The following is a 72,089-nucleotide window of genomic DNA, read 5'->3' on the forward strand; positions in this document are numbered from 1 at the left end:
TCATATTCCTTTGAAATTCTAATACAGTAGAGTCCTGACTTACGCGAGGGATGCGTTCCAAAGCCCCTCGCGTAAGTCGAAATTTCGCGTTGTGGAAAAGGGTATGTGTAAAAACTTTTATAAACATACCCAATTATTTTAGACACTAGTAAACACCACCTCAAACTGTCAAAAACCATTTCTTATCTCTCGAGTAATGTTTCTTACATAAAAAAACTGAATTTTTATTTGTATTTTAAATTAAAAGAAAAAAAAAAGTTTTATTCAACATAAAATACTGCTACGATGCACAAAATCAATGATCAATGGGAAAGAAAGACATAAAATAAAACGGTACGTACAGTAAGTAGTAAGAAAAACAAATGCACTACAGTTTTACTGTACAGTGGATCCAGTAATGATATTTGTAACTTTAAAAAGTGAAAATGATAATGAGTCATGCTGCGTGATCAAACCATGGATGTACCTCCTACCTCCATGGATCAAACCGTTATTCTTGTACATTTTAAAATACACAATACAGTTGCTTCACTTTCTTTCCTGCATAATGTTTCTAATAAAAAATTATGAAATAAAAACAAAAAACCCGACTGCGTAAAAACCAAAAAAACTATAAAAAAAAATGTATAAGCCCAGTAGTTTAGAATGTTATTAAGTACTACTGAATAATTACACCATTGCAGAGTCGTGTCCAAGGGGAGGGTTTTAGGGGTTAAACCCCTCCCATTGGGGAAACAAATATATGTCAAATGAAGAAAGTGATTGACTTAAATTAACTTTAATGTGAAAGTCTGCGTTTAGCGCTTTTTTTTCCCTTTCTCTCTGAAGTTTTTCTGTAATTTAACTCAGTAATTCTGTATTTTTTTGAGCAATCACGATTGCTTTTTGTTCTCATTTGACCGTTTTTGGTGTCCGTGCCTTTTTCAACTTGGATCAGAAGCCTCTGCAGCACCGCCCACCGTCTTCTGCTGGCGGCGCGGCGCGGCTGCTCCGGTTTTGAGCTATCCGCTTCTCCTGGTCAGAGGCGTCCATGTCCTACAACACACGCCTACGTACATACACACAGATCTACGCACATACACAACTATGCACACGTAACCGGCCAGGAGGAGAGGCAGGCTTGGGGGGGGGGGGGGGGACAGGAGCCGTTTCTAGAAACAATAACTCCAATGAGTAGGGTCCTGTCTCAGTTCGTGATTGCGAAAAACATAATTTGAATTCAACATTTCAGAATTCAAATTAATTTTCTTTTCTTTTTTTGTTTCTCTTATTCAACTCAGTTGGACCTAAACCCTAAACGCTTACATTTCTTTCTTCTTTTTTAACTTGAAAAGTTTTACATTCCATTCAAATGTTATGTAATTTACAATTGTTAAAGCTTTACCGACTGAAATAATATTTTGGAAAAACTGTGGTGGTAGAACCGCTGAATGAGCTACCAATACAAAGCATTAATATTGCTTATTGTAAGGAGGTAATGATGAATTTGGCATATGCTGAGCTATGAAAATGTATTGGCGATTGTGTTTAGTAATGTAATTCCCATCTACCAAAAGCTCGTTCTTGTTTAGTTTACAAGTAAGAACGTATTAAGCATTATTTCAGAACATAAAATCTGATGTACAGTAGACCTTCGTTTTACGCGGTGGTTGCGTTCCACGGAAATGCCGCGTTAATTGAGACCTAATACTAGTGTTAAAATAGGGGTTTGGTTCGCTAGATAACAAAATACTTCAAACTAGTGATGACTAATTATATAATAAGTTTAATGTATACTTATATCGACTTTTATACACAACATGCATAATTAATTTCGTGTCCTGTTTATAAAGATGAGCTGGCTATGATTTTTTTTGGCAGTCATCAAGAATTTTTCCCTGTAATTCTTTGCAGAGCATTAACGCATCCATGATCACTTGCTTCATTTCCAAGATAGAATTTTCCTTCACTAAAAAAAATCAGAAAAATCAATTCTATTGCCTAGGAATGGCTCAAAAAATTCAATGTGAACGTTTTTGGTTGTGTGTCACCGACGTCGGTATCCTCGTTGGTTTTGACCTACTTTGTCACTCTTAAAAGGTCTTCTTCCAATGAGTTCTGAACTGTGTGAGTTTAATAACTTGACTTCTGGAAAGAGCTCTGGAACCAATCGCATAAAATGTCTCCAGTGGCCCAAGCTCGATTATTAGCCAAAATGCAGTTGATTACGCGTAATCTGCAATGTTTAGGAGTTTGGATTTTGAAAGAGGGGAGAATTTTATCTGTTTGCATTGCCGCATCCGCGTAAAACCGAAACTCATCCGCGTAAAATAAAATCAAGGTGTCAAATCTTAAACCGCGTATAACCGAAACTGCGTAAAATAATCCCGCGTAAAACGAGGGTCTATTGTACATTCTACATTAGAAAATAATTTGTGGAGAGTTTTTAATTCTTGTTGCAAAAAACCGCTTAGTAAACAGGTTTAATTCAAAAGAAACAAACAAGGTTTGTTCAGTAAATTACCGCCCATTAGCGAGGGCTAAAGCAGAAATACGTCGCCAGCTCAGTCATTTCCAGCCGAGGACTGCAGTTTCGTGCTTATTAGCACTCATCAGCCCGGCATAGGAAAGTGACTGAGCTGGAGATGGAAAACCTCTTAAGGAAGCCAAGAGTGCGAAACAAACTGGTAGCTAATATAGAATTAGCAGACCAGACGAGTGACCGAAGCAATGGTTCGGTTCAACTCGAAGATTGAACGCGAGGCAACCTTGGTTAAAGTGAACCTGTAATATGAAGAAATACTTTGGTTACCTGCCAGAATTATCCTTCTAGGGGAAGGGGAGGGGGCAGCAATACTTACAGGTGTATAAACGCCATACTGGGATTGACAATTTGTCGTAAAACTAAAGGTTGTGAGGGGTTGCATTCCCCCCCCCCACACACAGGTAAGATTAAAACCCCTCCTTTTATGAAAATCTCGACACGAGCCTGCACCATTGAAATAGTTTTATAACCGTACACAGATAAGACAAATCATAAATTCAAAAGCAGAATAGAAGGATCAGCAGTCGAGGCCCATTCTTTTCTGATTCAAAGAAACCCGTAAAATTTGAATGGGCCCCGACTGTTGATCTTTCTATTCTGCTTTTGAATTTATGATTTGTCTTATCTGTGTACGGTTATAAAACTATTTCAACAGTGTAATTATTCAGTAGTACTTAAACATTCTAAACTACTGGGCTTTATACATTTTTCTTTTTAGTTTTTTGGGTTTTTACGCAGTCGGGTTTTTTGCTTTTATTTAATATTTTTTTATTTGACACTTTTTAGTTAATTTTCATTGACTTAATTATTATGATTATGATACGGTTCATTTCGCAATCTCGTCATTTCATTGAGAGAGTTTGTAATCGTGAGGTCTATTAAGTAACTTGCGGTGGTCTAAATTACTGATAATTAGTCCCTCTAGGGACCTAACTCCGCTTAAAGCTACATGTGCTAGGCCTTCGAAAAAAATGCGCGAATTTAAGTCAACCACAGCACAGCTGTATAAACAGCCAGTATAACTCATGATAACGCGAAATCGGAAACTCCCCCCCCCCCCCCCACGTCAATCAAATCTTTCTCGCAAAACTAAAAAAGCCTATCGAGAAAGTACACGTCGCGAAACTCAGTCCCTTGAATCAAGGCAAAAACAGATGCAACATGTTAGAAATAAAAATCGAATTAGTAGACTTTCTTACTTTTGGTGCTTATTGCATGGGTTTATTTTGATGAGGACTACAGTCTAAGTGTCTTGCCTTCGTTACGCATAATATACTTTTTATTACAGTACAGAATACAAATAAAGTTTGGAGCGAGGGTGTGTTGACCCTCCGCCTCAAGTGGGAGAAGCAATCGCTTAGACCACTCGGCCACTAAGCTCCCAATTAGTAGACTTAGTAAACAAAGGGCCGTGGTAGCCCGATCGGTAGAGTGTCGGATTCGGGGCCGGAGGGTCCTGAGTTCGAACCTCGATGGGCGAAGATCCACCGTCGTCATTAAAGGGGGCTGGGCGACGTTAAATATGCTCGTGGTCTCAATGTCCTCCAAGTGAAACGATACCTCTGGGGGTGCTAGCACCAGGTAGCTATTAACTTCTGGACTAGTTCTAAATTCTCATTAACTGTTCGATCCGGTGATGGTGCTGCCATCTATCGGTATAAAAAATAATGGAGGCAAGGCACTTAGTATGCAGTCCTCGACATAAATACAGTTGTAGTCAGTTGTGAATCGGAATCGGACTTAGTAAACAAAAAAATTCAGGCAGCGAAAACTACCTGCATTTGTCTCACGCAGGTAGCGTGCGACACAGTGTGCAACACCAAAAGTGCGCCGATCCCGAACTGACAAAATATGGCAACTGGTTGTTGATATGGTGAATTTTGATTAGTGTCATGTGTTTAGTGACACTCCCAATGTTAAGACAAATCGATTGACGTAAGAATTAGTAAAATTGACCAAGGCGTTTAGCCTTTAGAACGCCACATAGAAACGGACATACATAGACTGATAAACACATTACCCTCCTGTGCGTCGCGCACGCGCAGTCAGGTAAAAAATAACATTATTTCTCATTTTCTTCATTAGATTATAATAATGTGAACACAAAATAACATTGTTTCAAATTTCACTAGACATTTGTAAAAAAAAAAATGTACACAACTTTAATGAACATGTTGCTTTTGATCAATTACTTATTATCCAATACAGTTATGAACAATATATTTCATAAATAAAACCAACATTTTTTTAAAAAAGTAGTGTAATGAAGCTAAAATTACAACAAATAAAAACTAGTATGTTGTGGCCATTACGAAACTTTCTTCTATATTTTTCTTTTTTCTGATCCCTCCCCATGCTTGACGAGGAAGCAATATTCCTAACAAAAACAAAATTACACATGCAAAAACTTGACGACCATCCAATGTCTGAATTATTGTAAAAACAAAACAAAGAGCGAAAATTGAAAGTTACTTTAAAAGCCTTACTTGAATTAATTACAAATATTTTATTTATTAACAAACATAAGATGGCAACAGTTAAAAATTTTAAATCGTTGAGATAATATTTCCGATCATTTCCATACAATTAAAATCACGAGAAATACGCAGACGACAATCTATTATGATTTATCTTTCTTATTGTTGCATTAATAAAACTATTTTTATTCGCAAAAAAAAAAAAAAAAAAAAAAATCAACACCTCTTGGAGCGATTGGAGTCAAAATTGAACCAAAGCCTGTTTACGTATGGATTCACATATATTCCAAATTTCAACCAGAACGTAGCATTACTTCTTGAGATAGGGCACTCACAATGGAAAAAAAGAACGGGCGATTGCGCTACCCCCTTTTTAGCTGTTGACACCAAAATAAAATCAGCTCTTCTACCCACTAAGGGCTACTTGTCAAAAAATTTTTGTTTGATTCCGTTCGTTATTTCTTGAGATACAGCAGTCACAATTGACGACAAAAAACGTTCTATAACTCAACCCCCGTTTGAGCTATTGACACCAAAATTGAATCAGCACCTGCTCCTGTTAGGGGCAACATATGGAACAAATTTTGTTTGATTCCGCCAGTTACTTCCTGAGGAATAGCAAGCACGCGTAACTCAAAAAACGTCCCATTGCTCCACCCCCCTTGGAGGAATTCGCACCAAAAACCAATGGGCACAAGTTCACATAGGGGCACATATGTGTACCAAATTTCGTTCAATTTCATGCGGTAGTTTTTGCTGTAGAGCGGCCACAAAAAACTGGTCACACACAGACATGACACACATACACACACACATACACACACACACACGTACACACACACGTACACACACACGTACACACACACGTACACACACACATACACACACACACACACACACAGACAGACAGACATTTTCCAAAAATAGTCGAAATGGACTCAGCACACCTCAAAACATTCAAATCCGTCAAAATTCGAAAAATGAAAATTTTGCACGAATCCAATACTTTCTTCTATATATTAGATATAGAAGAAAGTAAAAATTGAATGACAAGCACAAAAATCATTTTATTTGCTTCTTGTCTTGCAATAATAAAATTAAGAGTTTCATCAATGGAATTTATTTTAAAAAAGAGGAAAGAGAAATGTAAGTATCAGTGTACATATAAAAAAGAAAAGAAAGCCTAGCATATGATTTCAAAACCTGAAAAGTCAGATACAAACAATTCGTTTGTTGTAGTTCTTAAAGTTCCGCTCAACCCAACTGGATGTGTGCAGCTTAACATATTTTGTCAATTTTTCAGGAAAAAAAGATTGTTTAAGCATATTGCTTTTTCGCTTCAGAAAACTTATTTCAAACTCTAGAAATGCAGCTTTGCATTATATCCGCTAATGGGTGTACATCAGCGGTTCCAAACCTTTCCCCCTATGTGAAACCCTTCCAAATTCCGAAAGAAGTTGCGAACCCCTTGGGTACTAGGTAATAAGTAACAAGCAAAAATAAATAAACAAAACAAAGAGCGAAAATTGAAAGTTATTTTAAAAGCCTTACTTGAATTAATTACAAATATTTCATTGATTAACAAACATAAGATGGCAACAGTTAAAAATTTTAAATCGTTGAGATAATATTTCCGATCATTTCCATACAATTAAAATCACGAGAAATACGCAGACGACAATCTATTACGATTTATCTTTCTTATTGTTGCATTAATAAAACTATTTTTATTCGCAAAAAAAAAAAAAAAAAAACTCTAATTTGAATTCCGAAACTTTGAATTCAAATTATGTTTTTCGCAATCACGAGTTGCGACAAGACTCTACTGGTTAGAGTTATTGTTTCTAGAAATGACTCCCCCGCCCAAGCATGTCCCTCCTCCTGGGTGCTTACGTGTATATAGTTGTGTGCGTGTGTGTGTAGGCTTGCGTGTGTATGTGTGTAAAGGCGTGCGCGCGTAGGCGACTGTGTATGCGCATGCGTGTGTAGGACATGGACGCCACCGCCCATGGATTCCGGGGGACAGTGGTCAGGACCAGCCGCGCCGCCGCCGGTGGACGGTGGTGCTGCAGCCCTGGTCCAAGCTGAAAAAGGAACCGTAACGTCAAGGACTGTCAAGTGAGAACAATAAGCAATCGTGATTGCTCAATAAATAAATAAATAAATAAATAAATAAGTAAATAAAACTCGTGCACACACACGCATAGACAATAAAATTTGGGAGATTTAGTTTAGTTTGATGCTGCTCCATAGTTTATAACAAGAGAGAAAACATGATTGCAAAATATAGAATTACAAATACTGCTACGAACTATAATGATCGCTAAAAAATGAATGCAAAACAAATTCACCAAAAAAAAAAAAAAAAACACAGTGATTGTTAAGTAAGAAAAAACAACATTAAAAAAAGCACAAATTGCCAATTACAGCAGACACGTGTTTCGGCGTTATAGGGAACGCCTTTTTCGATGCAAAAAGTAATGAACTTATGGATGAAAAGAGATCCAACAAAAGCTTTTGTCGGATGTGTCTGCTGTAATTGGCAATTTGTGCTTTTTTTAACGTTGTTTTTTTTTACTTTACTGTTCAGCACAAAGGTATTTTTTTATCGTAGAGTGATTGTTCTGCGTTAAGCTTCAATCAACTTTAAAAAAATTTTTGAAAATGTGATATTTGTAAAACAAAGATGACAAAGTTTGGCAGAAATTTTTCTGACACAAGGGTACATTTATCTCTATTATCACTAAATCAGAAGTCAAATAAAGAATGATCTTCAAAATACCTTTCAGGGAACTGTCTCAGATTAAGTAAATTAACTTTTTTCTTACAGTAAAATGAGAAAGATCTGTAGGTTTAAGTCTTCTTGAAAAGGACTACGAGCCTAGCTGGTTGATAAAGATATAATTGCGTGCATTAATCGTTTGATTGCTGAAGAATTTTCTTGCAATTACGCTGTAAGTGCGGAGTAAAATGCGTATATTAAAAAATAACAGAAGCGTTTATGTTCAAAATTCGCATTTACTCTTAATTTTTACCTAAAAGGTAATTTTTAACACAACAAATATGTTTTTGCTCACTTACCAAAAATTGCATTTTCTTCACAAATTTCATAAATTCCTTATTTACATAGAGCGCAAATTAAGTTGCATGGTTAAATTCTGCTGATTCTTTTTTATTGCGTAAACTTCACACTGCGAAACTTTCACCCACGAAAACTCTTATAGTAATTAATTTTTGATACTTCCTGTTGTAGTTTTTTCTGTTGCTAGTTATTCTTTCCCTTTTTCGACTATAATAAAGCTCGAAGTAAATTGTAGAATATGTAGCGTGAAAATTATAGCGGCAACAACGGCGTGATCTCACTTCTATGCATTTTTGACTCAACACAAGAGCAGAGCGATAGCTCTTCCTCGGACTCAAATTAATTTTAAAGAAACTAAACATCAAAATATTTTAGACGCTCGCATTTGCTCTGTGTAATTTTTTCATCAAGTCAAATCAATCTTTCCGATCAAAAGCTTCTGAGGAAACGGACGCGTTCAAATTATTTCATCTGAAGACATTGTATTCATAAGTTGAGTTTTTTCAGCATGGCTTCAGGGCAATGACAGACTAAATTATTTAAGTGTAAAATATGTCAGGGAATACGCAAATATTTTAATGATAAGAGTATCGGATGTGCGTGAGAAAAATAAATAAAAAAGGAGCAAAACTTGCTTGAAGTCACTTGAGTATGAGACTTCATCAGAAACAGGACAATGACAGACTAAATTATTTAAGTGTAAAATATGTCAGGGAATACGCAAATATTTTAATGATAAGAGTATCGGATGTGCGTGAGATAAATAAATAAAAAAGGCGCAAAACTTGCTTGAAGTCACTTGAATATGAGACTTCATCAGAAACAGGACAATGACAGACTAAATTATTTAAGTGTAAAATATGTCAGGGAATACGCAAATATTTTAATGATAAGAGTATCGGATGTGCGTGAGATAAATAAATAAAAAAGGAGCAAAACTTGCTTGAAGTCACTTGAGTATGAGACTTCATCAGAAACAGGCATGTTTCCACCGGTTGGGAACCTCTGGTCTACGTAATAAATAAATACAAATACAAAAGTGACGACCAGCAACAGGCTCTGGGCCCAGCTAGACTGGTCCTGGTCAATTTACAAACCCCAGTGAAGATCAAGGGCCCTCTTAAAACTACCTACTCCCTTGCTCATTATCACCTCTTCCGGTAAACTGTTCCAAGCTTCCACTACCCTGCTAAAATAATAATTTTTCCTAACATCCATGTTAGCCTGAGATTTAAATAGCTTAAAACAATGACCCCTTGTCCTGTTTTCAGTGCTAAACTTCAGCCCCGTAACATCTTTCATTTTAATAAATTTAAACAACTCAATCATGTCCCCTCGGTCTCTTCTTCGATCAAGACTGTACATTTTTAGCCTTCTAAGCCTGGAATCATAGTCTAAGTGAGAAAGTCCATTTATTAGCCTTGTAGCTCGCCTTTGAACCCTTTCCAATACATTAATGTCTTTCTTAAGATAAGGAGACCAAAACTGAACAGCATTCTCCAAATGAGGTCTTACCAAACTTCTATATAAGGGCAGAAGAACTTCTTTAGATTTGTTTGAAATAGATCTATTGATAAACCCAAGCATCTTATTGGCCTTGTTACTAGCAATGCTGCACTGTTGGCTAAACTTTAAATCCTGACTTATTAAGACCCCCAGATCAGTAACTTTGTCTGCCTAACTAATGACTGAACCTTGCAAATAATAACTTGTACACTTATTTTTATGCCCTAAATGTAGCACTTGACATTTCCCAACATTAACAGCCATACCCCATTTATCAGCCCACTCCGTAACATGATCTAGATCCTTTTGCAGCTGTTTTGCTTGTTCTTCATTTTCTACAGTACCCATAACTTTGACATCATCAGCAAAACAATTCATGTTCCCAGAGATATTTTTGTGAATATCGTTCATAAAAACAATGAACAAAACAGGCCCTAACACATGATCCTTGAGGAACAACGCTTAAAACCTCACTCCAATTAGAATAATTTCCCCTTACAACTACCCTTTGTTTCCTTCCGGTCAGCCAGTTTTTTACATAAATGAAAGTTTTCCCTCCTATTCCTATATCAGCTAATTTGCTAATTGTAATGGGCAACTCACTTTTTTGCTGTAAATCTAACTATAGCAAAATCATTTTTTTAATTCAAACAAAGCTTTGACATCTATTTCAACTTGTTCAAGCTCATTCGGCTGATCAGAACATAATTCATCCGTACAGTTAGTTTATGCTTAGATGTTTGAGGTGTTATGTGGGTTACAAGTGCAAACTGATATTTTAATTGTTTAGCATATTTTTTTTATAATCTTTGTTTTAGCTTCTAATCAGAGACCGACTAACTAAAAGTGAGGCCAAAGGCCCACACTTCTTTGGAGCTCCCCCCTCTCTATTTTATCACTTTAAGTCAATGCAAAATACTGTTAAAATAACGTTTAACATTATTTAAAACAATGGGGTTTCCAATTAATAAATCATTAATATATTTTAAATATTTTCACAAAAATACAATTTTTTTAAATGCTATGCATAAGTTTTTATAAATTTGAGGCCCAAGGCCCAGGGCTAGTTGGCCTGTGCGCAGGGCCTGATTTTAGAACAGGCCAACTAGGCCTGGACCTGGGGGCCCCATCTTCCTAAGGGGCTTTAAATTTCCTAAAGAATTATGCATAATAATAATAATAATAATAATAAAAATCCTTATTAATCGCAAAAAACTTACTTAAAGGAGAATTTTTATTCATTCTGCTATTAGCGAATTTACCCCGTCACAACTATGAGGGGCCCTGAAGGGATTCATAAATGCACATGGTTAATGATTTACGTAATTCTGGGATAGACAAAGAGGCCCCAAAAATAAATTCCGGCGGGGGACCAAACCCGTAACCCGCTATAGAGTCTTCAGGGGGCCTCCAAATTATTGTGGGCCTAGGGCCTCACTTTTAATTAGTCGGGCCCTGCCCAGGCACGTAGCTAGAACTTTGTTAAGGGGGGGGGGGGTCCAAGGTTGCACGAACTTCAAAAGATTAGGCATGCTAAAGCAGAATTAGTAGGTGATAGTTACACAAGATAAGATAAATCCAATTAAAATATGATAATTATCTATAATTAATTAAATAATTGAAATTAATAGAGCCATTAGTTAAAATTAGTTAACAAAAATTTCATATTAAGTGTTAAATTATTGAAAGTTTGTAAATTAACATTAAACTGAAAGTTATCAAATACAAAGTTTCCAAATATGGATGAACCTCTGTCCTCCTGAAAATGAGTGATATATTTTCTATTAATAAAAAGGGCACAATAAAAGAAAAACGGAAAACGAAAACTGTTCTAGGAGTTACTTGGAAAATGCATGCGATAATTTAATAAAATATTAAAGCTTTGTAATATATTTCAACAAAACATGTACATTTGTACTTATGCCATTTTATTTGAAAACTATAGAAAGTCACCCGTCAAGGTATGACGGGTGTAAATTGCTTCAACTCTTCTACATTTGAACGAAGCAAATCCCTGTTTGGTGATATTTTGATAGTTGAAATTTTAACTCTAACCCCAGTGGATTAACCTTAAACTCCAGTTGATAGCGCTCATTGTTTTCGTTTCTTCATTCCTCTGAGATGACACAGTCTTACCAATAAAACTGTTAAGTTACCGGATCGAGTTCAGCCTTGTCACAATAAAGCCTTTCCCTGCATGTTAAACATTACCAAAACATATTATCAAAATACATATTATGCCGTGGCGCGAATTCATTGTTGAAACACGCGGGTTACTCGATCAACGGCATTATTTATTATGAGGATAAATTAATCTATATCTATGGAGTCGAATGTATAACTATATGAATGTTATATAAGGTAACCCTGTCCGATTTGAACAACATTTCAGGCAAAACCCCACAACTCTCTCAACGAAAATATTAACAAGGTTTCATTTAAAAAGCTTGAATTAGTTTTTATTTATTTACATTTATAATATTCTTTTGATAACACGAAGTTGAATGATATTTCCAATCTTATCCGTTTTCTAATTATCATTCCTAATCATCAATTAAAAGCTTGAACAAACTGTTAACTCTTTGAGGGACGGAGGCAACATTTTTTATATATATATTTTTTCTTTCTTCAGCCAACTGACACAGTGATTTCAGTTAGCTGAAAAAAAAAAAAAGAGAAGCAAGAAATAAATGGTGTTCTCAAGTGAAGTCGCTATTCCTCAAAGGGTGAAAGCTGTTCGAAAAAATTTTAAATATCGGAAAAGGCGTATTGTCGTTTTTTATCATTATTTTTTTCTTTCTAAGGGGGCTGTGTTAGAGGCTTTAGCCTTTTGCGGAACAAGTGCGAACCAACGATATGGCATCCAGTCATTCATATGCCACCATTAAGGCGCGGATGTGAATGTCACAGGAAAATTTGATGCCCAGTTTCTACCAGATGGAGATACCTGAGCTCTCTTCGATGCGAAACTACAAAAGGAATTTAATTTTGTCAAGAGTATTCACAGTCAAACGCCCTAAGGGATCTTTTACATGCCGATTAATGGAATGTATACCTAATGAATTCAATTAAGCATATGCGTAATTTTATTTTAACAACATGTTGTTAATTTTAACAACAATACATATCATATTTTACGACGCAGGTAATGATTTTTTTTCTTCAATACGATGTTAGCAAAACACTCTATTGCAAGAAATAGTAAATATCTTTAGCTTGAAGAAAATAAGTGTTTAAAAAAAAAAGGCAATATATAAAAGAAAAGCTCAAAAACATTTACCTCGTATTCACCTTTTTTGTTTCTTTGCTTGTAACGCAGTAAATAGCGGTAATTTTCACCTAGTAATTTATAGTTAAACGCACATGCCTGTTTTTTGTTACGTTTAATGCTACCTTCACAATTTACTAAAGATAGATGCATAGATGCTAATTAAATAACTCCTTAGTATAAAGCCAGTGAATAACAATCAGAACATGTATTCCAATGATGCAAATACAAATATGTTTTATGGAACAACATCGAATAAGATTTTTTTCGTCAATTAAAAACTAACTGTTTTTCTTTTGGGATCATAGAATCACAATTCAGTAAGATTTAAAAGTAATAATTTCTAATAAATTACTTATTAACATGCGTTAATATGGCCGAACTTGTAATTTCATAAACTAACCACAGTAAAATATTCAAGTAATTTTCAATTTAATTTTTCTATAAAATTTTGATACCGTAAAAAGTTTGTTACATCAACTTCAAGTTTTATTTATTCATTTATTTTATTTATTTTACCTTCAAACACGAATTTTTTTTGGGGCATTTAATATGTTCCATGATCATGCTTAAATACTGGGAGGAAAACATCAGTAAACAATCTACGTAATTTGTTACTCAGAAAGGAGAGAGATGTTAAAAGTAATCTAAAAGTTCAAATAAAATTTTTATCAAAATATAAAATGAATCTGAAATGAACCATGCCAAAAATATAGAGTTAAAATGAAAAAAAAAAAAAAAAATCAATAATTATTTTTCTCATCCTCAAACACACGAAATGTGTAGAATTTCTTTTTTCACTGCTGGCTTAGAATCTAAAATTAGTTTTTAAATGGAAAAACACATTAACACGCAAAATTTCTCGTATTATCAAGAAAACTTTAAAAGGGAGCACTGCGACTTACCTAGTTTGGGTAAACTTAATTTTCTTTTGCATGCAAAATTTTGTTCAAGATATGTTTCCTATAAGTATGACGTTGATAAAAACTGCGTGTTAAAACAGAAAAGAATCGGAATTCAATTACTGATTCACCAGGAACGCACCTCACTCCGACTGTCTTTCGTACAACATGCGTCTACGAAATCCACGAAAATCCAAAAAGAAAAAAGAAAGAAATAAAGAAAACCACGCCAATGAGACTGTGGGATACGGCGGAAGTGGCAATAAATGCTTGTTTTTACTTTGCCAATGGCAATTTGATGGACCAAGGAGAGGGGCTGAATTTCAAGGTCACAGGACCCAGCTGGTTTGAAAGTCGAAAGGGACATTTCCCCGTTTCGGACATAGTAGGTGACACAGCAAAAAGCAGACGAAAATTGGGAACCTGCAGTTGTTGCACGAGGTTCTCGTGTTCTGAATTGACTCAAGCGCTGAGAAAATTGCCGATTACTGGGAATGTTTAAGGGGAGAGAATGCTGCGTTTTATAAAATCATTATCTTTCGGAAAAATTTTGTTGATGCGAGATGCAACAACTGAGAAAAAAGGAGAGGGGTCTTTCGGGAAGGGGGGGGGGGGGGTCCGGACCCCATGGACCCACCCCTTGGCTACGTCCTTGCCCTGCCTGTGCGGTAATCAGGCCCTGCTTCTAACTTGCTTAAATGATCGTCGATTATTTTAGTATCACATCTGAATGCATAGATCGTACTGCCGATATTTTCACTAATATACTTGTCCTAACAGATTACTTAGTTCAAAATAGTCATTTTCAAAACACATTTTCAGCAACCCAGTAACAGTTTTACTACTTGAATTACAGTGTACGGTGTTTTTTTTTTTTTTTTTAAATCCTTTTTCCTACCAGAAAAGGACATTCTCTTTCTCTTCATTTTCACTTCCAAACTATTAAAAAAAGAGAAAAAAATATGATTTTCTCCTTAAAGATTTTGGGAGGTGTGTCGTTACTATGTGTTAAGTCCGCTAAGACTGGGAGAGCATTTCCTCCTCCTTCGCCCCCCCCCCCACATAAATCCGCCCATGATTGTGTCCTGTCCTCTACAGTTTCTTTTAAAATCCAATCAGGGAATAATCGCTCTCCGGCTCTCTCGAATTAGTTTTTGAAATCGAGGTTCTAAAAAGCAATTGTAAGTCACCTTTTAACGAAGTTAGGGAAAAAGATGCGATTTGAGGACTTCCCCCAAACTGAAACTCTAAAAGCGAATTTTTTTAACGATCTTTAATGATGTTGGAAGAGAAAAATTGAGATCGCTCTCCCGAAAATTTTTCGAAACAGAAGTCTTAAAAACGCAATTGTGGGCTATCTTTAATAACTTAGGGTTCCTCGAGACTTTTCCCCAGAATCTTTTCAAAATTGATGCCTTTTAACGATATTGAGTGAATTGATGGCTTTGGTTTGGCGATGAGGGAGGGGGTGAGCAGCTTCATAGCCCTTCCCATGTCGTTGTTGAAATGTCTGTCTGTACATTTAAGAAGAGAAAAATAATGCAGTGTTGAATACTTTTAACAATACTTATTGAACGAAATAATTTTTCATTGTTTCTTACATAACTTCTTCTCAGTGAGGTGAAAATTTGTAAATCTTATTTTTGAAGAACGCTTTGTCTTTGGAGACGAATATTTCGCGTAGTGCTGTTTTAATATCCTATTCAGTTTTGCAATTTTTTCCGCTTTTTTTTTTTGCAAATAGAGGAATAAGAAAAAGCCGCGGGGTGCAAGATCAGAGCAGTATATGGGAAGACCGGCACAGTTCAACAGGATTCAAATCATATTGCATAACGAACAATGCCAGATTACGAGCGCTTTATGGCAACACGCCATTAAATTGCAGTGATTTTACATTCACCTTCAAGCTCCCCAGAGCTTGCACCCTTAGATTTTCCTTTGTTCGTCCCTTTGCAAAATTTTTGTAAGGCGAAAATTACCCCCCCCCAAAAAAAAAAAACACACTTCAAAAATCTACTTCTGATTGGTTTAAGGGAGTCAAGACCCCTGACCAACTCTCTAGATGAGATGCGTTCTTGATTTGCCAACAAATTTTTTTTTTTTTTTTTTTTTTTTTTGCAATAAGGTAGTACATTTTTGTTAATTTTGGTCTTGCCATGCTTCTGATATTTTAGCGTCATTGACTAGAGATTTTCATATCTCTTGAAAAATATTACCAGAAAATGTTATAAAAATGAAAGTCTTTTTGTGTGAAAGACTCAGAGCAAGGACGTAGCCAAATGGGGGGGGGGGGGGGGTCCGAACCCCCCTTCCCAAAGACCATTGTCTTTTTGTCTCTGTTGTTGCATCTCAGATCTACAAATTCGACCTCTCTCGCTTGATTAGCAGATTGCCGTCGGCAAAGTAAATGAAAACAAACACCGCCAAAACTGACGGTGTATTTCACGTATTTCTGCCGTAGCCCTGGCTATAGGGCGGTAACTTACTGAATATTCATTGTCACTTCAGCCGCACTCCAGGCACCCCAGTCTCATTAGCGTATTTTCTTTGTCTTTTCTTTTCTTTTTATTTTATTTTATTTATTTATTTATTTTTTTTTTTTGACTCTTCTTACGTTACGACTTGATTTCCCATGCATGTGTTGCACGAAAAACTGCCAGTGTGAGGTACGTCCCTGCTGAATCTGTAATTCCCGTTCTTTTCTGTTGGAACACGGTTTTTTTTCCTACCAAGCTTTTAAAAACATATCTTGAACAAAGTTATAATCAGAAGAAGATGAAACAAACTAGGTAAGTTTTGTAAGTCTTAATAATACGAGCAATTTTATGTGTTTTCCCACTTAAAACCTAAGCTCACCTCCTTCTAAAACAGCAACGAAAAAGAAATTCTGCAAATTTCGAGTGTTTGAGGATGAGAAAAATTATTAATTATTAATTAAATTTTATTAATTAATTTATTTTTTATTCATTTTTAATTTTCTCTTATATTTATTTTTACTATATCTTTATATTTTTGGCATGAGTCATTCAAGATTCATTTTATATTTTGATTAATAACTTCATTTGAACTTTTAGTTTATTTTTAATTGTAGTTAATTATCATATTTTAATAATTAATTTTAACTGGATTTTTCTTAGTTAATGTACTAATCAGTTAATAATTCTGCTTTAGCATTCCTCTTCTTTTGAAGTTCGTGCAACCTTGAACCGCTCTCCCCCCCCCCCCCTTAACAAAGTTTTAGCTACCTGCTTGAGAAATATATCCTTCAGCTTTACAAAATCAGAACTGAAGAAATCAAAAATAGGTTTAACGGGTTGCGCAGCCAGAAAAACCGTTCAGAGTACGATATGATTACTTTTAAGGTGTTTTTACGGGAAAGGAAAATTTCTAAATGCCGAAAGTGTTATTTTATCCAAAAAATGCCCCTCCCCCCTTTCGCCCGGCGTCACATCTCTGAACGTTATATAGTTCCCTACCATCAACGTAATAATTTTTTCAGAACAATTTGATTTGTTATTATAGGTAAACTGATTGGAATACATATACGTGAATCAAAATCATGTTTTGTTTATAATTAGCCGAAATTTTCCTTCCCAAAAATGTGAAAAACTTTTCCTTCCGGAAAACAACCCTTCATCTACGAAAGCCGGAGGAAAAATAATGCATGTTTGGAGAAACGAAAATAAACATAAAATTTGACTTCTATCCACGTAAAAATCTGGTATTACTGATAAAAAACTATCGTGATTTTCAATTTTTTCTCCGTTATATTTTTTATTTTTATTGTTTTTGATGAATGTCATCTCCGTATCTCAATGAAGTTGCCAGATTTCCGGTAAAAAATTTCTATAACCGTTCTCTTGTATAGTGTGATGGCTTGGCGGTACAGAAAATTTGTATACTGACCGAATCAACATGTGTTAAATTCATCAAATTACTAAACTTTTCTGCGTAATATTCCACGATAACGCTGAGAGTGTGTGAACTGTGGGATAAAAATTGCATTTTGCGATGAGTTTGAGCCTATTAAAGTTGATTTTAATGTACTCTTATTTTAGTGGTGAGTGGAAGTGGGATCTTCAGTTTACTGTTGTTATTTATGATATGGTGTATTAAAGTGCTTTCCTGTGCGTTTATTATGATTCAAGCATAAGACGATATATTTTTAAGTTTTGAATTTTAAAATTGCAGCATGTTTTGATAGTTTAATTCTGTGATTTGCAGTTAATAAATGTTTTCATTGTGGACTTCAAATTCATCATGACAGGAGTCATGCTTTATTATGGTTTGCTAGTAATTGACCTGTTTGAAATGAATTAGCGGAAATTATTTCGTCAAGTATGACTTTTATTTTTGTTTCCGTGACCCGTTTTGTACCGAGTTGAGTAAATTTATATTAAAAGCCTTGTGATAAAAAATCGCCACTGTCATCCGTGCGCTCTTAGATTGTGTTATTTGAGAAATATTTTCCTAATATCTTTCATATCACTCCTTTTAGAGTGATGTTGAATGTAATGCTCTTGATTAGTAATGAATTGCTTACGAATGATATTTAGCCTAAAATATTATTTTCATTATTGTAGAGAACTAAATTATGCTTCGCACACGAAACGTACTCATAAATTTATTTCATTAAGAAGTGTGCACAATTTTCAGCTCGTTAAAAATAATTTGTGTCTTTTTCAATCACAGTTCTCATTTTACATGGAAAAAAAGCATTTTACTCTTATGAATGGACATAATCAATCACATGTACTCATCCCCATTATTTTGAATTTTTCCAAGGGGAGAGGGAGAGGAAAGGGTATCTACTCATACTCAACATGAGTTTTATCAGAAAACAATAAAAACCCCATCCACTAATATGCTAAAACAGTTTTTCAAAACTGGGGGGAGGGGCAATTGACTCCCCTAAATGACCAACGGCCTGTGTACTGTCAATAATTGATATTGGTAATTTACATTCATAAATATGTTTCTCATTGCCAACTGAACTTCTATCTATTGAGTTTGAAAATAATTTGTTTATGTAGGATTTTAGATTTTTTTTGCAGCTGATCATTTATTGCCTGTGATAATTGATATTGAGATAATGAATATTGAGATAAATATCTTGTAAATTTATAACTTGTGTAATAGGGATTAGAAATCTCTTCCAGACTCTGGTTGGCGATTGTGACCCGCATCTGATGCATGGAATAAAATTATTTTCTAATTTTAACATTTTATATATATTTTGTGCAACATGCTACTACTTGTGTAATATTTGTATTTAATGGATTTTTTGATGATTTAGTGCATCGTTTCCCAACCAGGGATTCGCGAACCCCTAGTGGTTTGCGAGAGGTTCAAAGGGGATTTCGTGAAAATAATATTGAAATGGCGGAAATTTAACATGTTTGTTTGAGATTAAGTCTCAAGTTCAGGCTTTTTTTGTTCATCATTTATTCATTCGTCTCTTGCACATTCGATAATTTTTTAATACAAATGTTAGAACACATGCTGACATTCTATTTTGTAAAATTAAAGTATTAAGTCTCATTACAAGACACGCGTTTTAACCGTTTTCGTTGAGCATGATAGAATTGAACCCGTGCCGAAAAACGTGAACTTTTAATGAAAGTAAATGAATGCTTTAGTTTTCTCAGTTTGATCAGAAAATTTGATTGAACTTTGGAGCATATGCGAGCGTTTAAAACATCTTGAATGAATTTTCAATGCTTAGTTTCTTAACCATTTGAGTGCGACGAAGAGTTATATCGCGCTTCTCTTGTACTTCGCCGAAAATGCTTGTGACCCAATAAGTGCAATAGCGCTGCTGTTAGTTGCTATAACTTTCACATTACCTGAAACTAAAGCATACTTAGAGCTTTTTTGATGAAAAAGAGAAAGAATAGTTAGCAACCCCCCCCCCCCCTCAAAAAGAAAAATGTCATACGAAGTGTGAAAAAGAAAAAAAGACGTTAGGAAAAGTTCCTGGGTGAAACTTGAGAGGGTGTGAGGTGCGTCGTAAAAAAGAAAAATACGGAATCAAAAAATGAAACTTAATTTGCGCTGTATTTAAAAAAGGAACTCGTGAAATTTGTGCAGAAAACTCTCTTGTAATAAAATCTGATTTTAAAATGTAAGATTTTGGTGATTTTTGAAGGTTTGATGTCATTAACAGGAAGGAGGAAGAAATAAATAGGGAATGTGTATAAAAATAGATTTTTCACTTATTTAAGTTTTATTGTGTGCATGTGCATTTATCCACTTTCAGGAAATCATTACAATTTTTTTTTCTAGTGGGAAAGGTTGTGGATACTCCGTCCTGCGTGTAAGCCGCCCGCAGATAATTGGGAGTTTACTGTACATTACTTCCTTCATAATGTAAAAGAAAGTGAAAAGAGTGAAATATTTATACATTTTAAAGATTTTTATACTTGTTGAGTGCCAACAAATACAAGGAAGGTCCAAATTGAAGTTCAATAATGCTTGTGTAGGCCCTTTTTTAATGACATTAAGAAGAGGAATAGGATTCGAATCTCCCTTCTCTTCCGGCTTCCGGAAACTTTTCGGAATTGAAGTTTGGAAGCCTTCCTCCGGGTATTTTGCAAAATTTTAGTCTTTAAGAGGTGATTTTAGGGGAAAGAATGGGTTTGGCGACTATCCTCTGGTAATTTTTCGAAACTGAAGCTTCAAAAAGCGCAGTTTTAGTCGACCTTCGATGATGTTAGATGGAGGGGATTTTGAAACATTCCCCCGAGTTATTACGAAACTGAAGTTCTAAAATGCAATAATATTAGAATACCCCTTTCAACGGAAAAGGAAAGGAATAATTTTGGGAACCTCCTTGGCTAAATCTCTATATTTTAGTTGTTTTAAATAAAAATATTGAGGCAGCCTCCCTACTCCTCACTCATGTATAAACCAAATACGTAGTAAGAGATAAATTAAAAAACCAACCGTCCCCTATTTGAAAACTTTCTGGATCTGTCCTTGGTGCCTACGTAATCTCTACACTGCATTACTGTTATATCTAAACTTTTTTTTTGTTTCATTTCAGATTTTTCTGTGTTATGATTTTGCCTTGTACATAATAGTCTTTTCATTATGGCTGCTAGCCTTCAACAGTTCATTCCACTGCTTGCTACGCAAGATATTAAGAAGCGTATCCAGCTTGGAAGTGATATTTTAAGTTGCTTGCAACAAAATCCCTCCTGCTTATCTGAATGTGATGAAATAGGATTTTTTATCGACAGTATATCGTCTTGGTTAAACAATAGTAATTTTAAGGTACGTATTTTAAGACTGCATTTTGCTAAAACAAGAAATGACTGTAATGCATCACTATGTTAGGCACAAAAAATGTGCTGTGTTACTTTTTATGCACTTCATGTTTTTATGTGCAGTGAAAGTAGATCATTTTCATTTAAAAAAAATGCTTATTAAAGTTGTAAACAAGATGTGAAACTAATTGTACCATCAGAAAAATTCCCTTTATAGCTCTAAATCATTCCGTGATTGAAAGTAATATTTAAGGCAATGTTTGAAATATGAGGTCGTTAGTCCCTAGTCTTGAGACCAAAACTTTGATTTGATGCCTAGATTTGCCAACCTAGAAATCAAATTCGATGTCTGAAGTTTTGCTTCTGGGGGGGGGGGGGGGGGGTAAAGAATAATTTTCTTCTAAAAAATATTTTATGCATTTTTTAAGATGTGCTTACAGAAATGTGCAGCATTTTTATTTATTAACTGCTTTGGGAAAACCACAGTAATTTCTAGAAGAAATGCTACGGCGTTTACTGCATTAGCCAGCATGCTATAAAATTTGGGGGGGTTCACCAGATTTTATATACCACTTGCCTGGTCCTTTCCTGCATGCCAGAAAAATCGAGGATAAGAAAAATAAAAACTATCATAAAAAAATATATGTTCAGCTTAAAAATGAATATAAGTTCTATACATATCTTATTACTATTAATAATAGCTTAATTTTGTAAAAATATTTACTAACAATGTCATTTGTTATTTTGACAAGAAAAATATTGTTTAATAACAGATGTTTTATAAACATTAAATTAAAACTAAGCAAAAATTTAAGCAGTAAGTTGCCGCCCCTAAACCAGTGCTAAAGAATTGATCATAGCTGTTCAATAAATAAAAAGTAAACTTATCTCTCTAAAAGGAACGTAAAACAATTTATTTAACAAAATTATGAACAAATTGCAGAAACAATGACTGTTTCTGAATTGATTACTTTATTGGCATATAATTAAATCCTTTAATAATAGCCTACCATAAAAACCAAGCACATATTTATGCGATACACAATTTTTTTTGAAAGAAGGTTACTTTCGGGATTTATTTTTTTCCTTACAGTGATTTGCTTTCTGATTGGAACTGAATGAGTATATTTACTTTTGTTATGTTGCAAAATAATCCTCGAATTATCGGCCGGGAAAATTCAAATTTCCCGGCATGTTGGTTAACCTCGCTTTTTCCGGCATGCCGTGGTATGCGAGGTAATATGTAATATGGTAAGTGTTTAAAAGTTAAATTTTCGGAAGTGGGGTTTTTTGCTGCTGTGACGTTTACGATGGACTTTTCTTTTTTTCCCCTGATTTTAGTCCAACTTTTTTTTTTTTAATGAAGAAATGGAAACTGGGTGTGTTCGGATACAGTTATATAAAATCTACCTGTTTATTAACAGCTTTCATTACGTTAAATGGCCGACTGTTTGAAAAGTGCGGAGAAAGCAAATATCCTATTTGTGAATTTTTAATGTAGTTAATTACAAGTAAAATGTAGCTCATTTTTTAAACATAAAAATAATGATAAACCTTAAAAATGTAATTTACTTAAAATTAATGTTTGGAAGCAAAAAATGAAAAACCTGTTCATATTTTATTGTTAATACAGAAAAAAAACAACAGATAATAAAAATTCGCATCTATCAATTCTTTCTTTTTAATATGCTTTTTAATGGGTGCGTTCTATTCTGATGTACCATGGATGAGTTAAGTGAAGAGTTTCTGAGCATTTAAAAAGTTTAGTTTTGGGGGAAAATCTCCTTAAAATAATGTGTAAATTAAAATGAAATTTTATTGCAATAAAAATTTACACTGTTCAAAAAACAAGATATCTTTTTGTTTTTTATGGTTTATGAAACACTTAATTAAAGCTCTTGACTTTATTACTCCATGTAACTAAATATAATTTATATTTAAGTAACTTTATATTTTGTTATAATAAGGATAGCAATTTTTTCATTCATAATCTATTACCAGCTTGCAGCACAATATAAATGTAGCTGATATTCTACTGCTTTTCGCTAAGCTAAATTAAATAAACAGAAGTAAAAAAAGAATAAAGTTTGTGTGAAGCTGTTGTTTTTACTGTGAAAGAAATAAAAAACTTTAAGTCGAAAATCTGCATAAAACTCAAATGCAGTTTAACTGTGTGTTGCAGTTTCCTCCAAATTTGTACCTTTTAATATTTTGTTTTCTTTTACTTTTCAGCACAAAGGTACTTGTTTAATTCTTAATTTTTCACTGTGTCAGTTAAAACGTGAAGCTGTAAGACACATTAATAACACATTCAGATTTTTGAATAATTGTTTCTTCTTACAAGATGATAGAGCTATTTATTCTTTTTAGGTTGCTCAAAATGGGATAGAAATTATGACTATTTTAGCTGAAGAAATGAAAGAAGATTTCAAACCTTATATATCTACTAGTAAGTTTTGATATGTATTTGAACCTTTAAATCAAAGGTTGATGAATTGTACTAGTTTTGAACCAATTACAATAGTCTGATACTGGGTTCGAAAATTATACTGCCCGACATGCCCGGGGCATGTAAAAATTCCAAATGGGCATAAATCTTTTACCCTTACATGCCTGGCCGGGCGTGTCAAATATTTTTTCCTAAAACTTTATTATTTCGTATTTTATTGAAAAATTACCGTATTCTTTCTTGGAGCTCAAAATTTGTTTCAAGCCCTACTGCTAAGATGGTTTTCTGTTTCCGGTTTGCCTGGAAGTGATCCTTCCCGCTATATACTTTAAATTTTGTTAAATTTAACGATGTCTTATTATATGCTATTTTTTCAAACTATTTTTTCTATAATTTATATCAAATAATTCATTTGATTAATGCTGAAGACCAATTCAAATGCTTTTTTTGCTATAGAATAAGGAAAGCTGGGCATGGGCATGTAAAAATTCGGGCATGTATCTTTTAGACAAACATGCCCGGTAGGGCATGTAAAATTTTAAAGATTTTTCTAGCCCTGGTGTGATACTGTAAATTCTTTGTTTGGTAAGGAAACTGGGAATATATGTTAAACTAGTCACTATATATATTTGTAATGTGTTAGTTGTATTATTTTTTTTAAATTTAACTTTCAATTGATCCTAATTTTGTGTGTCAATATGTTGCTGGATATCATTTATAAAGTTTTATTTATGCAGTGAAGTCCCATTACAACGATCTCCAAGGGACCGAAAATTTTTTCCGTTGTTACGGAAAATTCATTGTAACGGAATCATCTTAAAACTTTCTTTATTTTTATAAAGGTGTTAACTTTGCAAATCTTCACTCAATTAAATCTGCAACATTTACTGTTAATAAGGATCTAAAGTATAAGTAAACAGATTATTTATTCTGAAAAAACAAAGAAAAAAATATTGAGCACTGAACTTTTATTCATCGATCATCTTCACAAAAAATTATTTTGTACGAGAGATTTGGTCCCAGAGGACATTATAAAAGATTCTAATTTGTGAACAGCATTTACACCTCATGAAAAGTTGAAAACTTGCTGTCCCTCTTTTGAATTCGAAAGGTGCTTTACGTTTGATGCGCAGAAATTGACTGCGCTTGGCTAGACACTAGCTTTTGTTGTCTCACATGAACATGTTTCAGCATGAACAGATTTCCACCTTGAATGGCTCTGCTCTGAAAGTAAAAAACGGAGTTCTCGCATTACGACTTGTGAAAGTAGTTTTTTTTTTTTTTTGTTTCCGAAAACAACATTAAAAAAAAAAAATCCTAACTGAAATTGAGAAAAATTTTTTGTTGTAATGAATTTTTAAACAAAATCGCTTTGTTAAATGAGATTTTTATACATTATCTTAATAGGTTTTAAAATGTGACTGATCATTTTGTTCGTTGTAATCAGGATTTAAGCTAGGTTCAAAAGTTCTTTTGCACAAAAGCTAAAATTATGGGAAAAGTTTTAGCAAAATGCTAAAATGTTATGTATTCTCATATCTTTCTAAATGCCTCAGTGTGTTTCATCTCCATTCGAAAATAAAACTTCTTATTTTATCTATGACATCTTTAAAGAATCAAGCTATTAGCAGCTATTTTTTTAAACATAAAATGAAAAAAGAATCTTTTTTTGGTTGCAGTCCCTCTTTCTAATAGTGCAGTTATTGAGGGGGACTAATGCCGGAGGACTATATATTGTTGAACTTAAAAGTAAATTTAAAATCTTGGCTTAAAGATTCAGTTGACTATCGCCATGCTGCTTTCTCTCTTGGATCATATGTAGTTTCTCTTTTTTTAAATTAATTTGTTTTTTGTTTGAGCAAAAAAGCGAACATGCTTTGCTTTATTTTCGCAATTGAGGTAGTGTTTTCGCATTTTGCGAAAAATGCGTTCGTAGCAGAAACCTTGTTGTAATGCATATTTCGTTGTAACAGGATTTCACTGTATTATGTAGTGTGAATGAAAATATTTTCCTGTTTGAGTGTGTAGGATTCTATGTTACCAGTGTCACATAAAGTTGGATTAGATTTAAATGATTACATTTTTAACTTAGAGTGTTTGAAAGATATTGCCATTTACAGAACTAAAAGAACAAATTATTTTGAAATACCTGAAGTTGTTTGCAAATTAATATATTGTTTAGTGTTCAATTATTTATTTTACTATGCTTATTACTCTGTTAAAAATCTATTTTCATTGGTCATAAACTGAAGTTGGTTTTTTTTTTAAATTTTTTTTTTATAATAAGGAAAAGAAAAAATCTGTTTCCTTTTTCTGGTTCATATGCTTATATAAGAACTTGTAATAAATTATTATTTAGTGTCATTATTAACACTTTTGCAGAATTTATTGGAGCATAAATGTTTTGCTGTTAGGTGAAGCAAAATTAATGCCATTTTTCATTGATCATAAAAATGTGTTGAAGTTACCTCATTTAGAGTATGCTTTTCAGTTTTACTCCTCTTATCATAAGAAAGATATTTTTTTGTTGGAAAGAGTTCAAAGAAGGGCTACTAAGTTAGTATGTGGATCCTTAGATTAAGATTATGATACCAGACTTAAAAGGCTTAATATGTATAGCCTGGAGCGAAAAAAAGAAAGAACTGCGATATGATTCAGTTGTTTAAAGTTATCGAAATACAAATACAAATGTGATGACAAGCAACAGGCTCTGGGCCCAGCTAGACTGGTCCTAGTCAGTTCCCCAATGAAGATCAATGGCCCTCTTAAAGCTATCCACTCCCTTGCTCATTACCGCCTCTTCTGGTAAGCTGTTCCAAGTGCCCACAACCCTACTAAAGTTGTAGTTTTTCCCTATTTCCAGGTTAGCCTGAGATTTGAATAGTTTAAAACAATGACCCCTCATCCTGCTTTTTGTACAAAAATCCAAACCATTAATATCTTTCTTTCATTTTGCCGAGTTTAAACAACTGAACCTCGTCCCATCTCACCCTTTTTTTGCTCCAGGCCATGCATATTAAGCCTTTTAACTCTAGTATCATTATCTTAACCGAAAAGTCCCTTTACTAGCTTAGTAATCCTTTGAATTCTTCCCAATAAAGAAATATCTTTCTTGAGATAAGGATGCCAAAATTGAATAGTGTACATTCAATTTTTTGCTTCATTTGCAAAAAGTATGAAATATTTTAAAATTTAACAATACAATTCTACTTTGTTTACAGTTTTTTCTGCTACTGTAGATCGCCTTGGTGACAGCAAAGACCAAGTAAGTTTTATGCATTTATTGACCTGTTTCATACACATTCTAAAGTATCGTTCTACATTTTGAGGAGGGTGTCCCGTGTTTTTTCATTCCAAAATCTATTATTGTAAATATTTGAATCTTGTTATACACTTTAACTCACTTTGATTATACAGTCAACGCTCTTTAGAAGAACCTCCCATTACCACGACTCTTCCATTATAGCGACCGATGCATGAAGTCCTGTTTGCTATTCCATAAGCATAATAGTCTTTTAGAGTCCATTTGAACATCCAAACTGAACCGCTCATTCCAATATAACATCCAAAATTAAGTTTTGACTTTTTTTGTGATTCTCAAGATTATAAATTTGAAAACTGATAATTAAAACAATTATATATTTCTAAGGATTAAATATTTCAATTGAAAGGGGTTAGTGGTGGTGAAAAGTTCTTAGAATTGACGAGTATTTGCAAACAACAACAGACAGTATAGAGAATTTTTTTTTAAACACCCAAAAACAGAATATAGCTGCACAATCTTAAAAAAAAGTATAAACTGTATTTTTAAGTACAATCGCAGAAGTAAACCTTGGTCTATAATTTAAAAACTAACAAAATCTTGTCAATTATTTTAGTGTGCATTTTGCCCAAATGTAAGATAGTATTCATATATAAATATTAAAAATAAGTTTTAAGTGCACTCATTTATTATTTTCTTTACTTTTTTGGTTTTCTTTTAACATGAAGCCTAACTGGTAAAAGTTACCCTAGTATTTCTAAAAATATAACTAAACAATTGTTCTGTATCTTCTACATTTAAGTTATAGTGATCTCGTGTTATAGCAACCTATTTTGTTTGGAGGACAAGGTTCGTTATAACGAACATTGATTGTATTTATGTTTTTCTTCTGATTGGAAAATAACATTCAACAGAATAGGCTAAAAAAGTTCAAAAGAAATCTTGATCAGAAATATAAAAAATCTCATCAAGTTTTAATTATTTAACCTTTAGAAGCAATTAACTAGAAATATCTAACTGCCATTAATTTAAACATTATTTGAAGACAAAATTACTATGATTTTTTATTAGCTTTATGCAAATAATAGTAAACATTTCAGTTTGCCATAAAAATCATAAAATGAAAATACAGTAAAACCTCGTTACAACGGTATCCAATACAACAATAATCCCTCGACTAACGATAATATTTCGAGGTCCTGGTGAACTTGTATAGGAATTCATGTTATCCTCCTCTCAATATTGCAATATTCTCTGCAGCAAAAAACCCCTGTAAAACAATATTTTAAAACAATTTTCAACAACCGTTTATTATGATAATTTGATTTTCAAATAATAAAAATTATTATGTCAACTTTTGTCCCTTCTTTCCGTTTTTTCTGACAAGAGAAGACTTACTGCTAACTGTGTACTTATTCTTTTTCACCACTGTAAGAATTATTAAAAATGTTACATACCCATTTTTGAACTTCAAAGTTTTAGTAAGAACAGCAGACAAATCATATTAACAAAATGCTCAAGGAAGCCAACAAAATGGTGATAATAAACAGGGTTGCAGTACAACAAATTAAAAATTCCTTTTTTAAATCTACAATAATTGAAGTTGTTCCTAGGACAAGAGAAGAAATGAAACCTGAACTTTAAAATGACGTACCTTGATTATTTAAATAATTAAATTTAGTTCAAGGATGTTATTTTACAGCTTTAAATATGCTTAATTTAGTAGTGCAAATTAAATGTGTGTTGATAGAACATTTTTAAATCAAGTGTATTTGAGAAACGAATGGGGACACGTCAAAAGAGTGACTTTCTGGTTTTTCAAAACTTTTAAATAAATTAGTTATTGTTTTAATAGGAATGGAATAACACCAGAAAAGTTATTTCTAACTATTATAAAAAAAGAAAAAAAAATCTAGGCCAAACTTCCTAGTGTTAGGTTCCTGGGAAATAATGTTGTTAGGATTTTGGAGAATTACCCAAACACATTTATACCTAAGTAGTGCATATACCAGGGGTTCTCAAAATTTTTTGACTTGCGGCACCCTTTGAAGAGTTAGAATTTTTTCACGACACCCTAGTTCATCTCTGTTATGTAAACAGCTAATGAGCCGTTATTTTGAGGGGGTTTTCTCCCCAAACCTGCGCACAGATCTTGCGCATATGTGCAACAAACGTAGTACCGGATCATATCATCCTCCCAAATACTCCGGTGTTATATTTAAAGGACACCGGAGTGTTGATAAGGCGAACCATGGTACTATTTTACTGCAATCTACTTTTCTAGATTATCAAATTTCGGGAAAAATCACAGCACGTAACGACATTTTTCTTTTTGAATTCATCAACTACCCAAGTTAGGTTTCGAGAACAGTCCGCAACTTTTTTCTATTCTAGTTAAACTTCAGGGAACCATGTAGGAACTCACCTCACACATGTATTGATTCCACGGACCCTTCGCGGCACCCCTCACCTCTCCCTACGGCAACCCAGGGTGCCGTGGCACCCAGTTTGAGAACCCCTGGCAATTACTATAACATTAAAATAAAAAAAAACCTATTGTATTCCCAAAATATGTAGGCCCTCGATATAAGAATATATCCTTCTACAACAATACATTCTTTGGTCCCCAAAATATTGTTGTAGTGAGGTTTTACTGTATAATAAAATTTTGCAAATGTATATCAGTTGCCCAAAGTAAAACAGTTAATCTGCGAGAAACATTCTTATTTTAAAAGAAATTAAGCACGGTTATAAAAGCACAAATTTGCAATTTCTTTTTTTTCCTGCAAAATTGTCCTTTTATGACTTTAATTTCTTTTACTTCAAAGAAACTTATTATTAATTCAACATCATCATTGTTCTTGTTTTTAGTTCAGATGTGTCAATTTCTCCATTGTGGTTTTATTTTTATTTATTTATTTTTTTAAATCATCGGAATTATTTTTTAGTGGCTATCAATTAAACCATAGCGTTTTGAGGTAATTTATATTTGTAATGTAACTTGGCTTTCTGCAAAGTCTTTCTCTCAAAATTAAATGTTCAAAGAGCAAAAAGAAGAGTAAAATAGTTCTCTTTATTTATTTGGCAATGTTAAGTGGAAAAAAAAAAATTGTAAATATCATAACCAGCATTTTTTTTTTTTTTTTTGTTCAGCATTTCTTAATATCACTCAAACAAAAAATCAGTTAAAATCAGTTTCAAAGAAAAATAGCTTAAAGAACACAGAAATGTATGAGTTTATATATTAAGTTGATTTCATGAAAAAGTTGACAAAATCAGGTAAAAACTGCAGTCAATTTCCATGTATTAAACATCTCCATTTGTGAAATGAAAAATGATCAAAGGATCAAAAAAGCTTTGTGCTACAATATGAATAAAGTGAAAAACCAATGTAAATAAAGCACAAAACCCTTACAAACTACAGCATATAACTATTTCAAGGCTATAATGGTACAGCTCCATTGTAGCCTTGAAATAGCTATGTGCTGTATTTTCTTGAGATTTTGTGCTTTATTTACGTTTGTTTTTCACTTAATTCTCTCCATTTGTAATTTCTGAAATATCTCTTATGTATTAAAACCTTTAAAAACCTGTGCACATTCCTGAATTAATTTTCCAGCAATCATTAATAGGTTTTATAAATTCTTCCTTTTAAATAAAAAAAGCGGAAATGTTTCCTGTTCCAACATTAACAGCAGTATCTTATGTTGGTTTTCCACTTTATTCATCTCCATTTGTAATTTTCTGAAATATTTCTTATGTATAAAAACCTTTAGAAACCCGTGCACATTCCTGATTCAATTTTCCAGCAATCATTAGGTTTTATCTATTCTTCCTTTTAACAAAAAAAAAGCAGAAATGTTTCCTGATGTTTGACCATTAGCAGCAGTATCTAGGAAGCTAAAAAAGAGTTCAGCACATGCAATTCCCACCTTTTGCTCTTCTTAAAATATGTAACATACTGTACAGCAAATAAGGATTTTGAGCTCAAAAAGAGTCAACATATTGAAATTTTGATCGGAAATACAGTAGACCCTCGTTTTATGCGGATTTATTTTACACGGTTTAAGATTGGACACCTTTGTTTTATTTTACGCGGATGAGTCTCAGTTTCGCTCGGATGTGGCAATGCAAACAGATGAAATTTTTCCCTCTTTCAAAATCCAAACTCCTAAAGACTTCAGATTATGTGTAATAAACTGCATTTTGACGTGCTAATAATCGAGCTTGGGCCACTGGAGACATTTTATGCATCTAGTTCCGGAGCTCTTTCCAGAAGTAAAGCTATTAAAATCACACAGTTCAGAACTCACTGGAAGAAGAGCTTTTAGGAGTGACAAAGGAGGACGAAAGCAACAGGAATACCGACATCGATAACACAGAACTAAAAACATTAATATTGAAAATTTTGAGCCATTCCTAATAGAAATGATCTTTCTGCTTTGTTAGTGAAGGTAGATTCTATCATAGAAATGACGCAAATGATCATGGATGGGTTAATGCTCTGCAAAGAACTACAGAAAAAAATTCTTAATGACTGCCTTAAGACCATTATAGCCAGCTCTTCTTTATAAAGAGAACACAAAATTAATTTTTTTTTTTTTACGCATGTTGTGCATAAAAGTCGATATAACTACACATTAAACTTAGTATGCAATTAGTCATCACTGGAATGAAGTATTTTGTTTCCTACAGAACCAAATCTCTATTTTAACACAAGTGTTAGGTCTCAACTTAGATGGTTTCAATTTGCGCGGCATTTCTGTGGAACGTAACCCCCATGTAAAACGAGGGTCTACTGTACTAATAAGGTAGAAGATTAAAATAATCATGTACAGTACAACCTTGTTTATTCGGACTCACTGTGACCAAAGTCGATCTAGATCAGCGTTTCCTAAATTGAGTTCCGCGGAACCCCAGGGTTCCACGGAGCTCTCTCAGAGGTTCCATGAGACTTTCATGTTTTCTCTTTTCACACCTTTCATCAAATTTGTTCTTTAAAAAACTCAATAAAGCTAATGCTTTTTCAAAACTAAAGATAAATTTGCTTTTACTTTCGTCTTCTAATCTGAGCATTATTACCCATCAGGGTTAGTCACAATAGAAATAATTTTATTTGTTGTTAAAAATAATGCAAATTTCAGATATCAAAAATAGCCTGAAATCGTACCTTCAAGATTTCAACTTCACAATTTTTCTTAGATCAATCCCAAAACACCTCCTTCTCACCTAATGTCTACAAAGATATTCTAAAATTGCGTTTAAAAACTTCTATTTTGAAAAATTTCCGGAAGAAGCTTTTGATCCCCTAATATCACCAAAGATATTTTTAAAGTGATTTCAATATTGAAAAAATTTTGGGAGTGCACACCAAACCTCTTTTCCTACAACATTAAAAAATATTGCCTAAAATTACTTATTTTTGTCGTCAATTCATATATTCTGCTCTTGATACCAGCTACTCCCTGTATCTATGGCAGCCTTTGAAAGGACAGTTTCAACATTTAACAAATCAGACCAATTTAAGGAGCAGTACTGGTCAAGGGCATCTTAATGTTCATCTTAAAGTTTTAAATCTATCTGACGTCAACACAGAGTAACATCTAAGTCTTTAATTTACAAATAATTGAAAGATTATTGAAAAATTAAAAACATTTTTACTTTTAAGGTTTAAAAACTTTTTCTGTGTAAATTTAAGTGAGTTTTTAATTCTATTGCAGGTAAAAAACATTTCTTTTCCTAATTAAAAAAATATTTTAATCATTTAACTCTTGATCATAAATTCAGAGGTTATTTGTCCCTTTTAAAAATGACAAATAGGAGTGTATTGGTATTTTATAATAACAAATAATTAGTAGCAGTTGTCAATAATTAGCATGACTCTTAATGAAATGTATTAAATTAGCTATTTAATGACAAATAGTTAATGTGATAGTTTGTTTGAGGTAAGAAACTGGGCTTCCCTCCAAAACAGAATCCTAGCTACGCCATTGCAAACTAGTGACGAAAAACCAGGGGTTCCACAAAAAAAAAGCATTAAAAAGGGTTCCACTAATGAAATTAACAAACGCTGATCTAGATGAACGAAAATCTGGATATTCCAAGTAATACGGGTTAAAGCAAAACAAGTCCTTAAATAAACACACTTGCTTGTTTTTTGCAATAAAAATCAACGTTTTGCAAAAGCGTTTTTCACATCATTTCTTAACAAAGAATTAGATTATTGTCTTCTTTTTAAAACACGCATGACTTTTAGATAAATAGAAATAAAGAAGTTTTTTCTAAAAAGTGTCCAAATTTGATCCGGATTATAAAGATATCCAGATCAACGAGGTTCCATTGCATTATAAATTTTGTACAGTTATAAATGTTTGCTTGATGCATAATAAATGAAATTTAAGGCTTAATGTTTCTACTGCACCTGGTGTGCCACCAGTAAACAAGTATAGAAAACCTAGTATTCATCCTTTTACAGCAGTATTACTGTATTTTATTTGAGATAGTTTTTTCTTATTTGCTTTTGTTTAATCAATGTTATTCGTCATATAGGTTCGACTTCAAGCTAAAGGCTTAATGCTGAAGCTCATGAATCCTGTTTCTTCTCCACAGGTATAGAACTAATTGATGGAGCTCTATCTTACTTACTTGTTTTTAATTAAAACTATTATTCTTAGAACTTGAATTGTCATTGAAAAGATTTTTCATTTTTCACATTGATCAAATTTCCTGTCGGAAAATAGCAACTCATTATTTAACCTGAAATACAGTGAAACACCGTTTATACTTTCTCTTTTATGCATTTTTATCAATTATACGTTTTTAAAATTGGTCCCTGTAAAGTTTAATATACGTTAACCTATACCTATTGTACGTTTTTTCGTTTGTACGCTTTTTTCATACAGTCCCTTCAAAAACATATAAACGGTGCTTCACTGTATATCTAAAATATTTACGGTAATCATTTAAAAAAGTTCTAAATCATTTATCCGTACTCTACAGTTTGTTTGAATATCAATAATGAGTTTACCAAATACCAAGATAACATTTCTCATATATGAATTTTGATATGAATGCAATGCAAAATTCTCATTTTGAGATGTTTCTATAAATTCTGTAAAGTGTTGGTACTTGAAATTCTTGTTAATAATTATCATATTTAGTAAATAAAGCATTTGGAAAAGGCTTTTAAATAGAATGTTAAAAATATAACTGTTAGAGGGTTTTTCAAAGTAGGGAAATGTGGAGCAAAGTGAAGTGGTGGAATATTTACTTTGTTCTTAGCACCACCTATCTAGTAACATTTAACTATAACGTTTTTGGAGTAATTACGATAAAATTAAGCTTGCTTCTATTTATCAAAATTTCTATGCGTCGAAGTTTTTCTCTGCAAGATGCTACTTCGATATATGGAGGTTCGACTGTAGTTCATTTTTGCTTACTTATTTAATCATTTATTAAATCACTTACATATTCATTTATTAATTAATTTATCTATATTCTTGCATTTAATAATTCACTTAATTTCTCATTCATTCACTATTTTATTCATTCATTTATTTTTTCTCATATACAGTCGGATCCCGACTTACGCAAGGGAGGCGTTCAAAGACCCCCTCGCGCAAGTCGGAATTTCGCGTTGTGGAACAACGTTTTAGGATTTTTTTATAAGCATAAACAATTATTTTAGACATGTGTTAACTTCCCTCAAATTGTTTCAAACCATTTCTTAATTATATATTACCGTATGTTTTATAAAGAACTGACTTTTTACTGTATTTTAGAAAAAGTGTTACTATTTAACATGATTACTCTGTTATAAAGCACAAAATCAATTATCACTAAGATACATTTACTTAAACACTAGAGTACTTACAGAAAGAACACTGCTGTATTATAATAGCACTGAACAGTAGATATCGTAATTTTAATTATAATTTTAAAAATTATGAAGTTTATGCAGTGTGGGAACACCACTATTTCTGGCCTGGCTTCCATTTTCATGATGTTTGTATTTTGCTCAGACACTATGCGAGCTTCATTATTAAAACTAAGTTCTGTACTTTTGCATATTTCCTTTTCTTGAACTTAAATTGTACGTATCAAAGATTAACTCATACCTAATTGTCGTGCTACCTTTGAGGCACTTTATAATTGTTCAAGCATCAAGAATCTTTACCTTTTCTTGTATTGTCAGAAACTTTCTGTTTTTCTTTCCACTTTTGCTAACTTTAGATGAAAGTCCTCGTTTGGGAACCATTCTGTTTTATCAACGTTCATAAGAAGGAAAAAAAAAACCGTTTAGAATCAGAGCGGTAATTTATATAAACTAAAGCAAAGCGTTGTTTAGACTAATACGGTGTGTGAACTTCCGCTTTCAGTGATGCTAAAGGGATGAAAGTCCATTCACGAAACCAATATTTAGTGTCAACCCAGCCCATTCTAATGCTCTGCCGCTCCTTTCCAAAAAATTTCATGTTGCAAGCGGATAATTTGCATCAGCAATAAAAGCCATTTCGCGCAAGTCGGATCGCGTTGTTGCGGGATCCCGGGATCCGACTGTATTAATTATTTTACTTATTTATTAGTTCCGTTATCTATTCATTTCTTTTCATTCATTATTTTATTTACTCATGCATTTGACCAAAAATATTTTGAAATAATAAATGGAAAATACTTATTTAGAAGAATATTTTATTTTTCTCTTTGCCCCAATGAAAAAAAAAGTGAAAATTTCCACTTTTTTTAAAAAAGTACAAATTTAGTGCCAAAAATGAAAAATAATGTTTCAAAGAGAGTTTTATTATAAAATATACTTCTTTTTTTATGTACCGTAATTTTCAAAGCAAATTTTCAATTTGTTCATTTTGAAAAAAGTAAGTTATCTTCTCTATTTCACTTTGTTCCACATTCCCCTACCTGTTGAAATCTGTTGGGACTCGCGTACTACCGTGGATGAAATACCCGAAGTTCGAGGAACTAAAACGGGTTGCTGCAATCCCAACAGAAATTGTGGTGTGATCTCCTCGGGGGAAAAATGGAATTGAAAAACACATTTAACAGTCAAAAACGATTTTATTCAATAACGATAAATATATCTTAAAATTTGTAATATCAACAAGGGTAAATAAACTACTTTTAAACCCACAAACATTTTGACTGAAAATAAAACCCCCCACAAGAACATTTATAGGAACACATTATATAATACTGTATCGTTCGATTCCAAAACTTAACGGACTAGTCAACGCTAGTCCACCTTGAGTCCATTGCCTAAAAATAGAATAGTCCTGATAATATTCAAGATGAAAGTTTCATACCCTTCAAGATATTCACTCTTTAATACTTGGCATATCAAAACGTGAAGGCCTGATCCTTCCATAGGATCCTACGTGAAAATTGATTGCAGCCCGTACCACTCGTGGCCAGCCGCCATGCTGGACCTTCCATAGACTTGACCTCTCAGACACCAAGAACCGCCACATCCGGTGAAGAACCCTTACACACGGACATCCAGTCCAGCCAGACTCCAGGACATCTTTTAATCCAATCCAGCGTGAACCTTCGATGGTCTTGTGAAGCCTACATCCAGCAACATCAACTTCCGTGAAAGAAACTCCACAATCTTTCACCTTTTCATCCTTCACCACCAAAATACCTCAAGGTGACCAATGGAACCTGCCCGCTCTTTTAGCCAGGCACAACGAACTTATTTCCTACATTTTTCTAAAAATGAAGTCCACTCAACAACGTGGAACTGATGAGAAACTGGAGCACACCGCTCCCAGTAACACACCGAACTGCAGTTACGGCGACATCAAAACTGATAAGAATAATAAGAGTAAGAGATTGATTGATTGGGTGCACTCACTTAAATACATTTCCCAATTCCACCACGTGATGATGTGACGTTTATCGAATCACATGCATAAATTATCGCTGTGACACAACACACCTTTTATTTTCTAACTGTGAAACCTTTTAAAATAGTTGTTCACCTGCACTCAGCAAAACGTTACTCAACTCGGTAACAGTGACGTCACATCATCGCGTTGTGTAAACAAATGCATGATTCTGTTGGAGTTTCTACATTGGGGAACAATTCGTCCGCCGGTTAGGTAGTGGGATAATTTTCAAATTTTGTAATACAATGAATTAAGTTACTAGAACTTCTTAAACCTTTGGGAATTGTCTTCAAGAACTAAAATTTCATATTTTTGCTAACAAAATCTTTCCTACATGATTATTGCCAAGTATTTTTGAAATTTCCTTTTCTTACAGCATGTATTTGAAAAATTGAGCATAGCATTCAACCATAAAAATTTCCGTGTAAGAGAGGAAGTAATGGTTCTTTTGCAACAGACATTAGATAAGTATGTTTCTTTTTTAATTGAAATGTTTAAAAAATAAAAAAAAGAAAGATAGAAAAATAAAAACAAATCTCTTTTGTTTACAACAATATTTACTTATTAATTTTTAAAAATGTCTTTTAGATTTGGTTCCACATCACTAACTATATCACGATTGATGCCAGCCCTAGTCAAATTACTTGGTGATCCTAATTCACAAGTAAGTGATTCATGTATTGAACAGCATATCTTTGCAAGTGCAGTTAAAATTGAAATAACATTTTAAAATGAAAGGAACATCTGATATTAAAATTCTGACGTAAAATGTAATTCATTGTTTATCCATTTACACTTTCATTTTATCAACATTCACTTTGTATTGTTTTTTGCCAATTGGTTCTTAAGTTAATCCGTTTTTTGTGGCTATTTATGTTTAATGATTTACATATTTATTATAATCTTTGCTTATTTATTTTTAGGAAAAGGTTTTTGGCTTCTTAAAGTTATACAACATATATATACATATTTTTTTTTTGTTGTAAAAAGCTTTCATTGTTTTTTTTTTTTTTTACACAAAAAAAAACAAGCAGGGGGGGGGGGGGGGCAGCTTTTTCATCGTTTCCAAAAATTTTACAATGCTTTCACAAAATTTTGCTTGAGTCCACTTGCACCCCTGATTTATTGTTAATAAGAAAAAAAAAATGTTTAAGCTTGTTTTTTTTTTTATACGCTTAAAAATGCAGTTTGTCACTTTAAGGCATATAATAGTTTCTAGCACTTATGTGTGACAAATGCAACATGTAATTTTTTTTTTCAAATTTGAATGTAAAACTTTTTATTTCTTGTGTCCTTTTTAGTTTAGTAGTTTTAATTTTATAGTAGTTTCTTTCAACTGTAATTTTTTCATTTTAAGGTACGTGATACTGCAATGGCAACTCTTGTTCATGTTTATAAACATGTTGGTGAAAGGCTGAGGCAAGATCTCTCAAAAAGAGCCGGCATTCCAGCTCCAAAGTATGTATTTACTTCAAAATAAAATGTCTGCTGATATATATGATATGATGACTAATGAGCAAGAGAATGCTCAAGACTAATAACCTCCAAATACGATAACCTAATTAAATATATGACTAGAAATGCATGATTAAAAATAGTTGAAGGCAACTTAAAATAAAAACCAAATTTATTTGGTAATTTAGTAAAGTTAGTTTAAGATTATTAAAAACATTTGAAAATAATGCGAACTAGAGCTGAGCTATATCAATCTATTAACTATCTATTAAAATTAAAACCACATCGTTGCTTCAAGGCAAACGAGCGCTCGAGTCAACTAGCCAGAGAGAAAAACGCCGAAGAAGTCAATTTCCAACTCGCAACCTTTCCTTATATCCTAAGTCAACTCATTAGCATGCGGACGCCAAATCCCCTTCTGATACACGCCAGCATAGCACCTGGCCAATGAGCATCGGGCACGTGCCGATCAGTTAGGATGCTTCGTCGATTACGTAAAGATCGTGATGTCATGGATCGGCGACTGCATGTGCGAGATACATCTTCAGGCATCCACATTAGATGGTCGAAAAACATTGTTGAAAAATTTCTCCCATACTATGATTAGGCAGTTGACTGATACTATCATGAGATAAGTGGTGAGATAAATTAGTTAAAACTTGTTAATTATAATTTAAGGGGCACTAGGCCAACAATGACTAGGACAATTTATGCTTTTTCTCCCATGTGCGCAAAATATTCTTTTTGCCTTCTTTCCCATAAAAGCAAGGGTCGGACTTATCCTAATTTTCCTAAAATTCTTAATGTTTTTAAACTCCTAAAATTTTAAATTTTGTCCTGAATATCTAAAAATTTTGATTTTTTAATGCTATATTTTTATTAAAAAATAACTGACTGTATCTGTCTGTGGCACTCTAGCGTTTAAACAAATAGATCGATTTTGAAAAAAAAATTATTGTGCAAAAGGAGCGTTGATCTAGAGTGGCCTTAGCTCGATTGCATCTTCGGATGACATTAATTAACAAAGATATTAATTAAAAACTTCTAAATGGTTTGTTTGCGATTTTCGCAGTGAAAGCATATTTAAAAATTAAAAAATTTAGTACAAAAATAGTAATTTTTTCTGCGTCAGATACAATGTGTTTGGAACTTGAATTATAACTTTTTAAAGCAGATTTTAAATACGGCTAAGCCTTTATTCACGCGAGTGGTAACTGAATTCATTGTTGGACCGACAAGGATACAAAACGCAATGATTTAAAAAAAATTTTATCTGTTGCCAGTTTCTATTTATTAACAAATAAAGTATTTGTAATTGACTTTTCATAGTATAAGGTTTTTTTTAAGGATTTTCAATTTTTCCTCTGGATTCTACAGTTGTGACTCAGTCGTTTTTTTTTTTTTAAAGTTAAAACTTTATTTTTGTTAGCTATTGGAACATTTTAAATTTTTAATTCTGTAATGTGTCCTCTTTGATGTATGTTTATTTAGATTGCAACTCCTTTTCACGAAGTTTGATGAAGTGAGGACAGCTGGTGCTTTGCTACCATCTGCACTAGAAAGAGCTGGTAAGTTTATTAAAATTTTTTAAAATCATTAAATATTGTATTTATAATGTCTAAGAAAAAGAAGTACGCTGCAAGCAGCGTTGGATTTTAAAGGTTTGAAGGTCCGTTGCAATGCACTTTTAGGGGCTCCTTTGTCTCTTCCTAAACTATATGAAACCTTTGTCATATGCAGTTTTTATTCTCTTTAGAAGTCTTCGCAATTGTGATCATTTGCGACACAGTAGACTTTTTTCTGGGCTTAAATTTTTAGTTCAAGCATTGTTGAACATGACAGGGAAAGTCCCCTATGCGTGAATTCTTATACTTTGTAAATTAAGGTGTTTAGTCATCTCGAAAAGGGTAAAATTTTTAGATACCTGGAAAACCTTAAAATGTCAGAAAACTTTTTTGTTTCTGAAAAAAGTCTGAAAATTTAATTTTTGAGAAAAGAGTAGAATTTTTTCTTGTTAAAAAGTTAGATTAAAAATTTTTTTCCTTCATTAAAAATAAATTATCATTTAAATCTAAGTGAAAAATAACTAAAGTATTCATTCTTTTGTGCAAATCTTTTTGTGTAGTTTCATTCTTCTAATCTAAGTCATGGATATTCAAATCATTGGTAAATATTACATTTAAAACATAAATATTTTGTGTGTTTTTTGTAATCAATTTTTTTTTTTAAATTCACATCAGCAATTCAATATCTTAGAATTTTGTGTTGTCGGTTCGAAAGAGTCGGGGGAAAAATCCTGGAAAAGTCGAGAAAATTAAAGACTGGTCTGGAAGAGGTGCCCTGCTTTATACAGTGTGAAATGCAGAAATAGGCATTTATGGTCCTTGTCAATTTCATCAACTTCTATTTATGGAAAATAATATTGTAACGGATCCGGCGCAACTTCCAACTTTCTTGAAAGGACGACACAGTTCTTGATTAAAAACGCAGAGAATTTATTTACACTATGTACAGGAAAGATCATCAACAACTGCTAAATTAATCATCAGCAATTAAGCAAATATCACACCACACCGTAAACTCAACGGTTACACACGTATTTACTTCCAAATACTAAAAACAACACAGCGAAATGCCTCGCAATAAACAGAGCTAATACACTCTCAGTTCGAATTCACAATCGAAACTAAATTTTTTATCAGCGTAACGGCTTATATAAACACCGAAAAGAGAGCTCTCAAATATTCCACAACATTTAAAATGCTTCTCGAAATGCGTAGACCGTTATCTTATTCCATTCACAAATTTTATCAATAAAAAAAAAAGAAATAAGGGGGGGCGTATACTTCAGCCGAATGTATAGGGGCTGTACATTCATTACGGGAAACTATTTACAGGTTACGTTACTACAATAATTACTATTTACAGAATTTGTAACAATATTAAACTATCTATTCATTTCTACAAAACCAACAGCTTTAACTTTAAAAAGAGTTGATGTTGTTCTAAATCAGAAAAATTCTTAATCAATCTTTGTACTCTGAACAATGAATTAATGCTATACATGTGCTAATACATATGTATCCCTTGCTGTTTTGATCTGATTCATTTTATTTTAATTTTTTAATGATTCATCTTTAATCCTATGAAGGATTTGACATTTTAAATTAGTTGTGTGCATACATTGAACTTTGTGTTAAAACTAGAAAAACTTTTAGGTAGCGTTTATTAAGAGAAGTTTGTTTTACCTGCATTTTTCAAATCACCTCATTTTAACATTGGACCATTCCATGAAAAAGTCGTCATTTTGTACCGTAAATGACAGCTCATACATTTCATTAAAGTAATAATCCTAAAAGGCAATAAACAATTGCTTTGCATAAAGAGTCATGCATATGTTTGTGATTTCTTAAGAAAATTTTTTTAATGAATATCTGAGCTGTTACATGTGGAACAAAATGTCCGTGTTTTTGTGGATGCGCCCCTGTTGTGTTTGTTATCAATATACTAGAAAATCGCCCATTAAGGAATGATGGATGAAAATTGCTTCTACTTTGAACAAAGCAATTGCCTGTTTGGTGATATTTTGATGGTTGAAATTTTCACCTGAACTTCAGTGGATGAACCCTGAATTCCAGCAGATAGCATTCATTGTTGACTACTTTTTCGTTTCTTCATTCCCCTAAAATGACTGTCTTACCAGTAAAACAGTTAAACTACTGAATCCAGTTCAGCCTTGACAAAATAAAGCATTTCCCTTTATGTCAAACATTGCCAAAAATATTATCCAATTACCATGCCATGGCGCGAGCTTCATGGTTGGTGACATTGGCGTTACTCGATCAGTGAATTGGCTATTATATATGCGAGGGTATTATATATATAAGTGCTTTTTTAAACTAGAATTTATGAAATTCAGTTGCAAAGTGATTTTACTCGCTTGCTTGGTATTTATTATTTTTTCTACTTACTTAAAATATATTATTTTTAACTGTTTTACACGGTTGTTTTGGCTGTTACCACATTGGTTTAAACCATGGTTTAAACCAAGTGCTTAAAAAAACCGTGAGTTTTTTTCAAAAATGTTTTTTTTGAAAAACATTGTTTTCCCCCAAATGTTTTCATAAATTTTACTTATTATTGCAAAGAGTAAAATCTAATTGATCCAAAGTAACTAGCAAAGCTTTATAGATGAATTACAGATTTAATAAATTCAGAGACTTATGTTTTTGTGGGTAATGCAAGTTTGCTAAATAGTTTTTCTTTTTTTAAATCAATGCAACTTTCCTATTAGGTACATAAGGAAAACAAGGTAGACCAACTAAGCTGTTCTAAAATTACATCGAGAAAAAATCCAATTAGCTCTTTTTTTGTTCATTCAATTATCATTATTTTTTAGTCTCTTGCATTTCAAAATGGGCCAGAAAGCATATTTCAATCAAAACTTCATTCACTACCTAATTTGCTTGATTACTTAAGATTTATTGAGATAAATTATGCACCATTGAAGCGATGCATAGTGTATATAAAGTTTAACTCAAGAATATTTAAATTACAAGAGAAGTCGAGAACACTGAGAGTAGGCATAAAATTGTGCTTATACCTGCACACCTTTTGCATCCCCGATAAATGTTGCTGTCAGAAGAAGAAAATAAAATAAATGAAATTATGAAAACAGAAAATATCCATGTAACTCAGTACTCTTATGAAATAAATTTACTGCCAAATTTTCACCTTTCAGAAAACTTTTATTTATTCCAAATATTGTAAAAGAAATCGCATGTATAAATGGTGGAAGAATCAATAAACAATAATTTTTATAAGTCTTCATTACTAAAATATTATAAAATATAAACATTACTAAAAGATTATTTTCATACTGAGGCTCTCAATAATTTTTTTTTTCCTTTGATAAAAAAAATTGTATTCCTAAATACAAATACAAAAGTGACGACCAGCAAGGAGAAATAATGTCTACAACCCCGAAAACATAATGATTTTCTTAAAACCTACTTGTCCTGTTTCTATAATTGCTGTCACTGATACATTAGGTAAATAAATTGCATGATTTGTTACATTTTTAAAAATCTTTAAACAAAATATGCGTTGACCTTTTGAGTTTCAAAGTTCTGTAATGTACATCAGACTTGTTATTCATTTGTAGATACTGCAAAATACTTTCCACATTTAAGAATGCGTGATTTTACTTTTACTTTTTTTTATCGCATATTACTATGATTATGAGGAAATTAATGTACAGGAATTTATTATTGATTATTTGTTATTAATGTCTGAACTATCACAGTAAATTATTTCTTTGATTATTTATACCATGGCCCCTATACCTATTGTATTTTTAAAAATAGTTATAGATTTTCAAACAATATTCTCCAATAGAAATCTCTACATATGAGGAAATGAAATTATTTATTCTTAATTATTTAATTAATTACAAAGGAAATGAAGTACAAAAATGAATATTAAACATTCCTTAACAATAATTTAATAAAATCTTCATGATTTACCTAAAATAAAATTGTTTTTCTTACAAATAGTGTTTAAACCAAATAAACCCGGTTTAAACTTAAAAAAAAAACCTGTTTTAAACCAAAAAAAAAACTTTTTTTTTTGGTTTTTTTTTTCGAAAAAATCATTTTTTTTTACCAACCCTGGTATTTTATGAGATGTCCTGATGCATTTCATATTCATAATCACATATGCATTTCATATTATATGATGCCTGATACATTTCTTTATTATTATTATTATTTTGTTTAGTTGTTGGCAATTATTCTTGATTTTAATTGTAAACTAGTTCCGATTGTAGCTCTTTTTTGAGCAATCAATGAATTGCTTATTGTTTTCTCTTTACCGTTGAATGACTTCCGCAAATCTTTGATTTTTATTTTTCTAAGCTTATAATGCAGGCGTCCATGTACTTTGGAATCGAATTATTTATAAATGACCTTCTCGACTTAACACAATCCTTTTTACACGAAAACAGTATCCAGCATCCAGTGCATAACATTCAGCATTCATTTGAATTTTGACGTCTAGAATTCAAATTATGGTTGCGATAAAAGCCATTAATAGAAACAAGAAACCCCACTAGTAGGGTCCTATTGTAATTCGTGATTACAAAAAACATAATTTGAATTAGGGATCTCAAAATTCATTTTTAAAAGTTCTTTTTACTTTCTTCTATACTTTGATCTGTGATTAGAAAATTTGATTCATGATTTTTTTTGCAATTTAATTTATAAAACATTTTAAGGAGTCTGGACTCATTTTGACCATTCTGGAAAAAGTCTGTATTTGTATCAGTCTCATAGTTGGGAAAAAATATTTGAGGTAATACACTTTTTACTAAGTTGAATGTCATTGTTGACAAAGTTTTGTTAATTAAAAAATGGTCACTTTTGATTACTTACTATTATTGATGTTCCGGATATCCGTATCCGCGGGTATTTGAGGGAAAATAAAGATCCATATCCGCATTTGTATCCGTTACTTTTTTGACGGATCTTACACGGATCTTTTCTATTCTAAAAATTCTTAAATATTTGAATAAAAGACTTAAATTCTGTTTAAATTAGGTTTTATTCCCTGTTTGAACTATAATGTATCATTTCCGAAGTCAATTTGTACCCCCTCTACAACGCAGAAAGGAAGGGGTAATAAGTTTTAAAGGGGTGTATCTGTGTGTCTATTTCTGGCATCGTAGCTCCTAAACAGATGAACCGATTTCGATTTTTTTTTTGTTCAAAAAGTGACTTGATGGAAAGTGTTCTTAGCTTAGCCTCGTTTTTGTAGAACTTTAATTACCGGGGACATTAATTAATACAGACTTAATGTTTTTCTCAATTATGGTGGTAAAAACTTATTCGTATGTTACAAATATTGCCCCTAATTGAAAGAATTAGTTTTCTGCGTTTGATATTTGTTTGGAACTTCCAAGTTATGTACAGTAGGAGATATAATCTTGTTAAGTAAATTTTAAATGCAATTCTAAGCCTTTATACACGTGATTGGTAGTGATTTCATAGTTGGAAAATAAGGAGAAAAAGCTCAATGATTTAAAATTTCTATCTGCTGTCAGTTCATATTTGTTAACAATGTGTGTTCTGACCCGCGAAATTCATCTTAATATGAAGTCGGCCCTCTGGGACATTTTTTTTTAATTTTTAATTTAATATTAGTTTTTGTTATTGATTTGGGGTTTGTGTTATTCTTTATTTCGGTTTTTCCCGGCATTCTTCCAAAAACAAAAACAAAAAAAAAGAGACTAAATTCTCTATTTATACTGTTTGTAAAGGTGTTCTCGGCTTTTTTATTTCGTCGGTCGGAGTGAGTTGGTTGGAATGGGTCAGCGCTGCATTTATGCTGAAATAAAATGCGAAAAATTATTTCTAGCCTGTCCATTAGCAACTTTACACTCTTACTCCTGCATCCTAGATCTACCGAGCAGGCTAGAAATAATATTTCATTCTATTTAAGCATTAATGCAGAGCTGACCCATTCCTTCCAACTCTCCTTCAGTTTTAACGGAGATTTCTTTAAAGAGTAAATCAGTCTTGATTATATTTTCGCCGTAAATTACATTTTTTGAAGAAACAGTGCCAATACGGGAATACCTTCCGTAACAAATTTTACACTTGGATAGATGAATTGTGTAAAGAATTTTTGAGGTCCGTATCCGCGGATCTTGACACTAATGATCTGGATCCGTATCCGTATCCACGGATCTACCTTTTTAACGATCCGGCACATCACTACTTACTATGCCAGCTTTTATTTAAAAAGTAGGCTTTTTGATTCCAATGCAGTCTTGAAAGCAACTCCCTTCTGCTTAATCGTACCCAGGAGTGAAGGAACGAGTTGCATCATCATTTTGATTTTGAACGGTATCAACTGCTGTTTTATCTGACATAAGTGTAGGCCAAAACTTTTTCCACTGTTTTTGAACTAAAGATATGACTACTTCTGCCATGGCAATCCAGTAAATCACACCTTCAATCATTATTTTTTTAATAAATGTTTTGTTTGATGATTGTGTTCCCTCCTTCAATCACAGCTGGTTAGAGCGTTTTATGATAGTCAAATTTTATGCTTTGTAAAACTTCTGGGTCCGTAGGCTGCAAAAATGGGCTTACCTTCGGCGGCAGAAAAATTGCATTGATGTCATCTTTTACTAAGATAGTTTTAAGGACATGAGACGCAGTGTTGTCAGGGGTAAAGTTGCTTTATTATTAACTTAAGACAAAGACTTTCAGTCCACTATTGAACTGTATTAAATAGGCCACTTGACAAATATGAACTTTCCGGATTTCGAAGAAGGCTCAGCTCCAATTAGTTTGGTTTTCTAAGGTTCCACTATATTTGAAAAACATTGTGCATGCATTACATTCCAGCTGAGTAAGCCAGTTGAATAGGATGGCAACCCTGTAATATGAATTTTGAGGGACTATTGTCATTATTTTATTAGAGATTTTTAGAGAACTTATTCAAAGGGGAACTTTTTGAAGCTATTGTTCCAATTCTGATAGGGATTAAAGAGAATTTGAAAATTTTTTCTCAATCTGAAAGTAGTTTTTTGATCTACTTTCCTTGTCCACATATATATTTTCAGAGGAACTGCTGACGTAATTTGAAAACTGTAACCCTTATTCTAACAGGAATTTTTAGAAAAAGATGTAATTATCATTTCAAGGAATTTTAAAGAATGTCTTTCTTTTTCTAATGGAGAGTTTGGAGGACTAATGGTAGGGACTAATGCTGATATTGTACTTGGAATTGGGGGGAGGGGGCTGTTGCATAAATTCTAATGAAGATTCAAATTGGGTCTGAGGATTCAAAGGGTCTGTTCTGTTGACGCTGTTGTGTGACTGTCCCCTTTATCCTAACAATCCTTTTATCTATATTTCTCCTTATTCATTCGTCATGAGTTAACTCATGACGAATGTTTTTGTACGTATCTCATACCAACTGAAAAACAAACTATAGAAGGTGGAAACTTTGTAGTTGGGTCTGTGTAGTGTCTAGTGATGCATCTCCTTTTTGAGTTGCAACCCAGTGTTCCATTAGCCTTTCCCTTTTTTTGGAAAATCAACAGAATATTGATTTATATGCAAAATGAGGTAAATTGGCAAGCATTTTAGTTAGCAAGAAATGTAACACAACTCCTATAAAGCCAATGTTAAAATCCTAGATATTTGTGTTATGAATTCCTGTAAAAGATTTTTTAAAATGTTTTTCTGCTCTCTCTCTAAAGTACTTTACTCAGACATGTTCCATTAAGTTTCTATTTTTGCAATATCCAGATCTTGGACGGCAACTAAAATATAATATTTCTCTAAGCTGAAACACGCCACTGTCAATATTACCGTAATTTAATAGATGTAGGAAAGCATTAAAAAAATTATGCATTTAAGAGGAACTATTTCTAACTCATGTACATGAGTAGACACATAAAGGCATACTTGGAAGTAGTATGGTATCCACATCATATTTTTATTTATTTCTTGTTATGTTTTTTACACTACAGTAATATACTTGCTGGCAGGGCTCTAGAGTCGGAGGGTAAATGACTATCTTTCACTGCTACTTTAACTACCCACTCCAAGCAATTTTAGAACCTTTGATTTTGACTCGTATATTCCAAAATCAATCCCACCCTTGTGATTCCGACTCTTACTCAATAGCACTGGCAGAGTTACGGTCAAAATTACCGACTCTTGGGCCTTTGACTCCATACCAGGACTACTTTGCCCCAAAATCAGTCCGACTCCACAGCCCTAGTTACTAGTCGAAAAACTTTCCCTCTTTTTGTCTCTTAAGGAAGTTGTTTGCTTGCTAATGAACACTTTATGAACCCCGGAGGACACTCGGGTTTCATTTCATAACCCCAGGCCTTCTGCAAATTACAATTGCTCAAAAACTAGCCGCCAGTGCATTCTTTTCGAATCAATAGACGAGTTTGGTCACCCCATCGATCTTTTATTAGTTGTTTGAAGGTATTTCAGGCATTTGTGCTTCTCTAATACACGTTTAGTCTATTAAATTAGCTTAAAATATTTAAAAAATACGTTTGAAATAATTTACGATTTTAGCAAATTTTGAAAATATTGATCAGATACTAGAAAGTCGATATTGATATATGGGAAAGTAGACTCGTCTAGTTCTGGGTGGAACTTCTTGTCTTTTGAGAAAGTTGTTTGTATGCTAATGAAGGCTTTATTAACATTTGTCTGGGATGGTGTGAATTTAAAGCTTTGATAGTTGATTCTAAAGGTCTGAATCTGGAAATGATCCCATTTTTGCTGGATTCTGAACCACAGTTGTACTATTGCATTAAAATCAGAACCCCTCCCCCCTGCAGTTACATGAATAATATTTCTTAGGAGTGGGGGAGTCTTCCTTAATATTTCATGAAACTACAAAAGTAAGGCATCATTTCATTTTCTTTTTCACCCATATCCACATAAAGTAAACGATTTTATTTTGTTGCTGTTTTTCGAAAAATTGCATTTAAAAATTCGGATTTTTAAACTGTCATTATCAAGCGCAAATGCTTCACACGATCAGCTAGTCTTTTATATTAAATTAAGCTTAGAAAAGAAATGGTGGAAGGATGGTTATTTATTTATTGCTAATCAATTAGCAAACACTATGTGGGTGAAATTACAATAATTTGTGGTTTTTAAATGTTTTATAATTACTTTTCGGTATGATCTCATTGCAATCCCATTCTGAAGTTTTTACCATGCATGCACCACATTAATAGGCAAAAATTATATGTATTTCAGATATTTGAAAAATATACTTTTGAAAGTATTCAAGGTTAAAAAATATGCTTCATGACAAACTATTAATATGACGTAATCTTGCCAAGTGATTGTCATATAAAAGCCGATTCAAAAACTTTTGAAATATCACATAGTAAGACTCTGTAGCTCTAATAGGAGCTGAGAAAAAGGAATTCTTCATTTTTTGCCATTTTTAAGTAATTTAAAGTGTTTCACAAAAAAAAAAAAAAAAAAAAATGGTTGAAAATATGTAAAAGAAATTATTTATTTCAATCAATTCATGGGTTGATCCAAACCTGTAAACTTTATTAAAATGAGTCTGAAAAAGAGGATTTTTTATTTCATTGATTTGCCATGGAGTGACTCGATTGCGGGTTCAGCATCAACTTCAAATTCTTTTTTCTTATAATTAAGTTATTATTGAACATTTATCATATATTATTTTATCTAAACTGATGGTGTGAAGACTCATTGGCAAACTAATTTCTCAACCAAATTGCCATAAAACAATTCTGTATTTTTGAAATGCATTTTTTATTTATTATTTTGATCCATTTTTATGAACTTTTCACACACCGTTTTTGGCATTGTTAATTTTGTTCCATTTGTCAAAACTCCCTAGGCTCGTCCATACTTTGCTTTGCTTTGGAGAATTAGTTATTCAAAAATTATGAATGAATCGTCCCATGACACTAAAGCAATCCAAAATAAAGCAACAAACTCTTGAAATTGATGCCTCTTCTTTGTTGAAGAATTCTACTGCAATTTTTTACGTTCTGTATGAGATGCTTTTCCTTTCACGTTTGAATAAATTTTGAAGTGTTTTTTCACAAAACGTTTCAGAGCAGAAGATTACATTCTCTTTTCCATATACAGTCGGATCCCGACTTATGCGAGGGATGCGTTCCAAGACCCCTCGCGTAAGTCGGAATTTCGCGTTGTGGAACGACGTATGTTTAGAATTTTTTTATAAGCATACCCAATTATTTCAGACATGTGTTAACACCCCTCAACTTGTTTCAAACCATTTCTTAGCTATATATTACCGTATGTGTTATAAAGAACTGACTTTTTACAGTATTTTAGAAAAAACGTTACCATTTAACATGATTACTCTGTTATGAAGCACAAAATCAATGATCAATATGATACATGTACTTTAACAGTAGGGTACTTACAGAAAGAACATTACTGCATTAAAATAGCACTGAACAGTAGATATCGTAATTTTAATTATAATTTTAAAATTTTAATTGTAATTTTAAAATTTATGAAGTTTATGCAGTGTGGGAACACCACTATTTCTGGCCTGACTTCTATTTGCCTGATGTTTGTATTTTGCTCAGACACTACTCTGCGAGCTTCATTATTAAAACTAAGTTCTGAACTTTTGCGGATTTCCTTTCCTTGAACTTTAATAATACGTATCGAAGATTTACTCATACCTAATTGTCGTGTTACCTTCGAGGCACTTTATAATTATTTAAGCAACGAGAATCTTTACCTTTTCTTGCATTGTCAGAAACTTTCTGTTTTTCTTTCCGCTTCTTCTAACTTGAGATGAAATTCCTTGTTTGGGAGCCATTCTGTTTTATCAACGTACATAAGAAGGAAAAAAACCCGTTCAGAATCGGAGCGGTACTAAAGCAAAGCGTTGTTTAGACTAATACAATATGTGAACTTCCGCTGTCAGGGATGCTAAAGGGATGAAAGTATATTCACGAAACCAGTATTTAGTGTCAACAAAGCCCATTCTAATGCTCCGCTGCTCCTTTCCAAAAACATTCATGTTGCAAGGGAGTAATTTGCGTCAGCAATAAAAAATTCATTATTCATGAAAAACTCGCGTTATAGCCATTTCGCGCAAATCGTATCGCGTTGTAGCGGGATCCGACTGTATATAAAAACCTTGAACGCTTCAGGTGTGAGAGAAGTAAGTAAAACCATTCTCCTTGATGCAGGTCAAGTACAAGACGACAAATCTGACCAAACATGGCGATTGGTGAGTATTTCCCTTTGCGAACTTTGCTGTCCTCCAGCCTAGTTCTTGAGCAGCAATGCAAAAATTTCAATTGTTATATGAGTTTGAAAGTTCTGAATACAACTTTGGTTTATTTTACAGAAAGTCTGGGCTGCATTAGCCAGTGGCAGATCCAGATTATGGATTTGGGAGGGGAACTTTTTTTAGCAATTATGTTTAGGGGGGGGGGGTATATGAAACTGCTCATTAAAAAAATAACCATAAAAATTGAGTTTTACAAAATATTTCTCTGCTTCTTACCAGAAAATGTTATGCATTACAAATTCAGCAAGTACAATTCTCAGATAATAATTTAAAAAACCCTTTGCTCATTGTTATGTTAGTGCTAAAGGAAAATAATATGCCATGTGATAGGGAGGTTTGGGAAAATTGTAGTCCTAAGAACGCAGCTTTAGACTGTCTGATGATGGTACGGGAGGAAAGGTTCGAGGGGTGGGGGTCATTCTGTGGAATTTATTAGAAACTGAAGCTTTAAAATCAGGATTATAGGCGATATTTGTTGATGGTAGGGTAAAAGATGGGACTTTTTGTGTGCCCCTGATCAATTTTTTCGTAAAATAGAGCTAAATCAATCTTTTACAAACAGACTTTGAGGATGTTGCAAGCAATGGGGTTCTGGGGCTCTCCCCAAAAATTATTTCAGAGAAAACCAAGTTTTTGAGCAATATTCAGTTATGAAGGATTTAAACGCTCTCCCCCTTAAATTTTAAAATTGTAATTTTTTCATTTTCAGATTTCCTAGGGGAGCATTCGAACCCTTGTCCAGAGAAATTTTTTATAATTGACTTCTTAAAAATGCGACTGAACATTTTTACTGAACAAGCCATTTATGCTGCCATTTTGCTGGAAAGTGTGCTTCAACTATTAAATGTTCTTGTTTTCATTTGGTGTCAACTACTAACCTAATGTTTTTTTATTAAAAAAAAAAATCGTGAAAATTTTCGCAGTCAGTTTTTTAATCGAATTCTTTTGTTTTATTATAATAGGGAATTAGTTGGTGCAGTTATCACTTATTAAAAGTTTCCCCTAGTATGAATTCCCTCCAAGCTATGTTAACAAAGAGAAAAAAATAACCCTTAAGGTGCAACTATTGGTGGTTTTACCTTCTTTTCTTTCCTGAATAGTTTTAGGTTTGCTTGGGATTTTGTTTTGGAGAAGGGCATTCCCTCAGTTCCCCTTTTTTGGAATTATCTCCCTGCTTTCCCTGCACCTTTCTTCAAGTTCTCAAGTTAAACTTCTCTTAAACAGAAGAGTTTTTCAGCATTCTGTTCTAAAACTTTTTAGGTACACATGGGATTTTGAGGGAACTCCCCCCCCCCCCCCCCCCCGTGGATCCGCTTCCGCTATTGTCTAATTGCTTTTCCTGGAGCCTTTTGTCAAGTTCTAAAAAACGAAAAAAATTTCCTTGTACTCTGTTTTCTGAACAGTTTTAGGTATACTTGGGATTTTTTTTGAGGGGTCGAGGGGAACTTCCCCCCAGTTTCCCCTCTTTCATTCCGCATTTGCAATTTTTTCCTTGCGCCTTTCTTCAAGTTAAAATTCCATAAAACAAGAATTTTGCTGTACTTCGCTGTGAAAATTTTTAGGTACATGAGATTTTGGGGGGAGAGGAGCATTCCCCCAGTTCCCCTCCATAGATCCACTTTTGCTATTGTCTGATCGCTTTTCCTGCGGCCTTTCTTCCAAATTCTAAAACAAAAATTTCCCTTTACTGTTTTCTAAACAGTTTTAGGTCATACTTGAGGATTTTTTTTGAGGGGAGAGGAGAACTTCCCCCCAGTTTCTCCTCTTTGGATCCACATTTGCAATTCTCTCCTCGCTTTTCCTTCGCCTTTCTTCAAGTTCAAGTTCTATATAACAGGAGACTTTTGCTATATTATGTTGTGAAAATTTTTAAGTACACATGAGATTTGAGGGGAAGGAGAATATTCCCCCAGTTCCCCTCCATGGATCCGCTTCTGCTATGTCTGATCACTTTTCCTGGAGCCTTTCTTCCAAGTTCTAAAAAAGGGAAAATTGTCCTTGTACTCTGTTTTCTGAACAGTTTTAGGTATACTTGGGATCTTTTTTTGAGGGGAGAGAAGAACATCCCCCCAAGTTCCTCTCCTTAGATCCGCATTTGCAATTCTCTCCTCACTTTTCCTTGCGCCTTTCTTCAAGTTCGTTTTATAAAACAAGAATTTTGCTGTACTCCGTTGTGAAAATTTTTAGTTACATGAGATTTTGGGGGGAGAGGAACATTCCTCCAGTTCCCCTCCATGGATCCGCTTCTGCTATTGTCTGATCGCTTTTCCTGGGGCCTTCCTTCTAGTTCAAATTCTATAAAACAGAGTTTTACTGCTCTGTTCTAAAAATTTTTAGGTACACACAAGATTTTAAGGGGAGAAGAACATTCCCCACTTCCCCTCTGCGGATACTGCTATTTTCTAATCGATTTTCCTGGCGCCTTAGTTCACTATCTATAAAACAGAAGAATTTTCCCATACTCTGTTTTCTTAACTGTTTTAGGTGTACTTGGGAATTTTATGGGTGGGGTGGGGTGGGGGGGGGGGGGGGTCATTTCCGCAGTTCCCCTCTTTGGATCTGCTTTTGCAATGCTCTCCTCGCTTTTCCTGGCGCCTTTCTTCAAGTTCAAGTTTAAAAAAAAAAAAAAAAGGAAGAATTTTCCTGTATTCTGTTCTGAAATTTTTTAGGTACGCTTAGGATTTTGAGGAGGGGGGACGTTTCCCCAGTTCCCCCTTCGTGGATCTGCACCTGCCATTAGCAAAGAGATGAAGGAAAGATTTATCTGGATATCAGCTATATAGAAAGTTGGTATTAATTAAAATAAATTACTGCAATGATGCTTTATTACTGCTGGAGAGGATTTTTTGCTTGCATTGAGATGAACCCCAAAGCGAGAACACAAAAGGAAATGCCCCCGACATAGAGCATGAGTGTGCCAAAGGATAAAGAATCTTCGATAACAAATGAAGTTAAACTGTAAACATAGGGTGACCCTTTTAAAACGATCCTACTTCAAAGTTGCCTAGAGACGAAACTATTGCTCAAAAATTTTACGAAATTTTGTGTGGAACATATGAAGTAATGAGATTGTGTTTGAGCGAATTAAAAACTTTAAAAAAGTTTATAATTTCGCCACCAGGGAGCATTAATGATGCGAGTAGAAACTTCGGCTGGAGACAACATCAAAGTGGGATCGTTCAAGTATGGTCACCCTGTATTTTAAGTACTTATTCATTGTGGACGATGAAGAGAGTGGTTTCTACAATTTCGACACTGTTCCAAAATTAATTAACCCTTTCCGACCACCGAGACATATGATATGCTCCTCGGCATTTTCGAATGACTATGAGATAGACCTGATTTATAATTTCGCTTTTCATTGCATTTTCAGTGTCTTTGAGACAGATCGTGGGGTGAATGCTTAGGTAACTGCAATGCAGTCTTTTCTTTTAATATTGCTTCGAACAAAGCAACAAATCGATGTTTTTTTCGCGATTTTTGTGGATTGTGAACAGGCCCTGATTACCAAATAGGCCAACTAGCAGTGGCCTTGGGCCCCCAAATGGCTAAAATTGTTTTAGCCAGAGGAAAAATTGTTTTCGTCAACTGGTAGGGTCGACTACACCGGAACTCCAAAAAAAAGCGTCAGGCCTAGGCCCCCCCCCCCCCCAATTGCTTTATCGGGCTCTGAATGTAAAGATTTGATTTAAACATTATTAAACTTCCATTTCTGAATTTTATTTCATCAGAAGTATTTGTCTTTCGAGCAAAAACTTTGTAACAAAAGTTAAAACATACTTTTTTTTTTCAAATTTGCTGTTACCTAGTTGTAGTACTCGGCCCACGATAGGTGTCCAGCGAAAACATTCCAATAAGGTATTATGCCCCGTTGAATCCTTTCCGCTCTTCACTTGTATCACGAATCAATAATTGAATTCAAACATTAAAAAGCAAAACTTAATCGCACAAGGAACAAGCCACTGGCAATAGGACAAATCTTTTCCGGCGTAAGAAACATGTGAATATCTCTCCATCTATCTCCCTTCGCATCCAAATTGATTCCAATCCATCATCACCTAAAATAGATTTTCGCTCGAAAAAGATTTCAGAATAATATCTATCCTCTTTCAAAGTCATAAATCTTTTTCCCTTTTATCATAAAATCACTCTTTAGCTTCTTGAACGGGAAATTCTTTTTAATGTTGGGCGTGTCTAATCTTTCGTTACGCGCTTGTTCAATCGGCAGAATGATATGTAGTCCGTCGTTCCAATCAAGCTGAGGATTGGACTCGGTTTTCGATTTCTTGGCATGAAGTTGTTCTCTTGTAGCTGGTTCCCCCCCCGCCACTTCTTCTTGGAGAAAGTAATTAATGCTATCAGATCGAATTGACAGTGAAAGTAGTTAACTTTGAGTATTCAATTATAGCTGTTTTTTTTTTCCTTGGAAGTGCTTTCTTCAATCAAAAGCTTGTTTTAAAATGCTTCAGTGCTTGTGTGGATTTTCAAAAAAAGTTTATTTCTACTTTTTTAAACATCTGATAAAACATAGCATTAGAGCAGAATACCGCAACTTGAATTTTCACATGTATACTTACAATATAAAATATTTAAACGTGTGAAATCGTTATCTTAGATGATTTTTTAGAAACGATGGCAAAGGACACTCCTTTTCAATGCTCTAAAATCAAAATCACTAAAAGTCTAATGCAGAGGTTTCCAAACTTCAGATCTCCGCGGGCCCCCCTCGGGAAAAATTACGAACATCGCGAACCCCCCCCCCCCCCCGATACGCGCGCCAAAAAAAAAAAAAAAAAACTATTTGACACAGTTAAATCTATTTTTTTCTAATATTTTTACGCTTTTTTTTTTGTCCTTTTAATTTATGTATTCATTGTTCTGTATTTTTCAGAGCTCTTGTCTAGTTTTCGTTTCTGACATTATTATTATTATTTTGATTTATGGAAGTAAAATTCTATTTAAAACTTAATTAGGAACAATACCACCAAAATTCTACAACAAGTTCACTAATAAAAATGAATGTTTGAAGTTAGTGAACGAAACACTGTTAGCCTAGTTTAAGTGACTTAACTTTTCATATAAGTTGTATTTTTATGGCGTATTAGGATTTTAATTATTAACTGTGGTTCTGTCAAACCTACCCTGACAGCCTCGTAATGCCGTGATTAGGATATGCGTAGCATACACAATACTATTCTAATGCTGCCTGCCTTAATTATAGGGAGCCATCGCCCTCTTCTCGCTATCGGTCACTAGTCCCCGAAAACTGCAAGCAGTTTTATTCATCGCAATCAATGCATTATTAATGCTTTTAATGTGATTCTAATACTAAAAAGAAATGTTTACCGTTAATACGGAAAATAACATCAACTAATTCTACTTGCACCAGTGCTACAACCTTGCTCACCGCTCGTGTTCATCAGTTCACCACGTACTAACTACATCAACAGTGTCCAGCAGGTTCTGGTTCAATTTTGCATGAAGTATACTAATAATAACAATACATTCTGAGCATTAAATATTTTAGGCCTTGATGATTAGGTCGGAAAGGATGATTGCCCAAAATTTGGTGACAGTATGAAAATCTCAAGCGTCAAACGTTTACTTTCACTTCAAATGATTTTGCTGAATAAACGCAAGCATATTGTGCAACAAATTTATAAAACAGTGGTACTCCTTAATTATTAAAATCAACTGCAAACTATAGCATTTGATCTATTTCAGACTTTGCTTGAAATTTTGAATGTTGACTATTAACTTAGAGCTTGAACATTTTGGAGCAAAAGTTTTATTTGAAGTATAATATCCCATCTGTAAAATGTGCCTCAATTCCTCAATGTTTGCATTTTACTTAATATAGTTTTGTAACAGCATGAACATCGTCATGTACACAAAATTAATGTGTAGTGTGTTTACTTCCGAGGGGGGGAGGGAGTGGGGCTGCTGCGCCCTGCATGTACTTCAGAATTTTTTATTCCTCATAAGTGTGCTTTCTTTTTGAATTAAAATATCGTTACTAGTCCTTCAATCTCAATTATATTTAACGTTTTAGCTGGATAGCACCGCGGATCATAGGGATTCCGCGGACCACAGTTTGGAAAACTCTGGTCTAATCGCTTTATTAGCAATTTTTTTTTCACTTCAGTTGAGATTAACTAGGCAAGTGGGAGTTTACGTTTAACTTCGCTTCGCATTTTTGAATTAACTATCTTTTTTCCATGCGCAAATCAGTGTGGTAGTTGGTCCTCGAAGGGGAGAGGGGGGCGAATTATTTGCTTTTTTGTTGCAAAAATAATGCAAATGTAATATAAATTGCTTTGTAGGCCATATTTTCTTTTGGTACAGCATTGACGTAAATCCTTGGCTGCTGAAGTAAAAACTAAACCTTCTACAGAAAAGAAGACAGATGAAAAGTTAAAGTTTGAAATATGGCTTCCAGATGGAATCAGAAGAATAATTTTTGCACAAAGCACTGTCTATATTTGTTCATTTAGAATGACCTTTTGCTAGTAAACACCGGTCAGTTTGTTTTACTCTTCCTCTGTGTTGATGATTTATTTTCTTTCCTTCCTTTCTTCTGATAGTGTAAGATCACTCCTGTTGGAGAAAGAACTCGCTTGTTGTCTTCTACTTTTCGTTGTCCGATGGATAAGTTTGAATAAGTTTTGCTTCGTTAAATTTTCCTACTCTTTTGTACTGCATTAGGCCTTATCTGTGTAATCGAGCTCCTTTGCACTGATTGGAAATTGAGCCTATTCACTTTCTTCTGCGTTGTACGCTTGTCAAGTTTTATATTAGTGACCGCTTTCTCAAATACAGGCAAAAGGGGGGGAAAAAAAAGATTTTTTTCTTATAACTATTTCTAGTTGAATGGTTTCTAGTTCTTTTCAAAGGTGGATAATGAATGGTTCAAGAGTATTCTACGATTTAATTAAATCACATATCACCCCCCCCCCCCGCCGAGAGCTAGATAATGTAGTTGCACGTCGTCCGGATAATCGTAAAAGTTCATACTCTTTTCTTCTAATTCGTTTTAAATTGATATTATTTATTTCGATTGTAAAAATTATTACAAGATAGTATATACACCCTCGCGTTCGGTGGATGTATTCGCTGCGGGCACGCGCATCTCGCGATAATCTTTCAAAATCTTACTGCTTATTTCTAATTTGGTTAACTGATATTATTTAATTAATTTGTAAAAGTTATAAATAGATAGTATATACGCAAGCGCGTTACATGGATATAAGTTTTATAAGGCCTCTATATATACGAGCCGACGCATCAGTTTAAGATTAGCCATTTTGGATCGGAGCGCGTGTTTGAGTGGCTATCTTTTCTCGCGAGGTATCGCGTTTGGTGATTGTTCACTGTGAGCAATTAAACACGGGGCTACATTTTTTTCTTCATAAAAGAGTGTTTCAAGTTAAATAGAGTGTGCTAATCACGAATCTGAGCTTAGTTTTTTTTTCAGCACGTCAGGTTTTCAAGAAAAGTGTGTTTGAAATTTTACATAGAAACTGCCAAAAATACTGAGAGAATATTTATTAAAACTATATTTAATAGAAAATTCCTACAAAATTGAGTTGTTCATAAAAGAACAAAACAATGCAGTTTTATCTACATTAGAAAATCTTTGGGTTTTTTGGAATAAAATCGGTGTTTTCGATTTTTTTTTTCATATCCATCGGTTTTGTAGTTTCATCTAATGATTGCTGATGCATGGTTGGAAAAGGTGGAGGAATGGGAATTCCTGGTCCATGAGGTACATATCGTGTAGCAGACGGCAAATCAGGATACTGAATTGTATGTTTATTTTTCGAATTGAAACCCTGGACATCGCTGGAGCAAAAGTAACAGTCTTCCCCATGGTTTTTTGGTTCCTTATACTATAGAAATGCCAAAGGGTAAAGAGCTACTTATAACTTTGTCCGTTTTTCAGTAGCTAAGCACACTTTTTATGGAGCCCAACGTTTGTCCTGATCACCAAGTTTTACACCGAAGTAAGCACTAGAGATTGAGTGTACCAAAATTCAACTCCGGGGGGTCTTCATAAGGCTGAGATACATAGGGATGAAAATAGTGATGTGCCGTATCGTCAAAAAAGTAGATCCGCGGATACGGATCCGGATCCGGAGCATTAGTATTAAGATCCGCGGATACGGATACGGACTTAAAAAAAAAAAAAAAACAATTCAATTATCCAAGTGTAAAATTTGTTACGGAAGGTATTGGGACTGCTTCTTCAAAAAATGTCATCTACGGCGAAAATATAATCAAGATTATGATTTACTCTTTAAAGAAATTTCCTTTAAAATTGAGGAAGAATTGGAAGGAAGGTTCAGCGCTGCATTAATGCTTAAATAGAGTGAGAAAAATTATTTCTAGCTTGCTTGATAGATCTAGGATGCAGGATCGAAAGTGTAAAGGGTACCCCAGTGTGTATAACCCAGTATAAAGTTGCTACAAGACAGGCTAGAAATATTTTTTCGCATTTTATTTCAGCATAAATGCAATGCTGACCCATTCCACCCCGCTTACTCCGACCGACGAAATAACAGAGCCAGGAACACCTTTACAAACAGTAAATACAGAATTTAGTCTCTTTTTTTCCGACTATGAAATCGCTACCAATCACGCGTATAAAGGCTTAGAATTTCATTTAAATTTTACTTAACAAGAGTATATCTCCTACTGTATATAACTTAGAAGTTCCAAAAAAATATCAAACGCAGAAAACTTCGTTCTTTCAATTAGGGCCAATATTTTCAAAGTACGGGTAAGTTTTTACTACCATAATTGTGAAAAACGTTAAGTCGGATTTTAATTAATATCTCCGGCAAATTAAGTTTTACAAAAACCAGGCCAAGCTAAGAACACTTTCGATCGTCACCTTTTGAATGAAAACAGAAATATCATAATCGGTTCATCTGTTTAGGAGTTATGGTGCCAGAAATAGACACACAGATACACACTTTTAAACCTTATTACCCCTTCCTTTTTGCGACGGGGACAGGGAGGGGGGAGGGAACAAATTGACTTCGGAAAAGATACCCTATATTTTAAATAGGGAATAAAACCTAATTTAAACGTAATTTAAGAGTCTTTTATTCAAATATTTGAGAAGTTTTAGAATAGAAAAGATCCGTTTAGGATCCGTCAAAAAGTACCGTATACGGATCTTTATTTTCCCTCGGCGGATATCCGCGGATACGGATATCCGGAACATCACTAGATGAAAAACCCAACTTTGTTCTGTCATGTAAACTGTCCTTTTTAGCGTGTTTATTTTCTTTCGTCTTTTTTGGCGGTGGATATTACGTTTTGTTGTTGGCCGACATTTGGTTTTCTTGGCGGTAGGACATTTTAAAGAAATAATTTCAATGCAAATAGGGAAATATCAATAAGGTACTTTTTTGCTTTAGAAACCTTACTTTTATTGCAGTTTAATTGCAGTTTTCTGCTTTATGACGTTGTTTTAGCAACGAACTTTTACAAAATATATTTATTTCTTGTGATTAAAAATAGTTCTTTTTGTGAGGGGAATCTGAACCCCCTCTTTTTTGTTTCATTTTTTTACATGATATAGACAATTATTAGCTTGCAGATACTTTTTAGTTGAGTGCGCAGATACTTAGTACAGTGAAACCTGTGTAAGTTGACCACTCGCGGTGCAGTACTTTGGCGGTCAACTTAGACAGGTGGTCAACTTATAAAGGGCGGTAATTTTTTTTAAAAATATATTTTGTTATTTCTTGCACCATGTTTTTTTTTTTTTTTTTTTTGAGGAATTCACCCTTACTCTTTCTGTCCAACTCCACTTTCATTGTTTAACATTATTGAAAGTAACAATAATTAAAAATACTATTCAAATACTTTTGTTATTTTCCCCTTGTTTTCCTTGTTTTTAACTATATTAGACACTGCAGTTTTAGAAATTCCATATATGCCAGCTAATTTCCTCTGGCTTTCTCCATTTTCAATTACTTTTAATATTTCATACTTTTAATTAGTCTCAAGTTCCACTAACTTTCTTTTTGAAGCCTTTTTATGTAAAACTTATAGCACTGCTGGCCACATAGATCCGGGCCTGCTCTTTTTAGCAGAATTCCTGTGTTGCCACAACGTATTGCGACTGAAAGAAAAGACTGAACTTTTCTACTGACACCTATTTTCATTGAACAGAGTACAAGAAGCTATCTCAAATAGAACAACAAATAAAAAACAAGTTTGGAGAATAAAGAGCAGCATAAGCTTTATGCTGCTGTTTAGTTAGAAAAATGCTAGTATGTCATCAAAGCATTAAAAACATTTTTTGAAAGCTATCAAAAAAAAAAATTATTATAATAAATAAATTAATAATAAAATAATATGCTGAAAAAAAGTTAAAAAAAAAAAAAAGAAAAAAAAAACCAAGTGGTCAACTTACAAAGGGTTTTTTACAATACTCCAGGCCAAATTTGGCGTACATTAGTGGTCAAGATAGAGAGGTGGTCAAGATAGAGAGGTGGTCAAGTTACAGAGGTTTTCCTTCATTATATGAGATAGGGCTAATTCCGTTCCTTACAAAAGCAGTCAACATAGACAGGTGGTCAACTTACAAGGGTGGTCAACTTTACAGGTTTTACTGTATTATTATCTGACTCTACCTCGCCTATATAAATTTTGAAGTATTTGTTTAGTTTTTAATTTTAATTTTATTCTTCCGTCATCTTTTTTCTTTCGACATAAATTTTAGTTGTTTTTTTAAATTTTTTTAAAAATTTTTTGTCATACATTTCATTCTTTTGTTTTCTTTTAGTTTTAACTATTTTTTTTCTTTTATGTTTTGTTCATATTTGTTTCATTATCGTATGTATTTCATTTCTTAATCTATTTCAGATTTGTACATTCATTTCAGCATTTCACCATAGTTTTGTCTTGCATCTCCTTCGTTTCTTTCAGTTTTATTTTATCTTGCCATCATCTCACTTTACTGTACGTTTTTGATATTTTTATTTTTATTGTACTCAAGCAATAAATTTTGTTATTGCCTCATCAGCAATTTCGCTTTGAGGTTGTCCATAAATTCTGTGCCTCCAGAGCCAGACGAACGTGTCATGTAATCGCTACTTTACAGGAGAGTGGAAAAACGATCGCTTGGTGCATACAAAGGATTGGACTCGCGCTCTTTTAACAGTGGTAAAGTGTTACAAAGAATTTTTTTTTTGAAAGAATTACTTTCATATGGCTGGATGCGGAATAAGATTCTACATACAATGTACAAATAAACGGAAAATCGCTGCTTTTGGACTTAGGTAGTCTGGTTGTGAGGTGCAGAATTATGTCACACCATTTTCAACAAATTTGACCCCTTCGCCACCTTTTCGTTTTCAATAAGTGTCACCTTAACTCTTCCCCTCTCCTTGTCATATGTCATGCTGTTTTTCATAAGTATCTTATAAAGAAAAAAAATGTGATGCATCACTTCTTGTTACCCCCCCCCCCCTTCTTCCCCCTGGTCAAACTCACAACTTCACGAATACCCTTCTCCCCTCAAAGTATGACATTGGGGTTGTTTCCTTCAGTCAAAAATACTACATTTAGTCACTGAAATTGATAGAATGAGCAAGGAAAAAACAAAACAAAACAAAAAAAAAAAAAAAAAAAACCCCATGAACCCAGAAAATACTTTCATTTTCCCAACATTTAATTTTGAATTAATTTTTTTAAATGCCCGATTTTTCAAACAAGGCGTGGTCTTTATGGCGTCACAAGGGATGTGCTTTGGCGCGCATTCCGCTGGCGAGCTGAATATTTACACTTGCTGTCTGTCGCATTTCCACGTAATGATAATTCAGACGCGAATTAAATATTGCGCTCTGCCCTTGCTATCAACCATATCGTTGCCATTACATATTGGTAAAGAAGATAATTAAATATTTCGCTCTGCGCTCATGGCATCAGTGAATGGCATTTCATCACTTGTGATGTCATGCGCAGAAGCGTAAAAAAAGAAATTGAATCTGCACACCGATTAATACAATTGTTAAAAAATACTAAACTTTGTAAAATTATTTAAAAAATGGTCAAATCCTATGTTTTTAAGCATGCTCTTTCAGAAAAAAATACTTTTAAATTTTCGAAAACAACCCCTTTGTGAACAACCCCTTTTTCGTTTTTTTTTTTTTTTTTTTTTTTTTTTTTTTTTTTTTTTTTGAGCAATCACGATTGCTTATTGCTTTCATTTGACAGTCCTTGATGTTCCGGTTCCTTTTTCAGCTTGGACCAGGCCTGCAGCACCACCGTCCACCGGCGGCGGCGCGGCTGCTCCTGACCACTGTCCCCCGGAATCCACTTTTGCTGTCCATGTCCTACACACGCATGCTCATATACACTCCTCTACGTGCGCACGCCTTTACACACATACACACGCCTACGTGCACACACGTAAGCCTACACACACAACTATACACACGTAACCACCCAGGAGGAGGGACATGCTTGGGGGGGGGGGGAGCCGTTTCTAGAAACAATAACTCTAATCAGTAGGGTCTTGTCGCAACTCGTGATTGCGAAAAACATAATTTGAATTCAAAGTTTCAGAATTCAAATTAGAGTTAATTGGGGGAAGTGGGTCACAGATTTTTTTTTTTTTTTAGCGTTTTGTTCACACTTTTCCTGTTTGTTTTAATTGTTACCTCCCTTGTCGTTGTTTTCTTTTTTCTTTTCGTTCCTTCTTCAAAAAACATCAGTTTGATCTGAAATGCTGCTCTCGATAGCTGATTTTAACTTCGAGGAAACGCGTCGTAACTACAGTGATTGTCCACATCCGATCCAATTCAGATTTTCACTTCAACATCCTTCGAGGCTACTCATTCAAATCCCATTCGTTCTAAAGCTAGCTATGCATGTGAGCAGCTCTTTTTCCTACCTGGCAACGTAAAGCCCCCCTCGCCCCACTCCCAAAAAAATTTGTTTAAAAAAAATCACTTAAAAGAAGCAATTTAAAAATTTGAAAGCAAAATCGCTTGTTTTGTCTCACGCAATGTTTTTGCGCTGGAAATTCAGGAGACGGGGTGGGGGAAGAAGCATCCGGGGCTCATTCATGTATTAAATAGTAGGCTTGACCGATTTAAAAAATGTTTGACCGGAATACCCCCCCCCCCCCCCCCGACAGCGCAGCGAGCATTCAAAATGGTACACTGCCCTGGTGAGGTAATAAATATTACATAACGCAAACAGATACATTTAAATATTTTATTTCCTGCTTGTCAATATTTCAAAGTTACTTTAGTAAGAAGAAAAACTTCGAATAAGGATTAAAAATGTGATCAGTATTTACATGTTCTTCGTGTTTCTGTTTTTAATCTTGTTGTAAAAATTCCGACAGGCTAATCAGACATTAATTTTACTGGTCAATGTTATAAATCTGTATCTCAGAGCCAGACTAACGCAAGTCACATGATCGCTACACTGTTAAAACTACAGGTTGCGTTTGGCACCTGTCAGGGTTGAAACGCTTGTTCACCAGCGACACCCGATAGAGAGCCGAAATTGCGCCCTTAGCAAGGGTGAAAAACTGACTCCCTTCACCCAACGCGCACCGTAGGTGAAAGATGGTACCCTAGGTGAGAAAAATGGCACCTTTATTGCTTCCTATAGGGATCCCCCCCCCGTGTTGTGTGCGTTTTTGAATACAATTGTGTTTTATTTATTTTGATTTATATATACGAAGACATTTGATCACATTTCAACTTTCGAACATGACTTTAATTTGTCTGTTCGTGCACTAACTTTCTTATATTCACACTTGAATTGCTCAGTAATTAATATGTTGTTGACAATTTTTACTATAATCCGTACCGAAAATGAACAGGGAAGGTATTTATCAATCATTTGCCGGAACAACCAGAAATATTAGGTAACATAAGATTAGAATCATGGGAAAATAAAAGCGTTTTTATTAACATTTAAAATTTTAATCTAGCATAACTTATCAATACTTATTATAAGATTCGATGTTTGAGTATCCTTATGCGTACAAGATAAATACTAATTCAAAAGCCCTTCTTTCCAATGTCAAGTTTTCCGTCAGATTAAAAATAAAAACGAGTAGATAACTACATTCGCTTCATGCAATAACGCCTAAGAAAGATACGTTAACCAAAACACGATGTGAAACTCATGAGTCAAACGCTGAGTGAAAAAGATTTCTTTTCACGCAGTTTTTTTGTTTTTGTTTTTTTTTCTCTGCCTTTGCTGCTCTATTCGTTTCCACTACATAGTTATTTCATTGAGAAGAAATAGACTTTGGTATATAGGCTGCTTACGTCGATGCATTTTTATTCTGGAATTAGCAATTCAATTATCAGCTGATTTAAACGTTTTTATTTTTAATGTTGTTGTTGTTCAAGATAGTACTGATAGATAGTTTTAGGAAACAGTTTTGCAGGATATAATTAGCAAGATATTAATTACTTACTAAGGTAAACGGAACACTAAGAGTTGTCAACATTCTTTAATCACTTTAAATATGTTCGAAAGCTCTAAGAGTTACAATATAATCAAATACATTTACTTACGCGAGATTTCGAAGATTAATCCACGAAATTTTCAGTTTTGTTCTTCATTCAATGTGAAAGTAAATTTCGTTGCAACTTCCTTCGTTCGTCATTCAAACTGAAGTTGTCGTTGGACGATAAGCCAGAGCGTATGCGCAAGGAGTCGCTCTCCTATTGCATTTTCTTTTAACACTTTTGTTGACGTCGTTCACCCACTGGGAACCAAAAGCACCTTAACAACACTTCGTAGCCTCTGTTTCACCCTGAGGCACCGTTTTTTCACCCTTGGGTGAAATTCTTTACCCCTGTGGCACTCCTGGTTTTAACAGTGTACTCTACAGGAGATAGGTCTGGTGCATCCAAGGGATAGGACGCGCTCTTTTGTTCGAGGAAAAAGAAACACTTTACCCTACTTCAAATTTTGTACTTCCAACTTGTCCATCTGAACTTCCATAAACACGTTTTTTTTTTTTTTTTTTGAGCAATCACGATTGCTTATTGTTCTCATTTGACTGTTTTTGATGTTACGCTGATTTTATTTTCCCGCCAGCACCCTCTGCAGCATCACCGTCGACCGGGTCCTCACGATGCTGCTCCTCTTGCGAAAAACGTCGCCAGGTTGCGTCCATATCCTACACACACGCGCATACATACACACACCTACAAATTCACACACCTACACACACACACACCTACACATACACACACTCATGCCTGCACACAGACACAAACACATGCCTACATACACACACAAACGCCTACACTCACACACGAACGCCTACACGCACAGCACTGCATACACAACACGCAAACACATGCGCACATACACTCACACACACACGCACCCACACACATGCGCCTACACAAACACACATGCGCATACATACACACACACGCTCGTGATTGCGAAAAACATAATTTGAATTCAAGATGCCAAAAATTCAAATTAATATAATTTTTTTATATGTTTTCTTTTAACATTGGTAAATGATTACCGAGTTTTTATAAAAAAAATTTATATATATATTTTTTAAGAATTGAGTTTGCATGGCTCGATGTGGACTAGGATTCTACATACAGTGCAATAATAAACAGAAAATCGCATTTTTTGAACTGACGCCAGTCTGGCTCTGAGGTACAAATGACAGTTATTATTTTAAATAATCCTTTACAGTTAATTATTTTCACACTTTGTTGGCCATATGAAATCAAATATATTTTTTTGAACTTGAAGGTAAACCAGCCGGGACATCGGGATTTTGTCTGAAAACCGAAACTTCTGGCAAGCTTATTAAACAGCAGAGTCAGTTTAACATTATGCATATGATCTTATGCAACCAGCGCAACTAAAATTTTCTTCGTGTTTTTTCCAAAATGGCCGATTTTGGGCAGAATTTTAGTAGGCTGTAGCTGAAGAAAAAAAATGTTTCTTGCAAAAACCTTTTGGAATATTTTATATGCCCCTTAGTTGTGACTACTGTAATTAAAAAAAAAAAAATCGGTGATGGTCATGTGACAGGCCCTGCATACCTGATCTGAAATGGAATGGCTCGTAATACCTTTTCCATTTAAGGTTATGATTTTTTTTTTATTTTTTTGTCTTGGCGATCGTGTAGCGGTTGACAAATGACTTTTTAATAGCCACGATTTTCCTTTCTATAGCCGGTGATGACTGCTATTTTTGCTCTTTATTGCGTTACTGTTCTCATTAATTATATTAAAATTAATTGTAATTGAATAAAATGTGTATTTGTAACCTCAAGCTTAGTGGAACCATGTGTTGGGCAGGGCTTAATTTCTACCGAAAAAGTGCAGATGCTTTATAGTCCCTACAACGTATTTTTCCGTGTTAAAAGCCTGACTTCAGCTTAAAATGTTAAAATTTGCATAAAGAAGAAAAAAAGTGCGGGAGCTCAGCTCCCGTGAACTCCTATGCAAATCAAACCCTGGTGTTGGGGCTACTTTGTTCGCTCTTTTGATGACAGTATCAATACTTGAAATTTTCATGAACTGCTCCTGCAGCAGCTCTTTAATCGATGGTCTTCGGGTCTTAATCTGCTAGTAAAAATTTCCACTCGTACCTGGAAATTCTTTGTATAGTCGCAATTGTGACCCCCCCCCCAATCATAGGATCCCTTAGAGCTTAGACAAAGGGGACCTCAAAAATGCATTACGGTTATCCATTCAAATCTGCCACAGATGAAGAGGAACAAATTTAAGGAGTCATAGTACCTTTCAAACATTTTTTTAAATTTAAGTAAAATTAAATTTCTTTGGAACCATAACATGCATACTTATTTCTTAATCAATAATTTATTTTTAAAATTTAAAAAGATTGCCCACTGTTTTTAAAAATTCAAAAAAAATGAGGAAAATTTCAATTTTTTAAAATCCCTAACGCTTTTTTATTTTTGCACTAATTAAAAAAAAAGTTTTTTGCGAAACGATCACTATAATAATCTCTAAAAATCTGCATTCATTTGCCAATGAGTTTATTAGAAAATTTTCTGTGATCAACTATGTAAAAAATCAAAGTTTTTTTTTTTTTTTTAATTGGTTTCTAAAGGTTTAACATGCTCTGAACATTTGAGTAATTTATAAAATGCTTATCCATTGCACAGTTTTGTCAAATATGTTATCCCAATTGTAAAAAGTATTACTTTAAAGCTGTATCTTTAATAGAAAAAAATCCTTAGGGATTCTAATGACATGAAAACACAAAAATGCCATCATCGAGAAAAGCATCTTTTCATAAGAACACATAGCGAGCATGGCCTAAAACCACCCATAACTTTCTAAATAATTGAGCTAAAGCAATGAAACTTTTCCTATGTGTTCAGAATAGATTTTAGTTTTGAAGTAAGCGATAAATTTTTTTTTGATCGTTTCATCATTTTTGAGGTACTGTAACCCCTTAACTACATTCGGGCTGCCTACAAACGACGTCACATTTTGAGGGGGGGGGGAGGGAGGTCCTCGAAATCGTGACAGTTTGTGGCAAGAGGGAAGGAGGGGTGACAAGAAGTGTGACATCGCGCATCTTCATGAGCGTATGTTTTTGAAAAGTAGCTTTACGTGTGACAAGGGGATTAGAAGGGGCAAGGTGAAGCGTGACACTTTGTGACTGGGGGGGGGGGCAAAAAATGTAAAAAAAGTTTGACATCATTCGTGGACAGTCTGAGTCTCTTGTTGCGTATTTTACTTCTCCTTCCCAGCTTTCTAAATTTTAAATTTATGTTTCACATTCCTTTCATTGAAAATTAAAAAAAGAAAGGAATAATCAAGCGGTTAAAGCGCAAGCGAAATGTCATCCATTGCCTGAAAAAATCTATCCCTTTGAAGGGCGGATTGTTCTTCCTTTTCCTGATTGGCCAAGATCGCCGCGGAAAACAGCTGGGGGGTGGAGCGACAATCGCTTTCGTTCGGCAGGGAGGGAGAAGGGATTGACAACAACAGAGTTCGGCTCAGACTGCGGACCGCGAGCTTGTGGATTAAACTCGGCGCCGGAGAAAAATATACGAGAGAGAAAACGTGCTCATATTGTGTGCCGGCTGAGATGAGTCATTTTTCACTTTTATAGTTGTGCTCCCCCCCCCCCCTCTGTCAAGTATTTTCTTTGATTTGTTTACTCGTGTCGTTTGCTGTGGTTGTCAAAGGCAGAAACGAAAAAAAATCATTAGAGTAAGCAATATAGTGATTCCATATTGGAATTGATTACCTGGAAAGAAATATTTTGTGAAGTGTTTTGGGAAAAATTTAGCTTTTTATAGTATTTACATGACCTTAGTGAGCCCATCTGTGTTAGTGAAGCGTTAGGGCCAAAAGTGTCTTAATAGTGCTGTGATTTATTCTGCACTTGTTTATAAGTTTCACATCAGCGTGAGGAAATGTGCCGTGAGATTTGTGCCTTGTTTTTCGTACGTGAATAATGCAATTCAATTCCCCGTAAGTGCCCGACAGTACGTAATAACAGAAATCCATGCCAACAACAAAGCCTTATGAAAAAGAACAGCATCAAGAGAAAAGACTGGAAAATGGCAGCATTTGCTCCAATGTAGACGATTCAGCAACCAATGGGATTAATTCTATTTCATCCACCAATGGCAAATACTATCATCAAGCTAAAGAAAGCAATGGTGCGGGTGGCATACATAAGAACATCTGTGATGTCACCGGGAGGATTACTTCCACGAAGGATTCAAAGGTAGCGATCGATGTACTTGATGCAGGTGACAGAAATTCTTCAAATGTATTCCATGAAGTTCACTTTGCCAATGGATCGGGTCAAGCGGATACTCTGTATTGCACAAAATCATTCCTCACAGATCCTGTGTCGATTCAGGACATTCAGAATGGCGCCACATGCTCATCGAACTCCACCGTCTCCAACGGTTGTGGAGACACTGGAGTTCAACCTTCGTCCACACTCGGTGACAGTCCATCGAGTTGCCATCGTAGTCCAGAACATAGAGTCCGTTTCCATTGTGATCGTTCACCATCAGAAGTACCTTCCTCGTTAGATAGTAGTGATGACTACAGATCCGTGGATTCCTCCCTTGAAGGGGCCACGGGGACCAATCCGACCCTTTGGCTCGGGGACGATCAGATGTTGCTTTTACCCGGAAATGGGGGGTCTGTTGAAACGGATTCAAATTCAGGTACCAGTGAGGCCAAATCATTTGAAGGTTTGTTGTCCCCAAATGGCACTAGCATACTGTGGGACGAAGAAACGGATTGGATACTGTTGTTTGACAATATGATACGATATGCAGACAGGAAGCAACAACGAACGACGAGGTCCTGTGGCTGTAAAGGTGAGTTTGTTGTTTTGTATCATTGGTTTGTTGCACATTCGTGCTAACGTTTCGGTTAATAAGTACGGTTTTGAGGGGTTGCTGAAACTCAGTCGTAAATAGTGTGTGATTTGAATTCTTCAAATCTATTTTTACTAAAAGTTACTATTTTTTTTTTAAATTACTGATTTGATTGCACAAATTCTTTGTTGATGTAACGTTAATTCGAAACGCTTAGTATATTGCTGTGATGTGGCGAAAATTGTCATTTGATGCTCTTTCATCGTGTTTTGGGCAGTTTGATGCTGTTTATTACTCAGCTAGTATGTTTCAACAAGTTCCTTGTTGAATGGTTATACATTTTAAAGAGCTTCCGAAAATGGTGATTGATCACATATTGGATTACATTCTTGTGGTTTTTCTCAATACCATGGTGTTATGCAAAATAAATCTTCCCCCATCTGTAAAAACGAATTTGGTTTCCTGGTAGTTAAATTAAAGCTGGGAAATGATTTTTTTCCCTTGTAAAAAAAGTTGTGTAATGTATATAAAAATACATAACGGACCTTGAAGTTGAATGAAATTATCATTCTGATAATCATAAGGATCGGATGAGTTTTCAATATTTGTTCAATAATTCATTTGATTTTTTCAGAAAAATCCTAGCATAGTTTTTGTTACTCATAAAAACGTTCTATTTTTATGTGCAACACAGAAATTATGATACAAATTTACTGCCAAGATGAATTATTCAATGAAAGCTTGTACAGTGAAATTTTCATGCATTACTACTTTGTGTCTGCTTGCGAAACATAACATTTCATTTAATTTTTTTACATCTGCCATTCAATCATTGGTTGTATCAGCGATATTTCTTAAAATGTATCTTTGATGCTCTTGTAAAGTCATGCTTTTATGTAACCGGAAATTGCGACGCGGAAGCTTCTGTTGGAATGTCTTTCCTGCAGTGTAGTTCTTCATCATTGCGTCCGCGGGGCAGGTATCGTCTCCATAGCAACGCGACCTTTTGTTTCATGGTCAACGAATCTCTTTAAAATGATCAGTGTTTTCAGGAGGCACTCGTTTCAGCTGTATTGTTACAGTGGTGCTGTATATTTATAATAAAAGCTTTATTGGGGGAACAAAAAAACTAAAACTTGGTTAAAAAAAAAAAAAATTAAATAGTAAAATTTTGTATGGGGATCGAAGTATCGCATATGATTAATTCATTAAACGATTTCGGCGCTATTCTTTTTCTTGTTGAAATTTTACTTTGGGTGAAATTGAAGACTTATTGTTGTGAAAGTGACGAAAATGTATTACTTCTCCGTAGGTAATCTATAAAATGTGTTGAAAGAATTGGAAATATTCTTTTACTCTTACTTTGTAATATTCTAAGTGTACTGCGGCAAGATTGAAAGAGGTTTACCTGGCCTAATAAAATGTAAAAGAAAAGAAAAGAAAAAAATATATTTGTCGCATTCCAATGTCGGAGATGGTGTAAGAGTAATAAAATAAGTCTTTTTATTATTAATAAAAAATAAATAAATAAATAAATAAATATTTTGTTTGTGGCAAGAGTCAATAATTTGCTAGCAAAGCCAAAACAAGAAGTGTTATAAAAATACAAAAATTTTAGGTCAACTGATCGTTGAAATTTCTTTCTGAATAAATATTTGAATTTCTTTTCTGGAAAGAGCACACACGTTTCTGTCCCAATAGTATTTTTAAACAAAAAGTTTTCCAAAAAATAAATAAATAAATAAAATAAAGAAAGGAAAGCATTCA

The 72,089-nt window shown here is 33.9% G+C and overlaps 1 protein-coding gene across 1 annotated transcript; it reads left to right on the forward strand.

Moving 5' to 3' along the window:
• The first annotated feature begins 17,653 nt into the window (after positions 1-17,653).
• LOC129235125 (CLIP-associating protein 1-like) lies at positions 17,654-50,944 on the forward strand. Its single transcript, XM_054868816.1, has 10 exons — positions 17,654-17,819; positions 20,805-21,034; positions 23,398-23,476; positions 26,698-26,741; positions 33,288-33,347; positions 37,017-37,108; positions 37,229-37,304; positions 37,998-38,098; positions 39,587-39,663; positions 50,862-50,944. The coding sequence occupies exons 2-10, from the start codon at positions 20,852-20,854 to the stop codon at positions 50,942-50,944; spliced, it is 795 nt and encodes a 264-aa protein (XP_054724791.1). The 5' UTR covers positions 17,654-17,819; positions 20,805-20,851.
• Positions 50,945-72,089: the final 21,145 nt, after the last annotated feature.

This window comes from Uloborus diversus, chromosome 2 (genome assembly GCF_026930045.1).
Source record: "Uloborus diversus isolate 005 chromosome 2, Udiv.v.3.1, whole genome shotgun sequence".
NCBI lineage: Eukaryota > Metazoa > Arthropoda > Arachnida > Araneae > Uloboridae > Uloborus > Uloborus diversus.

Coding starts and splice junctions, on each gene's coding strand:
- LOC129235125 (XM_054868816.1), top strand. CDS start 20,852: ATGGCTGCTAGCCTTCAACAGTTCATTCCACTGCTTGCTACGCAAGAT. Junction 21,035..23,397: donor TAAACAATAGTAATTTTAAG/GTACGTATTTTA, acceptor TATTCTTTTTAG/GTTGCTCAAAATGGGATAGA. Junction 39,664..50,861: donor ATCTGCACTAGAAAGAGCTG/GTAAGTTTATTA, acceptor TCCTTGATGCAG/GTCAAGTACAAGACGACAAA.